Source organism: Ixodes scapularis, unplaced genomic scaffold, assembly GCF_016920785.2.
Source record: "Ixodes scapularis isolate PalLabHiFi unplaced genomic scaffold, ASM1692078v2 PGA_scaffold11__112_contigs__length_91849675, whole genome shotgun sequence".
NCBI lineage: Eukaryota > Metazoa > Arthropoda > Arachnida > Ixodida > Ixodidae > Ixodes > Ixodes scapularis.
The window spans coordinates 80,111,338-80,180,282 of NW_024609837.1; the positions used below are offsets into that span (position 1 = coordinate 80,111,338).

The 68,945-nt window shown below is 46.6% G+C and overlaps 2 protein-coding genes across 2 annotated transcripts; both read left to right on the forward strand.

The window, feature by feature from the left end:
- Positions 1-49,777: 49,777 nt before the first annotated feature.
- Positions 49,778-50,994, forward strand: LOC121835098. The gene has a single exon (XM_042289035.1). The coding sequence runs from the start codon at positions 49,798-49,800 to the stop codon at positions 50,992-50,994; it is 1,197 nt and encodes a 398-aa protein (XP_042144969.1). The 5' UTR covers positions 49,778-49,797.
- A 181-nt stretch (positions 50,995-51,175) lies between these two features.
- Positions 51,176-51,814, forward strand: LOC120839087. The gene has a single exon (XM_040209303.1). It carries the CDS (start codon positions 51,176-51,178, stop codon positions 51,812-51,814), a length of 639 nt encoding a protein of 212 aa, XP_040065237.1.
- The last annotated feature ends 17,131 nt before the right edge of the window (positions 51,815-68,945 follow it).

Consider the following 68,945-nt stretch of genomic DNA (forward strand, 5'->3'; position numbering starts at 1 on the left):
GATTCTCAGTCCACGTTACACTTTTTACCTTTTTGTTCTTTCACATTTTTACTTGAACAGGGTTCAAAAAAGGTAACTGCGTGTTGGTTAATTGTCCCCAAAGACGAAGGCGGAATGTGTCATGAAGTTTCGTGAAATGAATAAGACATAAGAAGTAAAAAGGGAATAATAAAAAAAATTAAACAAAGCAAAGCGATAAATACAAATATTGTTCTCGATATTCCACGTTTAATAACCTGAATCTGATAAAACGTCGGACGTGGTCGCTGTGAAATTACTTTCGTGAGGTAAACACTAGATTGTTCAGTACCTCTTCTTAGTGAATGGCATGGTATATCGGCACAACTATTTTGACACCCTGGGTTCGTATAACTTTGATCGTATCATCTGAAGTCTAAAAAGCGCGCTTCTTCGTGTTTTCCTCGTGTAAAAATCAAAGCATTCTTCTAAAAATCACTCCCTTTTTACTACCATTTTTGTAATTCGTCACCCACCGGATGCTCCTTCACTTCCTCCTTTCCCCCCATGCGGATGACGGCTCATTGAAATAAACGTGTCACATTTTAAATCGAAGAGATGCCTCCACAACTCGTCTTAGAATTATTCTCTCTAAAACTAATTTATATTTCTGGCCCAAAGAAGTCCTTTCCCGCTTTCTTTTTTTATCGCTTCATTTCTCCCTCTGTGGCCTGTTTAACATACCTTTCCATGTATATTTCGCTCCTGTCTTATCAAAGCATTAAAAATCGCATGTATTTCTATAATAACTCATAAAACTTTTTAGAAAAGGAGACACTGACTGTGATTGTAGCGGCACCGGCTACTCATTTCCAGTCTCATTTTTTACTAAACATGTTTTATGTCTCATCGATTTGTACCTTTTTTTCTCTCTCGAACCAACGTCTTCCCTTATCTTAATTATCTTTCCTTGTTAGCGTTCTATTTCTCTTTCTAGTCTACTAATATGATATGTCTTCCTCCCTTGAAGATCTCATATTGCCTGCCCTATTTATGTCATTACCTTACTTTATCTGCACTATTACTCTCCTCTCAATTGTATCTCTCTTGCGTATATTAATCTGGGTTCACGAACACTTGTTTACTCCTTCTTCATCGATTCATATTGTTATGGGGGCAAGCTCAACTTTTGGGACAAAATAAAGAAAGATAGATGGGCGGTGAAAAAAGCTGGGGAAAAAACGGGATGAGAAGGAATATGCGAGTACCAGACAATGGTGCACCGTGACAACAATAGCAGCAGACCCAGCAGCAGAGGCGACAGGAAAACAAACGAGGTCTTGCCTGAAAGCGACAAGCATCGGCGCCATTGCGAAAAAACAAACAAAAGACGACGCGGCATCCAAACTGCATCACACGCATGGACGCACGCCCCAGACGACCCTCCACTCACGGTGCGAGTGGACACGCAGAGAAGATAGCGGACAGACTCGAAAGCACCGGACTCGGTGTCTTGAACCCGCGTGAAGCATCAGGATGGACGCAGACGAACGTTCCAAGCATGGGAGACAGTCGCCGGTTTATTGGTTTTTATTCGGCGCGAATCTCTAAAAGCGCTCTTGTTTTCGTCTATTGGTATTATTGAAGAATTTACTACGCCGTAAGTAGAGGCTCCAAAGAACGCGAATTTACTCTCTAATAGCGAGATCTGCCAATCCCGCAATGTTGAAAAGTATAAGGGTGGCGTAAAAAAATACGAACTTTGGTTAATGAATACGAAAATTTTGTTTTAATTGCGTATTATTTAACGGACGTCTTGAAAGTTGAAGGATGGGTCATAGAAAAAAATTTCACTTTGGCCTTTCTTAAAACGTCCTTTCAATTATGTGCATAGTGCAGCAACTTCAGCCACCTAGCACACACGAGATGTTGTACCGTGGACGTTCTCTAACTAGCAGGTGCAAGGAAAAATGTAATTTATATCTACTTAATATTCTAGCTGCACACAAATCGAGACTCAAAGAAAGGGAAAAAAATGATACATATACAAATCTCTGTAACGCGAAATTAGAGCGCAGCCCTTGAGGAGGAGAAGGGAAGGGTACGGTGGGGAGGGTATGCCCCTTCTCTTCGGTACCCTCTCCTGCTCCCCTCCTCGTAATCCCCTCCTTTTTCCTCTCCCCTCCTATTCCCTCCTCCTCCTCTTCCTTATTCCTTATACCCTCCCTTTCTCCTTTCCCCTCCACCTCCTCCTTCATAGCTTCCCCTCCTACTCCTCCGTACCCTCCCTCCATCCACAGTTTCCCCGCTAAGTTTAGCCGAAAAACTTTATTCACGTGACCTCAACAGCAATTGAATTCCCGCTATATTTAGCAGGGAATAGAATCGCTGTTGAGGTCACGCGACGTCAATTTTCCCGCTAAATCTAGCCGAGAAAATTACTTTCTGTTGAGGTCACCTGACGTCAATTTTGCCACTAAATCTAGCGGAGAAACTGATTTTTTTATAAGTGACGTGATATCAAGTCATGTGACGTCATTTTTCCGCTGAATTTATCGGGGAAACTCAATTAGTGTTGAGGTCACGTGACGTCAATTTCCCGCTAAATCTAGCAAAGAAACTAGCTTTGTGCATAAGTGACGTGACACCAAATCATGTGACGTCATTCTTCCCGCTAAATTTAACAGGGAAACTAAATTGGTGTTGAGGTCACGTGCTCTAAATTTTCCCGCTAAATTTAGTGGGGAATACAATCGCTGTTGAGGTAACGTGACGCCCATATTCCCGCTAAATCTAGCGGAGAAACTGAATTTGTTCATAGGTGGCGTGACACCAAGTCATGTGACGTCATTTTTCCCGCTAAATACGGCGGAGAAAAGGATTATGTGTTGAGGTCACGTGACGTCAGTTTTCCCGCTAAATCTAGCGCGGTTACGCCGACGCCGACGCCACGAAACCCGGAAACGGGGGCGTAAGAGCTGGACTCTAAAAAACTGAAATATGGGCATTTCACGATGAGGTCGCAAAATTTTGATGGTCTCTTGCAGAGATGGTATCCAGTGAATGCCACAGCTTAGTGCAGTCTTCAAAGCCCATGCTCACATGGTGTTCCCATCTGTCGTCTACAAAAAAAACGACCACCCTTAGACACGATAAAGCGCACGTTGTGAAGTTCTTTGTGCTATCGTTGAGCTCAGCGTTCACAGTGCATGCTCTAAGCCAGATGCCCACCTATGGTCTTAAAGGGGCCCTGCAATGGCTTTTTGACTGGTTTTTAATTTGCACTGAACCTGAGCGTACTGAACGTAGTAGCTTAATCCAACTTTTCTTTTCTCAAAATTCGCTTTATTTTAAAAGTTATAGGCAAATTAGAATTACAAAAACAAGCAAAAAATAACCTTCATGACGTCGTAGGTCCTGCCTTGAGTTGAGTAGCCTTGAACTAGAGGAGGAGTAGTGAGCTCATCAAGCGCACACGGCTGCCGCACTCCGTGTCGACGGCTCGAGAGGGCGCCACTAAAGCACGTGTTGGATAGGCTGTATGAAGCGGACGGCCAGGGTAGCTCGTATTGCATTTGCAGCGCGACTAAACACTAATTCGGCATAACAATTCATTGGCCAGAAACGACAGCAAACACGGGGTAAAGATCAGTTCAGAACGGGAGCCACTTCGCGCTGACGCACCGCCAAATGGCCGAATCGCCAGCAGGGCCCGCGCCGAAGGCCTTCGGAACGCTCGGAACCGGTCGGATTCTTGAGCCGGTATACGACCACAGCGCCGCCGCGTACATCCGGGACCTTTCTACGCTCCTCGTTTGTCGTAGCCTCATCCCACTAGCCTTTTCTAGTATGCGCCGTTTTAGAGCGCAGCTCTTAAGGGCCCGTTCCCGGCTTGAGCGGCGTCGGCGTCGCCGTCGGCGTCGCCGTTGGCGTCGCCGTCGCCGTCGGCGGCGGCGTAACCAAGGTCATCCCAAGGTCACGTGACCCCTCCCAAGGTCATCTCAAGGTCACGTGACCCCACGTGACCCCCTGAAAATCACGTGACCCCTAAGGTCACGTGACCCCTAAGGTCACGTGCCCTTGGGGGTCACGTGGGGTCATCTTGGGATCACGTGACCCCCAAGGTCACGTGACCCCTCGAGGTCACGTGACCCCTTCCAAGGTCATCTCAAGGTCACGTGACCCCAAGATGACCTCACGTGACCCTTTGAAGGTCACGTGACCCCCAAGTCACGTGACCCCTCTGAGGTCACGTGGTCTCCTCCCCAAGGTCACGTGACCCCCGAGGTCACGTGACCTCGGGGGTCACGTGACCCCTTCCAAGGTCATCGCAAGGTCACGTGACCCCAAGGTGACCCCCACGTGACCCCCCAGGTCACGTGACCCCTCGAGGTCACGTGACCCCTCCAGGTCATGTGACCCCCAAGGTCACGTGGGGGTCACCTTGTGGGTCACGTGACCTTGAGGTGACCCCAAGGTCACGCCTCCCCGAGGTAACGTGACCCCCTCCCCGAAGTCACGTGACACCCCCCCCCCCCCCCGAGGTCACGTGACCCCCCCCGGAGCATATTAAAGAATGAGGGGAGGAGGAGGAGAAGGGGGAGGGGTCTACCCTCCCCTCAGTACCCTTCACTCCTCCTCCTCAAGGGCTGCGCTCCAATTCGGCGTTACAGGGATTTGTAAACGGCTTTCACTTTTTTCCGCTGCTTGGTGGCGGGTATGTCGACGGGTCATTTCTCGTGTCCGTACTTTCTAAACTGCATTTGTTTCTTTTCTGACCTAAAATAGAGAACAAAAACTACTTTCATACATAATTGAAACGGTTCGCGAATTTTATATTTTGTATCTCGACTAAAAAAAAGCTCTTAGCGGCTTTGACCAGTGGCAAGCCCAGGACCAAAGACGTCACATTTTGCGCGCTTTCGGTATCGCGGGTCGCCCTCGTCGGTGGAGGAGGTTTTCGCGTCGTCCGGTTAAAATATGACGCACTGATATTTAGTTACTCTCTCCGTGCCCGCTGGCTTACCCCAACGCCAAGAGACGTGGAAACCGCGAAAAAGGTAGACGCTTAAATATGATTGTAGGGCCCCTTTAAAGGGATACTTCAACGAAATTTGAATTATTCCCGTCGTGTTCAAAAATAGGTTGAATATGATCCACAATATCCGTAAATGACAATCGCACGTTTGTATTTTGAGCCTGGTGGCTGAATTTTTCGTTATATACGGCCCAATCTGGCAAGCGCTCGGAGAAGGCCCAGCGGAGACCACGTGACATCCAACGCAATCGTGACAAAGGTCGTCTCGGGACGAGCAAAGCTACGGCGATGCTGACGTCGAGGAGATGGCCTAGTCGTTCCAGCCACCGAAGCGGCTGATTTTGTACGAATTTTGAGTGACGGGTTAATCTTCTGTAATCTTGTAGGGGGACAATAGCGACTTCTGCGACACATAAAAGGCATTCTCGGGAAGAGGGGAGTTCCTCCTTCCCCTCTTCTCTCGTCGTGGCCGGAGGCGAGACACTCACCGTCACTAGCTGTCAAGGTTCCTAGACCGGCATTACACGCGAGGCGTTAGCGATATCCACAAGGTGCTCTTTGCTAATCGTTTAATTCGTTTTAAAATTCCTTTTCGAGACTTTTTTAACAGGATATTGGTATGTTCGATGTGATACTGCTCCTTTGAACAGATATAGACCAAATTATGAGCGCCGAAATTTCGTTGTAGTATCCCTTTAAAAGGATGACACCTGTCTCGATAGACGATAATCTAGAGCTCGTTATGAGCATGCGCCATGAATAACGCGCCACAATTTGAAAATGTTTAGGAACAACCGGTTTGTCGACGAGTAGGCTTCCGACTTTAAAGTTCGACCTACACAATCGTCTCCTGCCGGGCAGAAAATCGGTTCCCATTTCGCCACTTTCCATCCTCTCTCGCACTCTTTTCTCCTCCTTTCCCTACTGGAGCCAGTCTTTGAGCTACTCCCCGCAGAAAGGGGGAGGGTCTGCCTCTTTCTTGAACAGAAAGGACGAGTTAAAAAAGAGTTGCCTTCTCTCTGGCGGCTCGTCGGCCTTGAAATAATACAGACAGTGCTCAAAATTGAAAGGATTCAAGCAGCACTCATAAAACCGAGTTTGAGGCAAAACAAAACACCCAAAACATTAACGCATGCGTGATATGACCCAAAGAGGAGCGGATGGGGATTTCCGCAGCACCGCTCACGTTACATTAGCCTAGAAAGGTTTGCAACACCTGCGTTCCGTCAGGAGACTAGCCACATTTAAAGCTCAAATTATAGTTTTAGCCCTTCACAGGTTCTGCGATCTGTCTAGGCTAACGGGACTTCTCAGTTAACGCGGAAAAGAGCAATAGAGAAAACAAAACTGAAGCGCATTTCCTAATAACCGGCGGCAATTAAGTTAAGTCAGTACCAAGCAACTGAGTGCGCAAGCGATTTTGAATTTTGTTTTATCTAGGATATGGTGGGAGCCAATTCAGGTGCATGACTAATTAATCCATTAGGAATCCCGCTTCAAGTATCCATTAAAGGAACAGATCTTTCTATACTCTTGCCGGCTACGCAACGCAATTACGGCCATCGAAAATGTCGAACTTCTTGAAATCGCGTAGGGGCACCCTTCTATATTTATTGTGTTTTAAACACCGCCCCCCCCCCCCCTCCCTCCCCCGCCCCGGCCCCTGAGAGTTATGAAAGGTAAATTATGTCGATTAAAGAAATACTATTCATATCCGAAATTTTAGACAAGACAGCGGGCCAATGATTGCGATTCAATGATGCATTGAGAATACAATTACGAGAGTTGTAAAATGTTTTAGCCTTTGCAAGCCGGAATTCCCAACTGCGTGCCTACAATCAATGCGTGCTGACACGTACTTGAAGAAAGGGGGCGGAGGGGAGTGGAGGGGGCGACCGAAAGGGGATGTAGTATTTTTTTTTTTTTTTGTGTAAGGCATGAATTATGCTCATATATTTTACACGAGCAAAATCGAAAAAGAAATGCCCGCAGTGGGCTGTCAAGCTAAGTTTTACAGCCGACTGCAAAAGGTTTGCCCAAAATTTTTTTTAACAAGTTATCATATACCGTGCACTACTAATGAGTAAATAAATTGTTGTTGAAGCATATTCACAGAAATTGTTAACAAAAACGAAATTTTAGTGTGCAACATGTTTTTATTTGTCTTGCGTATTTGGATTACTTTTTCGAAGCAGCTGCGTTTGTAACTTGATTGCAGACATCGTCAGGCCGCTTTTTTGCTGCTTTCACTTTTGGAAGTTTCACCAGAGTGTATCTGCAAAAAAAAAGCGTTCAACTAATTTAAAGCGTTCTTTTATTTGAAGGACATTAAGATACCGTGTCGTGATAGATATATATCGATGAAATTTTAGGCGGTTTTAAAATATACTCGCAGGTCTTCAGAACATAAAAATCAATTCACTAACACAACGCGAAATAGAAATGGATCTAAAAGTATCTTAAATTGTGAACAAATAGGCATCCTTTATGAATCGAATCAAAGTAAAAATCGTCCATGTGTGCCAACTCAGGGGACGAAACGCTCATGAACAACTATGAATATTACCGGGTTCGGTTTTGTCCCACTATAAGGCACATCCCTATGGACAATGAAACCAATGTTTCCAGATTAGAACAATCAAATACAAGTATAAAAAAATGAGCAGTCATGTTAATTTCCAGTAAACGCATAATGATAGCCGCGATACGTGACGGCGAAGTAGTTAGGCATCCTCGTCGCGTTCACGCGGGTAGGTGAAAAAAAAAAAAAAAAAAAGCGTTCGGAACAAAATGCACATCTGGCCATTTTGTTCCGAACGCATTTGTTTCTTTCTTTTAGTTCTAATGCGCGTGAAAGCGCGTCTCCCGGCTTGAGCTCTTGGCTTTGACAGTGCTACGATGGCATTTGGTTATGGCCTTATGGGATATTTCTTTGTATTTTTATGAGAGAGCGCGTAAAGTGGGCATTGCATACTACAGGGAGTTTCCTGAAACGAGAACTGCGTTTTTTGGGTCGAGTAAATAAGCTAAGCATCGCAGAAAGTTCAAACTTTGTGGGAATGTGACACGAGCGGTTGGGATAGAACGCTAAAGTTTAAGAAAATGGCGTAACCTAAGTTAATGCATAATTGAGAAAAAAAGAAGAGTTTCTCTGTGAGCCAAAGTCCAGCTAAGCCTAATATAGTGAAAACAAGAAAATGGCGTTGTGGGCGCCTGCGTAGTTCTTTGCAAAGATCTTGCCCGCAAGAAAGTAAACAATATCCTTTTTCTTGGTGTGTCTTTTTTTTTTTACTGAAATATGTGTTACACGCTTCCACAGTGTCACTTCATGCTTTAACGATATTATGCTTAGGTGGACGTTGGCTAAAGCAACAAAAACTTTTATTTTTTTTTCTCAATTATCTATCGATCCAGTTAACAGCATGTTCTCGAACCTCCGCGTTCTATCTCAACCGCCGGCCTCCCATTCGCATGGACTTTGAGCTATCGCCGATCCGTAGTATATTTAGCCGAGCCAAGAAAGCACGGTTCCCATTTCTCAGAAATTGCCCGTACAAAAACCCTTCATATAAGACGGGCTGTTAACTCTGTGGCGTAGCTCTGGGGTAAAGCCTCTGCTCCGCACATTGCAGGACCCATGTGTAAGGTCGCGGACACTAGCTGCAGCATGCATCTGGACATCGTCGGACCCAACGTCCCGGAGGCTTGCCGAGCGCCGCTGGCTGCGGCCGTCTGCCGACCAAAACCAGTTTTCGCCCTCAGCGGCGCGCCGGCCCGCTTCCGCAGTTCAGAGCTCGTCGCTCCTCGCCGCAGAAAGAAGAAGCCAATGAGAGGTGACGTATGTAGTAACGTTGCGATGCCATGGCAACGCGGAAGCCGCTTATCCGCACGTCTTTCATGTTGCAAACGAGCGTAGCGTTGTTTCGTTTCGTTGCTATCCCTATTTCCCCCAATGCCTTTCCCAGCGGAGCGGTTCCTTGAAAATGTGCGACTGTTTCCCTTTTTATATGACAAGACGCAGCCAGACTACCTAAGTTGCCGGCTGGCTGCCGGCAACGGAACAGCCGTTGCGCTGTTCCCGTTGCTGGCTGGCTCGCTCAGTCAGTTCCCGACAGGCTTTGTTTGTGGCTGGGGCTGGACCAGCTCGACTGACTGCGACTGGAGGGACTTAAGGCACGACCACATTGGCGTCGCGGAGGCCTGCGGCGCGGCGGTCGGCGCTGCCGTTTGCCGACCCAAACCAGTTTTCGGCTTCAACGGCGCGACGTACGGCGCCGCAGAGTCAACCGCTCCGTGCGCGGTTAAAAGCCGGGCGCCGCACGCCGCAGAAGAGAGGAGCCAATGGGAAGTGGCGTAGATAGTGACGTCGCGATGCCATGGCAACGCTCAAGCCGGTCCTCGGCTCGTCTTTCACGTTCCGAAGGACGTGTTTCGCGTCGTCTGCTCTTCTTATTTTCCCCCGATGCCTTCCCAACGGAGCGGTTCCTTGAAACTGTGCGACTGTTTCCCTTTTTGTATGACAAGACGCAGCCAGACTACCTAGATAAGGACGCTAAGAACAACCGCTGGGAAATTATAGGAGAGGAATTCGGAATTACAAGTGAGTTTCTCCGTGGCACTTGTTGCATGTCGTCTGTGTTGTGACGGATGTCGTGTTGATTTGGTGACACTTTCGAAAGTACACACTTAAAATTTTTACACCCTTATTCGTGTAAATGGCTCGTCCTCTGGCTAACGCCTTTATTCGTGTAAGGGTGTTAGCCGCCGGAGGTGGTGAAAATCGTGTTAACTGCTAACACCCTAAAAACAATATGGCGGCCAGTATGCGACTGGCGATACGATTAAAAGGCTTGGCGAGCCGTACGCGGCTTCTCGCCGGAGCAAGAGCATACGGCTCGCACGCTCGTTTGGTGTCATCTGTAGGCGCAAAAAACTTTCCAAACATCTCTATGTCCAAGCGCCAACACCGCAAATAATACGAGTAAGGCCGAAACCGCTGGAGAATGAACAGCCAAGACTGTCGCCGAAGTCTCGCTCGGCCTGCTCGATGCCGGTCGCATTTTCATCGCATCAGAAGAGCTTATAAAGAAGGGATAGCTTTACAAAACACTGACAGGCTGGCTTTATTGAACAAAACGCCCACTTGCCGTGGACGACAAGTTGACAACGAATCGCTCCGACAACCTCTGTCGACAGCGGCTAGGAGGTATCGCACTCGTGCTCCGTGTGGCTCTCGATTAACTATTGCCTGTGCTCACCTCTGTTACGTGCGTTATCCACTCATGAACGCTTGTGCGTGAACAGCGGCATTCAGCACCTAGAACACGCGCTGGGGAAGCCGCCTAACCTTTTGTTGCAATCAGGCAGCATAACATGACGACACAGCTACCAGCGGAACCGAACAACTCGGAGCGATAAACACGACGGATGGACTAATGGCATCCAGCCCTCTAATAGTTATAGACCACCAACCGGCACACTTTTCAAATTGGGCGGCGACAACCCCCATCTAGCGACGAAAAAAAAAAGTGATCAACATTTGAAAAAAGAAAACAGCAGCTGTATTGCTGCCCACCGCGCGGTTACATTCACTTACGACATGGACATACACACAACACTGTACATACACACGGGGATACAAGCACTGATCAATTGCACAATACACAACAAATAGTACATACATCCTACTTATACAAATCAACAAGTTCCCCGAGCGGTATATATGCCCTCCTATTTCGCGCATCGGTTAGCCCGGTGACCACGCTGGTCTTAATCAAGATATGAAAAAATTACGCCAATTTTATTTTTCAATAATATTTTTTCTGCATTTGTCTTAGGTAGGTACACATATCCCTTAATAACTTCTTACAGCATAATGTATTATAATGATACGCGCCGAACTTCTAGTAACTCAACGTGAGTGACGAGAAAAAACAAATCGTGTGAGTTCTGTCTGGCAACCACACTCGCGGCGTGGTTGCTATGGCGACGCTGTCGGTACGCGCGCCGGCAGCCGTCCAGCTGGTTCGGCCGTTCGGCTACGGCCGAGTGCGCGAGTCCACGGTGAACGCCGCGAACGCAATCGAGAAAACAAAGCGTCGACTACTGAAGCTGTACGTAATCGAGTTTCCGCCTGTTCGCTGCCGAATTCTTCGTAGTCTTCTTCCGCCCGCTCGAAAGGGAGCAGCCTACCAGTCCGATTACCGCCGTGGCTTCAGTGGCTTCATCTTCGGAGGGAACTGTCAACTGAATTAGTTCCAAAACGCGGGTGCAACAGGTAGCGCAACGTGGCGCGGTCCACGCACAAAGTCGGGAAGTAAACAAAACACTCAATGCCGTTCCATTCTTTTCTTTTTCTTTTTTTTTTTTCTACGGGGGCGCGCGGTGTTTCTGGGTGGCTCAAGGTATGGGAAAGTAACCGTAAAAATCGGCGCCTGATCGACCATGGGGTGCAAATTTCAAGGCGTATCGTATGCAAACGACAGCGTTTGCCAGCGGAAGACTCGGTCGTCCGTGGCGAACGCATTTTTAGTATTTTTAAGGATGTTCTAGCTGCAAAAGAAAGGAGCGCCTTAAAATTTCACAAGGTAAAATACACTGCTGAGGAAACGACGCCCCTTTGCGTGCAGGCGCTGATTTTTCCAGCAGAGTTTAGCGCGCTGTGAAATGCAGTGTGCATTTAGGGAGAGTTTTGGCATGATATAATGTTGCTTATTGGAAATAAAAAAAAGAAATGCTGGCATCATATGTTTACAGACTCTTAGTTATTTTTGGAATCTTAAGTACCCTTTTTGTGGCAGGTATTGGACACCAGCACAATTTATGTAGGAACGAAGAGTGGAATCCGGCCAATTCCCTTCCACATTAACATCAAATGAGTGCTGTGAAAGCAAAGAAGAAAGTGAGCGTGAAACAGTTCCTGCAGCAGTAAGTGCCAGAAACAAGAAAAGTGCCCCGAAGTGGAAAATATACTCGCTTGAAAAGGATCCAAAAGAAATAGAAGTTATCAGGTATACTGCCGAGCGTCCCAGACCTGGACACTCCATTTCAGTTTTTTTAAATGCCCATGCCCTGATGATCTGTTTACATAAATATTTGAGGGGACCATCCTGTATTGAACTCAATGCCACCATGAACACCATTTTCGGGTCCTGGTCACACCTCCACGCAGGATGTCCTGCTTCAGATCAAGGAGGATATCCTTGACAGAATCTTCTGTACGACAACGCGGGCAGTCCTGGCCCTGGATATAAAGGGCGCCTTTGACAACGTCAGTCACACGCTGGTGTTCGAGGACTTGGCCTCAACTGGGTGCGGGCCCTGGATGTATGATTATGTGCGGGACTTCCTGAGCAACTGGATGGCCACCATCGGAATCGAGTCCATCCGCACAAGCACCATCCCGATACCAAGCAAGGGCAATCGGCAAGGCTCGGTCCTGTCACCCACCTTGTTACCTGGCGATGTGCAAGCCGCCTCCTCTACTGGAACGGATTCCCCGAATGAAGCATACACTCTATGCCACTCTATGTGGACGACCTGACGATTTGGGCTACGTCGGGATCGGACAGCGGGAGGCAAGACTTCCTCGAAGAAGTCATTGAGACGGTGCAGAACTACCTCGAGGCGGCAACCTCCAGCGCGCCCCCGATAAGTCTCAGCTGTTGCTCCTCCGCGCGGGCAAGCCAATTCCCGAAGAAGAAGAAGGCGGACATCCGCCTCACGTTAAATGATGGTACCCCCGTGCCGGTGGTGAAGCGGGTTCGGATCCTGGGGCCTTCACCTCCAGCGGGACGGCGGAGCCAAGTACACGGTCGACCGACTCGTCAAGACAACCACGCAAGTCATGCGCATGGTGAGAAGGATAACGAGTCACAGACACGGGCTCGAGGAGTCGGACCTGATCCGGCTGACCCAACCACTCGTCGTGAGCCACATCGCCTGCGCAAATCCGTATCTCAACCTGCTGTCGAGAGGTAAGGGCAAGATGGACGTGATTATTCGCAAGGGGTACTAGCTGGCACTGGGGGTGCCGCCATACGCGTCGAACGCCAAGCTCCGGCGGCTAAGTGTAAACAACACCTTCCAGGAACTCATCAACATGCACCTAGCCAGTCAGTGGGAGCACCTGGCCCTCACACTGAGTGGGCGGCATGCCCCGAGCTTGCTCGGCATCCCCATCCCCGCATCGCAATGCGAGGCTATCCAGCTGCTGCTGGCCCTTTGGGACAAGATCCAGGTGGCACCAATCCCGTGGAAGCTGAACCCATTTTTGCATCCAGGTCGCTGGATGGCTCCCGGTCCCTTGATTCCGCTTGGTCCCGTCGTGTAGCATAGGGTTCCTGGTAGCAATTGGGCTAGCCCAGCATTTAAGCATACTCCAGCCTTTTTGTATGTAAAGCAAAACAATTACTGCAACTGAATACTTCTTACCTGACAATAATCGTAGTTTGCACTGCTCAATGCCCTTCTGTTTTATCTAAAATACCGCAACTAAATACTTCGAGTACTGGTCGGAGCACTGCGGTGCAGGTGAAGTTTCTACTTCACCTGTTGCCCTTCTGTTTTATCTAAAGTACCGCAACTAAGTACTCCGAGTACCGGTCGGAGCTCTGCGGTGCCAGGTGAAGTTTCTGCTTATAAAAAAGTGTCTGCCCAAAAGCTTGCTTCGGTACCACAAGCTGCAACAGGAAGCCTGATGTGCTTTGAATGTTGCTAAGCATGCGCGCTTGTGCAGTGCAACTGTCGTTCAGGACAACGTGCTCATTCTCGGCATTTCAGTTTCGCTTGCACTTAAAGGGATGTTGAACCGAAATCTGGATTCCATAAAACACGGCGGCAAAAGCGTGTAACAAGATGCTACAAACACCAAAACATCACTCATACAGCGATATTTCAAATGGATGACCTTATTTTTAAAAATAGGAGGCGCATTTGACAGATTTGTTTGTCTTGTTTCTCCGAGAAGGAAAGGGAACGACCTCGCGTCTCCTCCACCTCGCTGCCTTGAGGGGGCGAAGCAGAGAGAGGAGAAAACTAGATATCTCGACGTCACGTGCCTCATCGGCCTCGTTCAACCTCAACCTCTTTCTCCAAAAATACGGCCGTCCATTCGAGATATCGCCTTGTGACTACGAGTAGTGTTTTAGGGATTGTAGCGTCCCGCCTATGGCTTCTGCATCGTTTTCTGAAATTCAAATTTCGGTTCACCAGCCCTTTAAAGGGAAACGGAGTGTGGCAGCGATGGGATGATTTCTTGTGTCAGCCGGAGTTGCCTACCATTACCACTGTAGGGCAGCAAAGGCTACAGGCATGCAAGAGCGACTTTGAGAAGCGCTTTCGCAGAACAAGAGCTTGCGATAGAGCGTGTACTAGCTCGCACTTGTCGCCTTCGACCGCGCTGTCACCCTGGCAAGCCTTCGGCAACACCTTCAGAATGCCCGCATTCTTCAAGAAAGCCACAATGTTATGAATATACCACAACAATGCCTGGCTTTTATTTTTTTCTAAAAAAGAGCATTTATGAAACTTTGAAAATGCAGCAGTGCACGCTCATTACCTTTGGTACTGCTTAGTACGTGCTCACTCACGCTCACCTTATCCAGGCTGAAAAGCTTGTGCTCGGACGGGGCATATTGAACACTGGTGGTGTCTTTTGACTGAAGTAATATACAAAGTATGAACAGGAGTGATAAAGAAACACAACATTTAATGCCGGTCATCTCCACTTTTAAAAAGTATCTCAACGTGAGATTAATTTGACATTTCGTAGTAAGGGTGATGAATTCCAGACAGGGTGACACAAACCGTTTTGATAAAAACGTAAAAACAAAATGTAACTACTCCATACAGGTGCCTAATACCTAGTTTGATGACTAGGAAACAACACGGAGGACTAGAGAAGTGTGATGAATATAAACGAATAAAGCTGGTCATGAATTGAAGCATACTTAGGTATGTGAGCCACACAACTTGCAGCTGCCATCTCAAGAAAAACAAACAAAGCCTTTAATGATTTCGAAAATCGGAACAATCCTGGCAGGAGTTTCACAGACTTTGGCGATTGCACTATGTGATCAGCAATCAGGCTACAGGTGTTTTCTTGATTGTATTAATCACCTTGATTGCAACTGGCCGTAGCTGTGAGTAGATTTGAATAAGACAAAGCCTCTCAAGAAGGCAGCTCCTATTGTACGTCTTCTGGCCATGGGCGAAGCCGAAAAGCCAGTAGGCCGCCATGACCACAGTAAAGCCTTCGAAAAGCCAAATGGTTTCCTCCTGCATATAAAAGCAGAATTGATTCAGTCAGAGAATAATAAAGGCCGCACTGATGAGTATGATTTTAAGCATGAAATGCTTTTAGCTCCCGGCCACCAAACTGATGACATATCTTTTTGGGAACTAATGCAAAAAATCACTTCAAAACATCCCAGGTTTCGAAGTTGACTTTTGCGTTGGTTTTCTTATTTGAAACCGGCTTTGAAAGCTACTGGGTCTCGAAGTCAGTTTTGGATCAGAAAGGTGTGCACTAGCAGGGTTCAAAATTTGCTGTCAAAATTTTGTTTCCTTGAGACAAGGAAACAAAAAGGAACATACACACCACCGTCTCAAAACCAGCACAGCATACAGGTGTCATTTATTTCCACAAGTCTCCTTCCTTGTCATCCCACACGCTACACATGCTATGGAACCATATTCCTATACACACTATGAAACCTATTAATTCCGAACTACAGCTTTAAAAAAATTATCCAACATTCAAATTACTTTTTTGTATGACATCTCACTACCGAATTCTAAACCAAGAGCGCATCATTCGTTTAAACCGTTTGAAGCAATTGCCTGACGAGGAGCCCGTTGTCGTCACGCTTTGACGGCGCACTTTAGTTCACCTTTCCGCCGCCGTCTTGGGGGGGGGGGGTCTCAGGCATCGTCCCCGCGCAAATATTACCACAACTGTTAAATTGATTGGTGCGGCACACAAACTTCTGTTCGGGCTGGAACTTGGTCAACAGTGTCTGAGATGAGCCCGACGCCCATTTTAGACGTCAAATAAAATTTCGAAATTGCTTTTATAATCTCTTTAAGAGTTTGAATGCAGGCGTCTATAATTCGCAAAATTTAGTGGCCGCGATTATGTCCTCTGTGACCGCTTTGCAAAAATAAATGGTTTTACAGTAATGATTCAGATTGTGATTTATTGGGAATTAACCAGTGCTGTTAATAACATGCTCTGTATTGTCCGCTCTGCTGGTGTTTTTCTGCCGTCATTGCATCCACGCAGCTTGAAAGTGCACTGCTTTATGCGACAGGTGGCACGCACACACCGTGGCACTCACTTCATAGCGTGGCATGTGGTGGCAGAAAAAGCCTCTGCCAAAAACATGCTAAGCACAGCATTTGTGGCGGCAGAAACGATACAAGGCTATTATCTTGTTCCCGAGAGTATAGTATGTTGCAGGTTAAGACGGTACGGTGAGGGGAAGAAGCTCCGTCTACACTCTTTCCACTTTAGCAGAAAGGATGCTATAGAGAAAAGAAGGAAACCGCCAATCGTGGCAAGCAAACCCTTTTTGGACTGGCAGAAGTGATGGGAGGCGCCAGGCAGTGTAAAAAAAGGGGAAAGGGGGGGGGGGGGGTGGACTGCAAACGTGTTTACCAAGAATAAAAAGGGGGAAGAGTGAAAAGAGGTATTCTTCTGTGGATTCCTTTTTCTCCCGGAGCTGTGAATGTGCCATGGCCGGACTGGGCTCAACTCAATGCCCCAAATCATATTTTAAAAAAAAAAAAATTATTGCCGGCAGAGTTTTGCGGACTCCTAAAATGCCTTTACGGAGAGGTTCCACAAACCCTCTTTCCAGAACCGTTGGCCTAAATTGCGGGCATGGGCATCTGCAGTACGTTTTGCAGGAAAAGGAGGGGGAGGGGGGCAAACCTTGTTTGCTTTTAAAGTTATAGGTTTGAAAGCTACACCCCTTCAGAATAATCCCCCCCCCCCTTTTCCGCCACTTTGCTGACGCCCATGATTGTGGGCACCTCATCACTTACAAAATGTTTCCTAGGACCCATGTGTAGAAAGTAGGAGCCACCATTCAAGCCCCTGTCATGACTAGAGTGCAGACATATCACAATAGCAGGGAAGAACAATAAATAATAATGGACAGTCTGACCGGAAACAATATTGGTACAGTTTCAGACTCGCTGCTCAGCTTGCCAGCTGAGCCAGGCTAGAAAAACGAAATTGGCAAAGTGAATGAGTTGCGAGTATAAAGATGCAACAACAAAACCCTACTGGCATTCTTAAAAAATGCTGGGGCCTTCTTGTCAATGGAAAAGGCACTCAGTAATTAAATCCAATACTCTTTTGGGATAGTGAGATTGATATCGTGGTAAGGTGGGTGCTTGTCCCAAGCTCTTGTTTTAGCACCAGTGGGTGTCAAGTTACACACAGCCAGAAAACAAATCAGCATAGCCAAACGAAGCACGGGACAATTGCATCCGTGAAATAGCCGATGTTCCATATTTCAATTAGTTTTTGATCTCTCTGCGCAGCACACAATTTATAGCAGACGATTGTACCTTTTTGGCTCTGTTCGCAGATGACTTGCCAGTCTGTTCGTCGTTTTGTTTCTGTCAGAGAATGATACCTACCTAGTAGCAAACAAACTCATTATTATTCCCTCATGTTAGCAGGCGATGCGTCTGGTAGCGGTATTTTATAGCGAGTTCGTTTCACATGCACTGGCACCGTTCGAGTTCTCTCCCAGAATGCATCGCACTCGCAGAGTGTTGCACTGAGAACTAGACTCAAACGAATTCGCCAAATGCACCTAGTGCGGAAGACTGATGCTGCCGCCATCTATGTTGTAGAAAGAATACCGACCTCAAACCGAAACTGGCGCCTTGCTGTTCGGAGTGATGGGTGGGAATGCGAGAGTAAAGTCGCTACCAACGTTTATCTACAAACGTTGGTCGCTGCAGCCTTTAGTTTATAGTTGCGATTACTTCAAGCAACACGGCTGTCATAGGGATAGTTACAGACGGCGTAAATTTCCGCAACCAGCTGTCTACAAAGCAGCTGGTTGCGATCTTTCAATTCTCATAACCGTTTACACTGAAAGAAAATGGATGATGCTGTCCGAGCAGAAGCTTGATCCATTTCAGCATGGCATTATGCGTGGACCACTGAAAGGGTACGCCTTAAAACTAGTCTGCTGGAATACCCAGCAAAACGTTTCGATTTCGATCGTCATTACAGGTGGATCAGATATTAGCTTTGGTGAGGGCGTCGAGAACGAGAGCTTTCTCGAACAAAATATGACGGGGCAAGTTAGCTGAAGTAGGTAAATGTTAAACATGATGATGTTGCCCAAGCCTCGGGTAAAATCACTAAATTTAGCTTTCTCTGATGCTTATTGGGCAGTCAAAGTTTCTGCTGGGGCAGTTTTGTCGACAAATGTTCAATTTTTCACCCGCACACGTTGGTGATAAACATCTCGGGGGCCGCTGATGCATTTGTTCTGAGCATTTCTTTACACACTGGTGTATTTCAGCGTTTTTATGGCAACAGAGCGACTTAAAACCTCCAAATAAAGCACAGTTTGTCAACTGCTTCCTTCATGAAATAGGAGACGCTCACAGTTCAAGCTCGCGTTTGATTCCGTTGCCCGCGGGACGCAATTTCTATCAGAAAATCTACTTTTTTTCCTTTCAGTTCTGCGACACATCGTAGCAGACAAACTTTCGTCATCTGCTCCAGCACCTTGCCGGCCTAGCCGGAGCGAGGCACGACGGGATTGCATTTTGGCGCAATCTCGATTTTCTCAGTGCAGCGAGTGCATGCACGCGTGAGGTGTCAGCAATGATACAAACTCGGAGAATGCAACCACTTGTGGAGTGCCGGCTGAAACGAACCCGCTCCACGCTGCGAGTGGACACGCGTGGGCACGAGTGCCGTGAAACGAACTCGCTAATACTTCTTCAGTGCAAGCCGGTTGAGACCTCCATCCCCAGAAATCTGTGCCATCGCATGCTAGCGCCATCTCTTGGCGGATTATGGCAACGCTCCCATAGAAGCAATGTATTAAATATAGAAATACGGCAATATTTGCTCAACATCACATTTTTTCAGATTTGCCATGCTACCCGTCCAATCTCTGACACGATCCAATCCTTTCGCAAAAAAGTCAAGATTACAGCGCATAAACTGCAGGTTCCTCATTCGAGGAAATTATTTGATGCATAGCCACTATGGGTGGTATCAGGTTTGATCGGTTTTTAAAATATATTATTAGGTGAGTGAAATAAATTTTAATTTTATATTATAAATACAACCCTCCCCCAATCATATGACAAAGTTTCGTGATTTGTATGATATTTTGTAATGCGTAGAAAAAACATCCTTCTGGGGCACCTCTCCAAAACGTGCCACACAAAGTGATTTTCAAACCTTCCTAATTTAAAAATACAGAAAGATACGAGATTTGCCATATAACGGCGACAAGGCAAAAACATCCAGGGAGCGTAGTGTACGCTCTGTCTTCTCTCAAACTTATTTGCTCGGGTTCCTGAGACCAGTTTGTCGAACCAGGCGCATAATCGATCAGCCAGCTGTTCAGAATCGTTTCCTGCATTCTGCTGCTGGGATCACTAAACTACCAAACAAAGAAAGCAACTATTTGTTTTTTCATTTAGAAATTTTATCGTGGCTAAGAAAAGGTATAGAAATATTGTTATTAATCATTAAGAAATTATTGACTTTGGCGAAGCTACATTTAGGGCGAATAAAGTGGGAATATTGAGTGATTATTTGGCAAGGAAGCTGACTGTACTTGATGGTCTCTTCATGACACGTCAAGCGCATAAATTCAAAATATCAAGTAAAAAACATGTCGGTCGATCCAGCGAGGAGAACATTGGAAAATGAGAACTACGTAACGTCCTCGCTCGAACGCCTTTCCCATCGAGGAGGTTTATTTTCAAGGATATGCAGTTGTACCATGATTGATTTGATGGACTTAAATTTTATCATTTTTCCCAGTTAAAGACCCGAATGTTCTAAACAAGTTCCTTGTGGATGAGCGGAGGCCCAAATTTGAAAAGTTGGACGAAGCCGTCAAAACGGAAAAACCAGGTCTAGTTTGAAGCGGTTTTTCTCAAGAAAGATTTATTTCCAAGTATTTGCCATGGCACCAGCATGTAGTAGAGGGATGAAAATGATATATTTCGCCCAAAATGGGTGCATGAGCCGTGCTCCAAAAGTTCCCTGTGAAGGCGCGGGTGCTCAAATTTTAAAAATGGAACGAAACCGTCGAAACGGAAAAACCAGGTCCACTTCGGAGCGGTTTTTCTCAAGACAGATTTATTTCCAAGTATTTGCCATGGCACTAGCATGTAGTAGAGGGATGAAAATTATATATTTCGTCCAGAATGGGTGCATCAGCCGTGCTCCAAAAGTTCCCTGTGAAGGCGCGGGTGCTCAAACTTTAAAAATGGGACGAAACCGTCGAAACGGAAAAACCAGGTCCACTTCGGAGCGGTTTTTCTCAAGACAGATTTATTTCCAAGTATTTGCCATGGCACTAGCATGTAGTAGAGGGATGAAAATTATACATTTTGTCCAGAATGGGTGCATCAGCCGTGCTCCAAAAGTTCCCTGTGAAGGCGCGGGTGCTCAAACTTTAAAAATGGGACGAAACCGTCGAAACGGAAAAACCAGGTCCACTTCGGAGCGGTTTTTCTCAAGACAGACTTATTTCCAAGTATTTGCCATGGCACTAGCATGTAGTAGAGGGATGAAAATTATACATTTCGCCCAGAATGGGTGCATGAGCCTTGCTCCAAAAGTTCCCTGTGAAGGCGCGGGTGCTCAAACTTTAAAAATGGGACGAAACCGTCGAAACGGAAAAACCAGGTCCACTTCGGAGCGGTTTTTCTCAAGACAGATTTATTTCCAAGTATTTGCCATGGCACTAGCATGTAGTAGAGGGATGAAAATTATACATTTCGCCCAGAATGGGTGCATCAGCCGTGCTCCAAAAGTTCCCTGTGATGGCGCGGGTGCTCAAACTTTAAAAATTGGACGAAACCGTCGAAACGGAAAAACCAGGTCCACTTCGGAGCGGTTTTTCTCAAGACAGACTTATTTCCAAGTATTTGCCATGGCACTAGCATTTAGTAGAGGGATGAAAATTATATATTTCGCCCAGAATGGGTGCATGAGCCGTGCTCCAAAAGTTCCATGTGAAGGCGCGGGTGCTCAAACTTTAAAAATGGGACGAAACCGTCGAAACGGAAAAACCAGGTCCACTTCGGAGCGGTTTTTCTCAAGACAGATTTATTTCCAAGTATTTGCCATGGCACTAGCATGTAGTAGAGGCATGAAAATTATATATTTCACCCAGAATGGGTGCATGAGCCGTGCTCCAAAAGTTCCCTGTGAAGGCGCGGGTGCTCAAACTTTAAAAATGGGACGAAACCGTCGAAACGGAAAAACCAGGTCCACTTCGGAGCGGTTTTTCTCAAGACAGACTTATTTCCAAGTATTTGCCATGGCACTAGCATGTAGTAGAGGGATGAAAATTATATATTTCGCCCAGAATGGGTGCATGAGCCGTGCTCCAAAAGTTCCATGTGAAGGCGCGGGTGCTCAAACTTTAAAAATGGGACGAAACCGTCGAAACGGAAAAACCAGGTCCACTTCGGAGCGGTTTTTCTCAAGACAGATTTATTTCCAAGCATTTGCCATGGCACTAGCATGTAGTAGAGGGATGAAAATTATATATTTCACCCAGAATGTGTACATGAGCCGTGCTCCAAAAGTTCCCTGTGAAGGCGCGGGTGCTCAAACTTTAAAAATGAGACGAAACCGTCGAAACGGAAAAACCAGGTCCACTTCGGAGCGGTTTTTCTCAAGACAGACTTATTTCCAAGTATTTGCCATGGCACTAGCATGTAGTAGAGGGATGAAAATTATATATTTCGCCCAGAATGGGTGCATCAGCTGTGCTCCAAAAGTTCCATGTGAAGGCGCGGGTGCTCATACTTTAAAAATGGGACGAAACCGTCGAAACGGAAAAACCAGGTCCACTTCGGAGCGGTTTTTCTCAAGACAGATTTATTTTCAAGTATTTGCCATGGCACTAGCATGTATTAGAGGGATGAAAACTATACATTTCGCCCAGAATGGGTGCATGAGCCGTGCTCCAAAAGTTCCCTGTGAAGGCGCGGGTGCTCAAACTTTAAAAATGGGACGAAACCGTCGAAATGGAAAAACCAGGTCCGCTTCGGAGCGGTTTTTCTCAAGACAGACTTATTTCCAAGTATTTGCCACGCACTAGCATGTAGTAGAGGGATGAAAATTATATATTTCGCCCAGAATGGGTGCATGAGCCGTGCTCCAAAAGTTCCCTGTGAAGGCGCGGGTGCTCAAACTTTAAAAATGGGACGAAACCGTCGAAATGGAAAAACCAGGTCCACTTCGGAGCGGTTTTTCTCAAGACAGACTTATTTCCAAGTATTTGCCATGGCACTAGCATGTATTAGAGGGATGAAAATTATACATTTCGCCCAGAATGGGTGCATGAGCCGTGCTCCAAAAGTTCCCTGTGAAGGCGCGGGTGCTCAAACTTTAAAAATGGGACGAAACCGTCGAAACGGAAAAACCAGGTCCACTTCGGAGCGGTTTTTCTTAAGACAGATTTATTTCCAAGTATTTGCCATGGCACTAGCATGTAGTAGAGGGATGAAAATTATATATTTCGCCCAGAATGGGTGCATGAGCCGTGCTCCAAAAGTTCCCTGTGAAGGCGCGGGTGCTCAAACTTTAAAAATGGGACGAAACCGTCGAAATGGAAAAACCAGGTCCACTTCGGAGCGGTTTTTCTCAAGACAGACTTATTTCCAAGTATTTGCCATGGCACTAGCATGTATTAGAGGGATGAAAATTATACATTTCGCCCAGAATGGGTGCATGAGCCGTGCTCCAAAAGTTCCCTGTGAAGGCGCGGGTGCTCAAACTTTAAAAATGGGACGAAACCGTCGAAACGGAAAAACCAGGTCCACTTCGGAGCGGTTTTTCTTAAGACAGATTTATTTCCAAGTATTTGCCATGGCACTAGCATGTAGTAGAGGGATGAAAATTATATATTTCGCCCAGAATGGGTGCATGAGCCGTGCTCGAAAAGTTCCCTGTGAAGGCGCGGGTGCTCAAACTTTAAAAATGGGACGAAACCGTCGAAACGGAAAAACCAGGTCCACTTCGGAGCGGTTTTTCTCAAGACAGACTTATTTCCAAGTATTTGCCATGGCACTAGCATGTAGTAGAGGGATGAAAATTATATATTTCGCCCAGAATGGGTGCATGAGCCGTGCTCCAAAAGTTCCCTGTGAAGGCGCGGGTGCTCAAACTTTATGGGACGAAACCGTCGAAACGGAAAAACCAGGTCCACTTCGGAGCGGTTTTTCTCAAGACAGACTTATTTCCAAGTATTTGCCATGGCACTAGCATGTAGTAGAGGGATGAAGATTATATATTTCGCCCAGAATGGGTGCATGAGCCGTGCTCCAAAAGTTCCATGTGAAGGCGCGGGTGCTCAAACTTTAAAAATGGGACGAAACCGTCGAAACGGAAAAACCAGGTCCACTTCGGAGCGGTTTTTCTTAAGACAGATTTATTTACAAGTATTTGCCATGGCACTAGCATGTAGTAGAGGGATGAAAATTATATATTTCGCCCAGAATGGGTGCATGAGCCGTGCTCCAAAAGTTCCCTGTGAAGGCGCGGGTGCTCAAACTTTAAAAATGGGACGAAACCGTCGAAACGGAAAAACCAGGTCCACTTCGGAGCGGTTTTTCTCAAGACAGACTTATTTCCAAGTATTTGCCATGGCACTAGCATGTAGTAGAGGGATGAAAATTATATATTTCGCCCAGAATGGGTGCATGAGCCGTGCTCCAAAAGTTCCCTGTGAAGGCGCGGGTGCTCAAACTTTAAAAATGGGACGAAACCGTCGAAACGAAAAAACCAGGTCCACTTCGGAGCGGTTTTTCTCAAGACAGACTTATTTCCAAGTATTTGCCATGGCACTAGCATGTAGTAGAGGGATGAAAATTATATATTTCGCCCAGAATGGGTGCATGAGCCGTGCTCCAAAAGTTCCATGTGAAGGCGCGGGTGCTCAAACTTTAAAAATGGGACGAAACCGTCGAAACGGAAAAACCAGGTCCACTTCGGAGCGGTTTTTCTCAAGACAGACTTATTTCCAAGTATTTGCCATGGCACTAGCATGTAGTAGAGGGATGAAAATTATATATTTCACCCAGAATGGGTGCATCAGCCGTGCTCCAAAAGTTCCCTGTGAAGGCGCGGGTGCTCAAACTTTAAAAATGGGACGAAACCGTCGAAACGGAAAAACCAGGTCCACTTCGGAGCGTTTTTTCTCAAGACAGATTTATTTCCAAGTATTTGCCATGGCACTAGCATGTAGTAGAGGGATGAAAATTATATATTCCGCCCAGAATGGGTGCATGAGCCGTGCTCCAAAAGTTCCCTGTGAAGGCGCGTGTGCTCAAATTTGAAAAGTAGGGCGAAACCGTCAGTACTGAAAAACCAGGTCCACTTTGAAGCGTTTTTTTTTTTCAAATTAGAGTTATTTTCAAGTATTTGCCATGATACCAGCATGTAGTAGAGGGATGAAAATTATATATTTCGCGTCGTCTACCACTTGAGTATAAAGAGACCAAGGTTCGAGGAGATATCATAGAAACAACATCTGAGCGGATGAACACTGAAACCTTTCAGACTCGCCAAACTGCTTGGCCCATGGACAACACGACAACGCCCAACGAGCCTTCAAAGCAATTCTAAAAGCGCAACGTGCGCGCGTGCGTGCATCGTGTATGCGGACGCGAAGTGATAAGCTAAGCTATGTTTTTTCTTTAACACTAACTTTGATCTCCCCTTTCCTAACAAAGTAGCCAGACCCTCAGTCTTTGTTCAATAAAACGGTGGCCGGAAGCGTACTGCTGTAGAAAATTATGTTAGCCCTGGAATAAAGAGCATTGAGAAAGAAACGGGTATTACTCTGTCTCAGTCACAAATGAACAGAAAGGTACTTCACGAACCTCGGAACCAAACCAACACAGAGAGTGCGCCACGTGATCAGACGGTATTGCGCAGCAGTGCGAAAAATGTAAAATCATGTGGCACGCTCACCGGGCTGGGTTGGCTGGGATGAATCGTAACGTTTGCTGCGGTTCATTGAAGAGAAAAATTAGATATAGCTATAAATAAGAAATTATAAACCAAATCGTCTAGGAGATTCTCATGGAACTCGCAGCATTTTGCACCGTCTTTTATGGCGTAAACGCTTCTTCGTTAAAGGGGTCTGGAACTGTTATGGAACTTCCATGAATCTTTGTTGACTTCCGTGAGGTCCTTTATATGGCTTCTTCCGTGAGTGCTCTTTTGGAATTCTGAAGATGCTCCGGAAGGGTACTGCGGGGGGATCACGTAGTGGTCGACGGTCACGCGTGACCCCACGAATCATGGGCACTTGACCGTGCGACCAGCAGGTTCGTTATTTCTAGTGTGGCTACGTGGTGGACGAAAACCGATGGGCCATGGTCACGTTACCCCCACCCACAAACAAACGACGCTTACGCATGAACATGTGGCCAGCAAAAGTGCGCTATTATCAGTATTGTCAGGTTGCTTCCGACTCAGTCACGCGACCATGTGTGGCCATCAAAGGTGCGCTATTTCTTATGTGGTCACGTGGTGGACGGGACCCCACGGACTATGGTCACGTGACCTCAGTGACGATGGACAGGTGATCCCTTATGATCATGATCACGCGTCCGTGCGACCACCGAAGGTGCGATATCTTATGTGGTTGCAACCACCACCCCCTCGACAGACCGACCGACGTGAAAACTGAGAAAGGTTTTTTAACTTTGTGATGTGTGAGGGCAGACATTAACATAAGCTCACGACGTTTTTGTTAGAGTATTTGAAGGCCTTGAGGAACACATGCTCTAATCATTGTAGTGAGGTCATGCTATACGATCAAATTTTAAAGACTGTGTCTGTTTAAAGCAATTAACGGAATAGGACCAAAGAATTGCATACTTCAGGAATATATCGCATATTTACTCGAATTAGTTTTTATACTAGACCTCGGCGTTTGGACAAAATCAAAGATTCGGGAGTTCCGCTCGTTTCAGCTGAATTTACTGTGGAGTTATAAAGTCGTTCCTAAATCCTCCGATTTCCTCTTCTTACTAGCAGGAACCAATCTCGCTCGGTGGCCGCTGTGTCAGCGGAGTAGTACTCACGCATTAGAATAAGAACGGCGTTGCATTGCACTTTTGGAACTACCTTTCTGATAGGAGTATCAGAAAGTTACGCTGGAATTATGCGGAAGCGAAAAAGGCGATATCATTCATGTTGTTGACAGAACAACATTTGTATTTTTTCACACGTACGTGTTTTTGATTATATACAACGCACATGCGCAGCAGCCTGTTTCTTGAAATGTGAATAATCTTCACAATCTCGGTGCAGCAGTCCTCACTACTGCTCTTATGTCATGCTCCAAAAACGTGGTGGCGTGTGCAAATTTCTGATAAGTACTAAGAACTCCTGATATGGTCATAACGCCGTTTTGAGCTGAATTGTGGGAGTTTGTCACGTGGGCCTGAAAGCTGAGGTGAGGTATTACATAGCGAGCGAACGTCAAAGCAAACGAAGTGTCTGGTTACTCGAAAAGGCAATCTCGAGTCCTCGGCCACATATTTGTGCGAACTTCTCCCCGCCATTTAAATATTAATACCCCAAGGCGAACTGTAGGTAATAAATAAACAAAAATAATAATGCCCCAAGGGCGAACTGTAGGTAATAAATAAACAAAAATGAACAATAAACAAATGTATTCCATGCATTTCCTGACTTTCTCACGGAAAGCGTAGCCACAACTTTATTTATTCTTGAGCGCTGAAAACGTCTGCCGCGGAAGAGGTATGTAGCACTAATGTAAAAAGTGATGAAATGTGAATAAGCCCAATAGTGACACACAAAAAACAAAGATACAGTTTAGAATATTCCTTCGACGGCAGACGAACGTTTTGTGATAATCGGAATAAACGTGCTTTGATAAGTAAGCCCTTGGGAGCAAGAACACAATGTAAGGGTTACAATAGCTCAACAACAGAAGAAAAAACTCAGTTTGTTGAGTGCCAGCCTGGTGGAAAGAAACTGTTAACCAGTGCACCGCGCAACTTTTTGCGATCTGATATGGTATCAATTATTGTCGGAAAGATCGTTTGAGTTCTGGATGGCACGAGGAAGTGCTGAGGTTTTAAAAGGATGGATGCTGAACGAAATATTCGCTGGAAGCTTTCGCTGCTTTTTACGAAAAGAATCCGGTGGTTCTTAATAAAATAGAAAGAAAGAGAGGCAGAGAGAGAGAGAGACAGACAGAGAGGGGGGGGGGGGGGGGAGCAACGCTATAAAAAATATCAGGACGGACTTAGCCTTGCCGTTGGAGCTGGCATTGCCCCGCTTGGCAGTGGTTCCAAAAGAGGTGAACTGGACTGACCGAAGTTTTGAAGGAACCGATGAAGTAAGCAAAAGAGCGAGATTAGTCGACGAGTCTGGAGAGGATGAATGAACTTACATTGCCTAAGATCTGACACGCTAATAAATCGAGAATGAGACTATATGAATAGCGCGGTACAGTTTTAGACGGGTTCTGAATGCGTAATTCTGTACGTTTGGTGATATCATTAAGTATTGTAGACTAAGAAAAAGAAGGTGCAAGCTTCCGGAGACTAAATAGACACGGAAGAAACTAAGAAAGAGGAAGGAGAGAGCGCTCGCACTGAAAGGATCGAGATGACGGTCGGGTACAGTTCAACGATACCTCCAAAATAAATAAGTCAATATTTCCTTCTATTTTAACACAGTTCGCATAATTAAACCGGCTTTTTATTTTTATCGTCACCGTGGAGATCCTTCCTCCATTTACTTAATAAAGGCTTCTAAATATATTAGGCGTATTCCGGTTTCTGGGGCGGACGTGAGTACTATAAGTATGCTTCTGTGTTTTCGGACAAATTCGATAAAATCGAAAAAATACTTCCGGTAAAATATTTTAATATTTATATTTACCCAAAAAAACTCAGATTTTTCAGGACCGCCAACTGCTATCAATCCTACTGGTCTTAATATTTTCCAGGGATCTTCGAACAAGTTTTGCTCTACTTCTCTATATCTAATATTTATTTAATTATTTGAAAAACTGCAGTCCTTTTTCAGGCCCTCGCAGTATCAACTTTCGTTTGTATGATCACAAAGAACTTCCGTTTAGCTTCTATTTTAAAAGAGGGGAATCGTCGAACACGTTTCTCATTGAAAAGGATACTTTTACTAAATTCACAAACTGCTGTTTTCAACGTTTCGTTCACTTCACCGAAAAAGCCGAAAAACTCTGTACGATGAAAGAAAGCTCCAAAGAACTCCGAATTTATGGTAAAAAATAAGCACTAAACAACACTCCGCGATTTTAAGCAGAAATAAACTCCGAAAACGCAGAATCCTAATTATAAGCTGGATTTCGTATATGTTGGTGCAGCTTTTAGATTTTGTTATAACTTATAGGTAGGGTTCCGTATTTTTGTGTATTCTTTTTTAAATTTAAGGGTGTCTTTGGGTGTTCATTTTTTCAAATTTCTCTGTTTTCGGTATCTATTTCTGGTGTCGACCAGAAATCAGGGTTTATCAGGGCTTACGTCGTAAAAGCTATTGCACATCTATCGCGTTTTTACAACACACATTGCTATTCGCGCCAGTTATCACTAAGTGGCCCATGCAGAAACAATAATTGCAGCAGAAGGAAGCAGCCTCGCGGAAAAGGGCGGTTTGTTTTCGGGGTCAACAGAAATAAAGCAATTTTTCCAGTTAACCCGGGGTTTCATTTAATTCAAAAATTTCAGTTCGGAGTTTTTCAGTTTTACCGATTTCAAGAAAAATCCCAAGAAAAAAGGAAGCCAGACATCAGCACAGCGAGTGGTCATACCAAAGAGAATATTTCGCTCCTGATGACTTCAGCGGAGGCAGTGTAGCGATACGATGGTTGTGGAGTTCATGAAAGCCTAATTTAGGCAACACAAAATATGGATCCTTTTTGTTGTAGTTTACTCGACACACTCGCCAATCTGCAAACAACTTTCCAAAAATATCGCATATGTATTGTCGGGTAGTTTTTCGAATACTTGTTCGGAATTCTTCCGCAGATCTGACTTTTTTGCTTCCATATCGCTAGATATGAAAACGCGGAATAATAATGTTATCGACTTCTTGCAACCGGGAGGCGGTGATACGGCGTGCTCGTCCGCTCTTTGCGCCCGTCTTGCGTTTGTTTGCCTCAAAATGCGCTCACAGGCTGTTTTTACACTCTCCCCCACCACACGCACACACACACACGCGCACGCACGGACGCACGCACACACTGACACACACAAACAACCCGTCTCGTCGAATTAACCACCAACACTGGCGCGGGTTTTACTGCCGCGTCAGCACGCTCTCTGTGTGTTCTTTGTGCTGTCCATCAATTGATCTTCCCCCTTTCTGTAGTACTGTTTGAGAAGCTCTGATAACGTAGCTCTATTTTCTATTTTTCACAATTTTATTCATTGCACGCGGAACGCATTTCGGTTTGGCGGGAATTTGCACACGACGTAAAAGTTAAAGGTGAATACGCCACGTGTCGGTAAATAAGTGAACTAGAACAGCTTGTCACAAATTTCTGGCCATGAATGACCAAAATCGGGCTCTCGGTGAGATGGAATGGCAAACTGAGAATGATTTCATGACCAGGGGCCAAACAAATAACAGGTGCATTGTATGGTGAGAGTATTAGCACCGAGAAGTTTGGGTGGCGACCTTTTACAGCGAGCCGGGGTGACGTCCTGCTGAGGACAAAATTTACCCCCTCACTCGCCCTACAAAGGCCGAGACGGCGTTAGCTGTCGGCATATTACTTTCGGTTTTTTTTTCGGTTTTTTTTTGTGCGCATTTTACGTAGGAAATGTGAATTATTATATGCGGCCTTATTGAGGTATGGTCTGTAGCTGCAGGCGAAACTTCAACCAACATTCCGAGCATGGTTTCCAGGGCAGACAGTGCATGAATCACAGATGGTATATGAAAAGGAAGAAATGCCACCACACTTGCAGGAGCATTGCAATATATTTACATCCCGCACAATCAACGCTGCTGCTGATTTGAATAAATTAAGAGATTTTTTTCAACTTTGTTTCTAAACAAAAACGTCTCAGCGAAAAAGCTGCACTCTGCTCGAGCAACATGTTAAATATATTCTGGGCCATGGGGAGAAAATTACAAGTGAGACCGCCCAAAGGCCTTTAACTTAAATGCCATTTGTATGCCCGCAAAGCGGGGTCTGATGTTCTCCTAAAGCGCGAGACAAATGGACGGCAGAATCGTCCGATCCGACAGTCCGAACGCTGCTCCGAATTGAGACACACGCACACGCTTCCGATCTTGCAAGCGACACAACGATCCGTTCGGCTCCGCCCAGGAGATCCAACTTCCAAGCACTCCAGCGGAGGTCCGCGTTCATAGATCTCTGGTCCCAGATTGATGGTTTAGCTCGCACGAGCGAAGCTAGGAGCTCGTTCTTGTTAGCGCGTGCATTCTTTGCCGGGGCCATCTTTCTCGAATGGATCAGCGGGATCCACGCGTCCAGCTTCCCGTCGCCCGTCCCGTTTTCTTATTCGTCCCGACAGACCAAGTATGCCATCATGACGTCCGCGCTAGCTGTGCTGTCATTGGCTGGACGCATCCGACAATCCGTCCGCCGTGCAAAACTATCTGGCACGTTTGACGCATGTCGGATCACCGATCTGACGCCTGAAGCGACCAAATTTTTCGGATCAGGCAGTCGTACTGTCGGATCGGACGTCGGATCGGATGGATTTCTCGCGCATGTGTCTCGTGCTTAACTCATGAATCTGCAAAGAACAGAATTTCAGTGTCTGAAACACTTACACCGCCGCTTCCACAACCCCTTGCACAACCGGGGGTTCATCGACGGGAGTTGCCTCCACCGATAGCTTTCCATACTTATAACCCAATTATAAGGGTAAACGTGACAAGCACGGTTGGAAAAGCTATGAAAATTCTGTCGGCATAAGTCTCACCCAGCGCCTTTTACACTGGGTAAACGAAGCCCCGCTTCTCAACGTGCTTACAGCTCACAACGGCCGATGTTGACGGTGCCTTTCCCATCCTTAGTCTGACTGTCCATGCTCTTTTTAATCTCGAAGTTTTCGGGTGGTAGAATATGATACCAGCTTCTTTTTGGAAATTGCATTGCAGCGCTGAACAGTAGGTCAGCATGATCACAAACCTCCGATCGTGAGGAGACGGGCGCAGGGAAGCCAGCCAGATGCCAGAACGCGAAGCGGAGTCCGTCACCAGACGTCACGGTACACCTGACCCAATCAAGACGTGGCGACCGCAGCGACACTTGTGTTTGCTCTGAAGACTAATAGTACGCCGTGCAAGCAATGCCATTGATCTCCACGACAATTTGCTGGATCGCGTGTCTCCGCTTGGTCGTTGCAGCTCAGGTGCGGCCACCGGATGGCCACCTTGGGACAAAGATTATCAGTCAACCTTTTGGAGCGTTGCAGAGGCTGGGCGGCAGTAAGCTGAAGACATGTTTTCTGCTCGTTCGTTGTCATTTACCGAAGAAGTTTGTTAAAACCCCGAACGGTGAGAATTGCGTTTGAGAACACGTGGAAATTTTTACGAAAGCTCAGCACCGCAAGAAAAAGGGGCAACTCGTCTAACGCAAGTCTTACCGTTCTGGCGGCATGATAAAAGCTTCCTTGGCATGCCAAAGTGCTGCATCTTTGTCTTCGCACGCTTGAATACCGATCAAGAATTAACGCCGTGTGGATTTGTTTCGTGAGTGCAAAGAGCATGAAGATGCATGTGCCTCTGGAGCAGCATTTTACTTTACTCTTACGACTGTATTTGTAACTTGCGGCACTTGCAGTCCAGAAGCGGGCATGATCCAGTGGCGACAAAGGAGGGGTAGGAAGCTATGGCGACGACGACAGATTGCACACAACCATATGGACGGGCCACATTTGAAAAACTTCAGATATCGCCGCTTCATACTTTTGCCTTCGAAAACCTACCTTCTTCCACAGCATTGCTCTATTTGTGCTGTCATGTGATCCATTTAAATAGATTTGGAACCTAGCCATGGTTAATCCATAATAGCAACCACCGATTTCGTTTCCTATTGATAGCAACTCGCTGGAACAGCTGGGTGATAGAGAAGACGCCTATGTGCGACATACCTTCAAAGCTCTGCCATGGCATCGATTCTTGATAAGTATCCAAGCGTGAAAAGGCACGGAGACACAGCAGTTTGGCAGGCCCAGGAAGCTTTGATCACGCCGCAAGACCGGCGAGACTCGACGTTCGACAAGTTGTGCCTTTTTCTTGCGGTGCCGCGCTGTTGCAAAAATTTTTATGCCATTTCAAAGGAAATTCTTATTGTATACACATTGCGAGCGTTTGGCGCTCCTTTCACTAAACAGAGGGGAGCGCCACCGGAGACTGACACTCGAGCGTGCTCTTCGTGCTCCGAGCATTTCTTGGAGCACAAGTGACTTCTTTACGCTCCGTGATGTCACGTCCACAAACAAGATGGCTGTGCCATTGTTGAGACGTTTGAAACAAAAGGCGTAGCCGGACAGCTGCTCCTTTTCAGTCATTAGTGGTTAATCCAGCAGGTAAAAACAATTTGATTTGAAAGCCAAGACAGCAATTAGCATTCCGGAAAAGGTTTGTTCATGTGCCTTGCCTGAGAACAAAGTGATCTATCGAACGAGCGTGCTGATGGCTCGGCGACAGAAAAGTTGCCGGCCGAGAAGACAGTGGGACGGCTGCCCTTTTTAAACTGCTTAGTCCAGCTGCAGCGAATAAAGATACTTACTAGATTGGAAAGCCAAAGCATCAGTTAGCATTGCGAGAAAGGTTTGTTCGTGCATCTCGCCTGAAAACGAATTCATCTATTGAACGGAAGGTTACCGACAGCACAGCGACAGAAAAGTTGTTGAGATGAGAAGACAGTCGGAGCGCTGCCCTTTCTACGATGCTTTGCCCAGAGAATCAAGATACTTCGAATGGAAAGCCGAAACATCATGTTCATGTCTCGCCTGAAACGAATTGACGCGCTATCTATTGAACGACAGTGTTCCGGTATCGGCATAGCACATCAACAGCTTCCATCGCATTCCGTCTCGCTGCAATACGGAACCACGAAATATCTGGCAAGTGTGAGGGTTTCGTGCGTCGACAAACGGGTTCAAGAATGTTGTCTTTAATTCAAATATAAACAGCTTGCACGGTCAATAAATAGATCAGCCAAGGTGCCTTTCCCCGCACGTGCTCGAAGCGAGTCTCCAAACCTCTCAGAAATACTTAAACGTTCGTAGAAAATTCGTAACGTCGCCGTCTCTTTTACTTTGTACCCTGCCCCTCTACACTGGCTTGAATTAATTTACCACCGAAATAATTTTGGCTTCTCCTACCCGTATCCACGGGATGCCAGGTTTGTCATAACCGTGCGGTGGGAAGGAGCTTGTGCGGCTTGTCAATAGATTCGGTGTGTCGCGCTCCTGTACGCCATGCGCCGTTTAGTTGCTGTGCCTGGAGTATGAAACTCGAAGCGTCAGAGTAGGAGCAAAGGAGTGTGGACTTAAAGGGGAGCCGCAATCATACTTAAGCGTCTACCTCTTTTGCGGTTTCCACGTCTCTTTGGGTTCGGGTAAGCCAGCGGGCACGGAGAGAATAACTAAATATCAGTGAGTCATATTTTAACCGGACGACGCGGAAACCTCCTCCACCTACGAGGGCGACCCGCGTTGCCGAAAGCGCGGAATATGTAACGTCTTTGGTCCTGGGCTTACTACTGGTCAGAGCCGCTAAAAGCTTTTTTTTTAGTCGATACAAAATATAAGTGTCGCGAACCGTTTCAATTATGTATGAAAGAAGTTTTTGTTCAGTATTTTAGATCAGAAAAGAAACAAATGCACTTTATAAAGTACGGAAACAAGAAAAGACCCGTCGACAAACCCGCCACCAAGCGGTGAAAAAAACGGCACATACAGTAAAACCTCGTTATAACAAAGTTGAAGGAGCGGTCGTAATTATTTCGTTATAACCATTAGTTTGTTATAGCCAATGTCCATTTCTTCCCACTATTAGCAAGCAAGGGGAATTATGATTGCTTTGTTATATCCCGTTTTGTTATAACGAGGTTTTACTGTACTAGAAAGGCGTAGTGGGATGAGGCTCCGACGAACAACGGGCTTAGAAAGGTCCCGGATGTACGCGGTGGCGCTGCGGTCGTATACCGGCTCGAGGATCCGACCGGTTCCGAGCGTTCCCAAGGCTTTCGGCGCGGGCTTGGCTGGCGATTTGACCCTTTGGCGGCATGGCAGCGCGAAGTGGCTCCCGTTCTGAACTGATCTTTACCCCGTGTTTACCGTCGTTTGTGGCCAATGAAGTGTTATGCTGAATTAGTCTTTAATCGCGCGGCAAATGCAATGCGAGCTGCCCTGGCCGCCCACTTCATACAGCCCAGTCAACACGTGCTTTAGTGGCACCCTCTCGAGCCGTCGACACTGAGTGCGGCAGCCGTGAGCGCTCGATGAGCTCACTACTTCACGGCCACTCAAACCAGGACCTACGACGTCATGAAGGATGTTATTTTTTGCTTGTTTTTGTAAGTCTAATTTGCCTATAACTTTTAAAATAAAGCGAAATTTGAGAAAAGTTTTTTTTAAATTACTACGTTCAGTGCGCTCAGGTTCAGTCCAAATGAAAAACCAGTCAAAAAGTTATTGCAGGGCCACTTTAACGCTCCCAATGACGACAAACAAGCAAAAAACATGTCTGCAGCACGCTGCCGGCCAGCCTCTGCAACGTTCCAAAAGGTTAATTTTCCGTGTCCCAAGATGGTCGTCCGGCAGCCGCAATCACGGAGCGGGGAAGCGCAATTTAGCAATTGTTGTAGAGATCAGTAAAAAAATATGGAATGCATACCCTCCTAGCATCCATCAGGTAGGGATAAGCATTCTGTGCAGTCTATATGCCCATCAATATCAACGCATGTAGCCATTTGCAGGCAGTCGCATCCTTTCGAAGATCAACCTGGCCTTCGTCAGGCACCAGCTTTCGCTCTCAGCACACAGCCACTGTTGGTGGGCTTCGAGGCTGCTCGCATCTTCACCCTCCACAGGCGGGGCAGCCCCGGTCTGTAAATGTAGAATATGAATATGGCAGGTATTATTTGATAACACTTTATGTTTTGGCCGTGTAAAGAAAATCTGCATTCCATTTTCTAACATATCTGTTATGAAATAACAAGGTCAGGTGGAACGGCTCGAGTTCGCTGACTGAAAGACAGAGGGCTTAGCCTGAACCAATATCCTAGCGGCCTTCGATATTGGTGTGGGGGGAGAGAAGGCTGAACCTCTAAAGATGTCTTCAACTGATTCTCTAATTGCTTAACTCCAAAGTTTCAGGCTGCTGCACTTCAACGTTCTGAACTTTTTCCAACATATATTTGCGCTGTCGCTAACCATGTTCCATTTGCCAATTTTTTACACGCCCCTTCTCCTCCAATCAGAACAGCACGAGAGTCTGCCGTGAACAGACTTGGCATCATCGTGTGTCATATATCCCCGATGATTGCCTTCCCCACTAAGATGCATTAAAGCAAAGGCTCGAGCACAAGCTCATAGCATCGCTAGATGGTCGCACTGCACGAACCCTCGTGCAGCCTGAGTATCTACTAGTACTGGTAAAAGCGAGCGAGTTGAAAATGAATACTTAAAATTGAAAGAATAAAGCGCGAGGGACAAGCCCAGGACAACCACGTAAAGCCTGGTTCAAACAGTTGCGTTTGACCGCGTTGCGGCTGCGAGAAACCAGGACATCCCTGCTGCTTATATCGCGTGCCAAGATGATTTATTGAACTGGAATCCACGCTTCATACGAAGCACAGATGTGCCGGTGACTCGTTTTCGGTTCTAAACGCAACGCAGACAAACACACTCAAACGCAAGTGTCGGAACTGACCTTTACGGTACAGGCTCACAGTAAAGCTGTGAGCCCGAACCGTCTCGCACGTCTAGCCTTCGCTTTAGTACATCTCAGGATGAGACGGAATGTATCATAATAGAACCGATGTGGTCTCACCATTCTGAGCAGAAGTGCGTGAGTAACCGATGCTATTTTCGTGGTCGCTTGCACGTAAACAACCAAGGAACTTGTACACAACGCCGGCATTCATCTCGCTTGAAAACAACTTGAGCGTTGGCTTGGCTTGGATGTCAGCTGCCCATTGTGCTTACTTGAACTTCACGAAATCCTCTAAATTGAGCAGGCTGCTTCTTGACTTCTGCTGTCGGCGCGTATGTCTGCAATTCGGCGGTTTCCGAGTTCGACGATTCGGAAATCATAGGTGTACCACCGCAACACCCTCTTAACACGATTTCGGTAGCCTTAGGGTGTAAAAAGGATGTACGAAGGGTGTAGGCCTTTCCGTACACCCTTGAATATTCAAAAATCATGTAAAAATGGTGTAGGAAGGGTGTGAGCTCGGAAAAACACCCTTTTAACACGAACATGGGTGTTGAAATTTTTCGTGTGTAGCCGTCATCTCTGGCGCGCAACCGGGGCAGCAAAGCCCCGGCGGCGCGCCAGACCTGTCCTGTCCCGCGGTGTTTCGGTAGAACCAACTCGGCCGGACCCAAAACCTGCGCCTCCTTCCCTTCAGAGCGCGGCGACGTCGCAAGATCAACGAACAGGCTAGGATAATCACATTCACACTGATCACCAGGTCATTATGGATTCCTACCATGTGTGGCAGCGAGTGCGGAACGGAAGAATGTAACTAATGGTGAATTCCACTCGTAGATCTGGAGCGCTTTCCAAAATCCGCGAGGGAGGCAAAATTCCACTCCGTGGGACCCGCTCCGAATCGACGAGGGGAAGATAAACTTGCATTTTTGGAGCGACTTCTCCCACACCCCTTCCCACCAATTCTCCCTCCGCCGTACAAAATGGCCGCTGCTCGAACAGTCCCACCAACGCCTCAGCCGGCTAATCTTTCCAACGACCAGTGACGACTGTCACTGCTTAGCTGCAGAAATAACACGCGACACAGGCCGGGCGAAATCATACGTACCACGGCGCCCATGTCAAAAATAACGAAGACGTCCGCGTTCGGCACCGTCACATACCTTTCGGCCGCCTCGAAGCGGCGGGGCACGGACAGCGATTGCCGGCGGTGGAGTTCAGATGTGTAGTACGACTTTAATAAACACAGAGGTAACAAACCATCACTTGCGCGGTCGTTGCCTAACCACTTCTTGCTTTATTTCACGGGAAAACGCCGACGGAATGCAGTGCAAAAAGGTAAACAATCACTGGCTGCAGAATGAATAGGCCTAACCTTGCGTCTGCCTCCGGCTTTTCTGTCGTTCCTTTTCTCGTTCTTCCTCTCGCGATCACAGAGTCAGCGCTTAGGATTTGCCACGCTCCACAATCCCGGCTTTTTATCCCTGGTCTATGCGAAGTAGAAGCGTTGGAGCCGTCACAATCCAGAGTAAACAACCGACGCACCCAAACAGATCCAACTCCACGACCCGACCGGGCGACCGGGCTGACCGGGCCGCCGATCGGCCGATCTCTCCAACCTCGCCGCGCATGCGCACCGCCGATTTAGACGGAAATCACGTGGGCCGCTCTGTCAACTTCCGGAGAGATCTGTGGAACCCCGCAGAGCAAGTTCGGCGGAGTTTGGGGCGCTCCGTGGAGCGGGCGCTGCCAGAGATCTACGAGCGGAAGATGACCAGCTTGAGCCAGATCTGCGAGCGGAATATGCGCGCTCCAAATGGAGCGCTTTTGGAGCGCTCGAGATCTGCGAGCGGAATTCACCATAAGAGCAGACGACGAAAGAGCGGGACATCCGACGGGAGGCGCGATCGCGGGAACCAGTGCTGTCACGTGACGCCTGCATTGATAGTGCGGATGGAAAACGGAGGCCAATGTGGACTCCTCGCCTTGGGACGCCGGACGGCGGTGCCGCCCGGCGGCGCTGCCCGGTGGCGCCGTTCACGCTAGTGTGGTCCGGCCTTTAGACGGCACGTGAGTTCGGGCGCACTCTGCCATGTTTACCGCACTTGACGTGCGTGGAGTGCAGCAGGGTCGCTGGAAACACAGCGAGTGCGAGTGCCCCGAATTCCTGCGGGAGACGGATCTGAATGGCCAGCCAAGGAAAGGGCTTCCCATTTGGCTGGTGCCTTTACTGCGGCCATTCGCCAGCAATTCATGGAAGAGTGCAATATTTGGGTAAGAACCCTGTTTTTGTTTGTCTCCCATTACTGTCTTAATCCGCTGTTTCTTTCTTGTTTTGTTGTGAAAGCTCAAGTATCAAGTAGCACAATCTCCACCGTATTGCTTTTGTCGAAGCGATGCGCTCTTCAGTATAACTGTCCCATCTAGGAAACAGCTTTTCCTGCTTGTGATTGAGCGCGGCGTTGAGACAAATGTTGTTTATTCGGAAAGATGAATGGGTGAACCGTGCACGTTGGGGCGTAGTTGAGGTAGTCGGGCGAGTTTGTTCTCGGCTCTACACATTGCAGTAGATAGGTAAGCTTGTTATTCTAAGTGTTGCATTGCTGTAGCAAAAACTTCAAAAGCATATTTTGCCTAAAGTCCCGCCTCTGCGTCGGTCTCCCGTGTTGAAAGTTTACGGTTTGGAATCTACGAGCACCCAGAATATGGAGGGAATGGGTACGTGGCAAAGTGGCAAGGAAAAGGGTCGCATCGGTGAAGGAGGCGCAAAGAATCGAAGTAACATCAGAAGCAGCCGCGTGAATCTTTGCATGTTCCGGTGTTTGCAGGCATGTTTCCTTTTGGTTTTGATCGCCCTCAGCCCAATCGTTTTTTTGAGATAAAGCTTTGCAGAAATATCGAGTTTTAGAGCGCAGCTCTTAGGTGCCCGTTTTCGGCTTGAGCGGCGTCGCCGTCGCCGTCGGCGTAAGCGTTAAGGCACGACCACGTTGGCGTCGCGGAGGACTGCGGCGCGCCGGTCGGCGCTGCCGTTTGCCGACCCATGGGTCGGCAAACGGCGACTGGTTTGCAAACCAGTTTTCGGCTTCAACGGCGCGACGTAAGGCGCCGCAGAGTCAACCGCTCCGTGCGCGGTTCAAACCTGGGCGCCGCTCGCAGCAGAAGAGAGGAGCCAATGGGAGGTGGCTTAGATAGTGACGTCGCGATGCCATGGCAACGCTCAAGCCGGTCCTCGGCGCGTCTTTCACGTTCCAAAGGACTTGTTTCGTGTCGTCTGTTCTCCCTATTTCCCCCCGATGCCGTTCCCAACGAAGCGGTTCCTTGAAACTGTGCGACTGTTTCCATTTTTATATGACAAGACGCAGCCAGACTACCTAGATAAGGACGCTAATAACAACCACTGGGAAATTATAGGAGAGGAATTCTGAATTACAAGTGAGTTTCTCCGTGGCACTTGTTGCATGTCGTCTGTTTTGTGACTGGTGTGTTGATTTGGTGACACTTTCGAAAGTAGCCGTCATCTCTGGCGCGCCGCCGGGGCAGCAAAGCCCCGGCGGCGCGCCAGACCTGTCCTGTCCTTCGGTGTTTCGGTAGAACCAACTCGGCCGGACCCAAAACCTGCGCCTCCTTCCCTTCAGAGCGCGGCGACGTCGCAAGATCAACGAGCAGGCTAGGATGATCACATTCACGCTGATCACCAGGTCATTATGGACTCCTGCCATGTAGGCAGCGAGTGCGGAACGGAAGAATGTAACGAAGAGCAGACGACGAAAGAGCGGGAAATCCGACGGGAGGCGCGATCGCGGGATCCAGTGCTGTCACGTGACGCCTGCAAAACGGAGGCCAATGTGGACTCCTCGCGTTGGGACGCCGGACGGCGGTGCCGCCCGGCGACGCCGTTCACGCTAGTGTGGTCAGGCCTTAACCGTAACGCGTCGCCGTAAAACTTTTTCGTGACGTTTCGCTGTCGCCGTGGGCGTAGCCATAACGCGTCGGCGTAACCGCGTGGCGCATTATGGGAAACGTCACATAATGCACCGCGGTGACGTGCGCGTTGCAATATGGGATGTTTCCCATAATGCGCCGCGCGGGAGGTAGGAGGAGGAGGAGGAGAAAGAGGAGAGAGGGAGGTTGAGGAGGCGAGGAGCAGGGGAGGAGTAGATGTGTGTGAGAAGGAGAGGCATAAAGGCTCTGTTATACTCCGACGTAACGCGTGCGCGCGTCCGAGCGCGTCACAGCGACGTCACGTCGGCGAAAACCCTACGCTCTATACTCCGGCGTCGTGGCGTAACCGGCGCGACCGGCGGCGTTCGACGCAGCCTGACCGCCTCGACGCCAAAATGGATCATGCCGTATTCCGCGCCGGCCGCGCTGACCGCGCCGGACCAGGATGCATCACGCGCCGGCTCCCAGCAACCCTAGCGCGGGAAGCGCGGCGAATACGAGCAATAGCAGACGACAGGACCACCGCTCCGTGTGGCGTCATGTTTGAAGTATGGGACTCGGTCGGTCAAAAAGCTGATCGAGGGAATTCGTCCTCACCCGTGTGTCTACGAGTCGAGAAAGCTTGAGTACCGTAGAAAGGGCGCTTGTCAAAGATGTACCGTATGTACATTGACCGCCGACGCTTGTGGCGAGGCGGTGCAGCAACAGTGCAAGCGCGAGTTTTCGTCGTGCAAGGTACGTCCACGCCATCGCTCGAACTTGGCACTGAAGAAGCGCGAGAAGTTTCGTCTGCTATTCGAAGCGAAAAGGAACCGGAAATGGCGCACTATCGCAGGAAACGTGCCCTCGTAGTCAGATTCTGCGCATGCGCCGCGCCGGCGGCCCACCGACGCGAGCCGCGGGAGTCGCCAGGGCCGCCGGAGTATACACCAACTCATGTTTACAAACAAACCGGAGCGCCCCTAGCGGACGCCACCGGCGCCGCGCATGCGCGGTGGATGGTGGGCAAGAAGCCCGCCGTCGCCCATAAACAAACCATTGAATTGCGTTGTTGTAGGCGTCGGTGGGAGTCCCCGTGCTCTTTTTCGCGTTGGAATTGTTGATTCTACGTCCTCCTAACAATGTCTGACTACTTGAGCGGCTTCAGCAAAACTATCGAGGCAAAACTTTGCGTGAATAATGTAACGTGCGACGATTAATTTCACGTGGACGCCGCAGAATGGGCGCTAAAGCCTGACTCCCACGATGAGATTCTGCTCGCTATTTACAGTCGCTACGTCGCTCGGACTGCAAAAGCGTGGACCGTAGCTGAGATGGTGGACATCGATATTGAAAACCGCAAGTAGAATCGGGTATTACAAGTCGGTGATGGCCACTGGTAACAATGATCAACAACTTCTTGTATCTGTTTACACTTAGCCGACTTACCCCAACCAACCTTCAAAAGTGTTTTGAGGCCTGCACTTAGTTCTTATCGCAAGTACCGGGCCCACGTTTGGTTTACGGGCCGCTGTTGTTTGAGCGAACTGACGACAAAAAGAAGCCAAGTTTGTAAGAGCAGACGACAGTTCGAACGCACGTGCAATGGAGTACGGGCAAGAAGCACCGCGTCCCGCGTCAACAAACCATTCGAATGTCACGTTGTCGGCGTCTGTGTGAGTCTGCATACTCTTTTTCACGTTGGAGTTGTCGATTCTACGTCCTCATCGCAATGTCTTACCACTTCAATCGCCTGAGCGAAATTATCAAGGCTCGTTACGCCGCTAAACTTTCCGTAAATAATTTGACGTGCGGTGATTTATTCGCATGAACGCTGCAGAATGGACGCCAAAACCATGATGAGATTCTTGTGGCTATTTTCGGTCGCGACGTCGCTCGTGCCGCAAAAGTGTAAAAGGTAGCGGCGACGATCGACGTCGATACTGAAAATCGGAAGCGGGAACAGACCAAGCGTAACAACGCTTTTGTTTGAACGAGCAGACGACAAAAAGCAGAACATTTTGAAAGAGCAGAAGAAAGTTCCAACGATCAGGCGGCCGTGTGAGTTTGAAGACGCACTGAATTCGTGGGTGGTCTGGACAACTTGGGGGTTTTCTCTCGTTCATGTTGGAACAAAGCAAATACATCATGTGACCACAAATTGTGGCCCGCACACGCAATCGTAGTTCGACAGCGTCAGGTTTGCCCTTTTCACGGCTGCTATCCACGTTCTCGGACGAACGGAGGGGGCAGAAACGCATGAACACTGATCTTCAAACCTTTCCAGACTCTCTTGGTAAAGCCCTCATCGCAGCATTTTGACGAGAAGGCAGGCTTTTTGTCTCGTTTCTTCCAAAGGAACACAGGAATGCATGTCTGGCACGGCGACTTCTGCCCACCGCCCCAGACCGGAAGTGCGTCCGGCGCGCCACCACCGCGGCGTGACGTAGGAGAGTTGAGTTGGTGTATAAAGAGGGCGGATTTTCGACGCGCGCGGCGTGACTGACGTGACGTAGCCGACCTCGGCCGGCGTTCGCCTGCGCGCGCGTTACGTCGGAGTATAACAGAGCCTTAACCGTCCCCTCCGTACCCTCCCCTCCTCCTCCTCAAGAGCTGCGCTCTAATTGGGCATTACAGGGAGTTGTAAACGTCTTTAATTCTTTTTTTCGTCCGAGTTTTATAACACCTATTTAGTTCGCAGTTCTTGCATGCCTCGTTCGCAATAAATGACCACAGCATTGATAGCTCGCTCGATATTGGAGCAAGCATTGATGTGATAGGAATTTTCACTGCTATTGGTGTGCGATTTACATTTACTCCGAAAAAACGAGGCAGTGATGACACTGCATTTGGCTTTAGTCAAAAAACGGGCCATAAATTCAGTGCACAGTTTGTGTAGTGACCAAAAATAAAGATGTGACCGTGTTTTCCTTTGAGTAAGATAAATTCGCAAAAAGCAAATGTGCTAAAGCAGCCGTAAGGACCACAATCTTGCGGCGAAGAACTGGAAGTCCAGACGGCAGTGCATTGCGATGTCCCAACCACCGTAGATTGCGAAGTTAAAACTTTGTGTCTTTCTTCAGTAAAACCCAGTCTCGGGAAAATCCACGATGTTCACAAATGTAGAACGCAGCTATTCTCTTACGTGAGGCCAGTGCAGCATGTAAAAATAAATTAAACAGTTTGTGTCTGGTACTTTAAAATGTGACTATTAATGACGCAATGAAAAAAAATGACTTACAATCATGCAGATTATTTTTATTTGCGTTAGCTACTGTCGACATGTTGCACAGTTATTTAGTTAGATATAATTCAGGTAACAAAATAGTGGGCTGCTAAACACGGAGAGGAAGTTTACGTTACATGTCTAGTTGCTTACGCACGCAGCATGCGCAGAATATTTGTGACTTAATTCAGGCACGTAGCCAGGGGGGAGAGGGCAAGCCATGGCCCCCCCCCCCCCCCGAAATCTTCCATTTCTCTGGGACCTCCTCTCCCCCCTCCCTTTCATACAGCATTTTGTCATCGTCGCCCCCCGGAACAAAAACCTGGCTACGTGCCTGACTTAATTACTACTTGATATGCGAGCGTGTTTCTGCAATAAATGTTTTTTGTACAAGGTGGCCCTAATTCACTCACCCATGCACCTAAAACAACAAGCTTGGGACCATCCTAACTGTTTTTAAACTTACCCTGATATGCGCAAATCAAGTCTGCTGAGCTCCCATAACGAACATCTATAAACATAACGCCACAATTTATGTGAACATATAAACTAGAAAATGCGCGAATAAGTTAAATGAAGGCTGGAATGATGACTTTGTTATTGCTCACACTGAAGGGAACAAGTTATCACGATTTTCATTTACATTCTGAAATAAGCTTTTTGTTTTATGTTGCCAGAAATAGCTTTCATTTTTGTTCATTGCTGTAATTAACCGAAACATTTATAAGAGCGGTGCTTAAGGGTGGCGTGATAAGGAGCTTGCATATATGGTGCCGAACCAAAAGCACCCAGTAGCTGATAAAGAAAAAAACAAAAAAAACTCCAAAACGTTTTTTCATAACTTGAAGATATAGCGTTCAGTTTCAAGGCAAGACTCTAAAAAAAACACCAATGCTCACAGCGAATTCCGTTTGCGTTTACCTGACCTTGTGCAAAACAAAAGAACTTAATGCAAGTATATTGTTATGTGCACACTCCAGTATGGACCTGCGAAGCTAAAAAAACATATTATCTTTCAGCTTGATTTTGAAAGTGAACTAAGGTTTGAAACCCACATTGAAGAAAACGAAAGACGCCTCAAGAAGGTTCTCGATCCCAGGGGCAGCAAAGTTGGCAACCTTGGAGCAACCATCGTTCGTCTGCCTTGACATTACCTGCGGCCGAGGCTCGCTAAAAACGTACTGATTTTAATGGTGAGTCGAGCACTTTCGCAGTAAAGATAATACTTCAAGCACACTCAAAGCGTACTCAATGTTACACAGCTTTACAACCTAAGAACAGCCTGTTATGACAGCCTCAGTTAGTGCAACGCGGGCAATGTTAACATTCAAGTGTTTATTCTCATTTTAGTTCTACTAAGCTTTTTTTAGGTTATAATATCTTCATCTTATTGTCAACTGGTTGCACCGAGGGATATTCTTGGTCCCTGCATTGTGTGGGGCGAAACGAGACGGCTAATCTGCGGCAACGAACCACGAAACGAAATCGACCTGCAACCAGACACGTCTTTCGAGAAAGCGCGGGTGCTATGCCTCTGTGTTTACTACTTAAAGAACGTAACATACCCACCAGCATTTGGGCAGCTGCTTGGTTTTGCACAGACAGTAGTGAAACCAGCAAGCAGGTCTGAGGTAGCGTGGGGCCAGAAAAAACTGCGTGATCTTCTTTCAAAGTTGCATATTATTTGAAAGCAAAAATAAACTTCTCTCGCGGAAGGTTTTTTTTTTTTTTTTTTTCATACTCGTTTTTAAGGAATGGTTGGAGGTGAGTTATGTACATCAAAATATTAATAGCTCTAGTCAAGTGAACGAAAGTGCCCTTCAAAAAATAAAAAAATCTAAGATATGTAGAAAAAAATGGCCAGTGCCACGTGGTCGAATGCGCCAAAACTAAATCTCATTACGCCAATTAAATTTTTTTTAGCAAATGTTAAAGGGGCGGTGCAACGATTTTATGATTAAAAGAATTTGCATCTCGTCATTTTTACGTTGTTTATCGTGTCATGGAGGATAGAAAAAACATCTCCTTCATTAAAAGTGTCGCGATCCCGCTGCATAATCGCAAAGCAAAAGTCGAGCTTTTTCCCCCACCTACAGCCCCAAGTGGCAGCCGAAGGAACTACGGCGGAAAGATTACGTGACCTCGCTCGGCTCTAAGCTGCAGCATAGCGCCCGCTAATGTACGCAGAGAGAGGGAGGGGTAGCGTCCTCCGAGATAGCACACGGGAAGCTACACGGCACTCCGAATAACGTCACTGGGAGTGCGACCAGGTGTGACCCTGAAGACTGGGAGTGAGTTGAGGGGTGCCCGAAATACCAATCTTTATCTTTTTTTTTTACGCAAAAAATAGGACAGGCAGGCGAAATCGGTTTTCTGTTCTTTACTTCAGAAGCGTCAGGGGGCAACTTCCAGAAATCTTCGACCGAAGTCCGAAAATCGTTGCACCGCCCCTTTAACGTTCCTAACAAAGTCAACACTTTGCTCAATTGAACTCATTTAATTTTTATGCCAGTTTTACCTTTGTTAGCGAAGTGTTGACGTTGTTTAATCTGGTTGTGTTCTGTTATGAACCATTTTAGAAGGAAAGACCTTCTTCCTATTCTGTGGTTAATTTCTTTTACAAAATCGCAGACTTGCCACCAAGCATAATTTTCTAATATACCAATCGTTATAGAAAATGAACCGCAAAGAAGTATGACATGACAAAATTATCACTGTGTAGCTGAAAAGAATATGGTAACCAATTATATATTGATATTATTTTTAACATTTACTGAAAAAATATATCCTGATACCCGCTAAAAATTCAAAATATTGGCATTCGTTCATAGTTGTTTCATGATACTCATAGTTGTTGCAGTTCTTAGCAGTTAGCAGGCTTTATACTTTTTAACGGCTTATTTGTACAAACAAAAATAGATTTTTAATAAAGCGTTTAGCCCCGAAGCTGAAATTTGTTTGCCTTTTTCTATTTAGTTCCTTTTGGACTATTCCTTCCTGCAACTGGAGCCTAACGAGATCTCTTTCTCTTTCTTTCTCTTTGGGTTCTTAGACGCCAAAGATAAATTTCCTTAAATGTTTATACAACTTGTACTGTTATGAACAGCTTGCAGCTAATTATCGCAATGTACCAGGCGTAACATGCATTTTCTACTCGACACATTGGGACAATTTACTTTGATTCAGAACTGCCATTCGTATATGTGCGTAAGTATACATGAAGCAGCATGTTATCTTCCTTGTACTACCTAATTCGCCTAAAGGAGTAACTAGAGAGATTTAGTAGATTGTTTTGGAATTCCTATAACGATATCCGATAACAATATGACTCATAGGGGCTCGTGTATTCATACGCTTATTACGGCGTGAGTTTTCTCTTAAATAATGACGCCTTCCAGGCACGTGAAATGTGCGTGGTGGTTGAAACCTCTGGCCATTGACATTGGGATTTCTTGTATTTACTATATCGTCCCAATAATCTTAGTTATTGGGACGACATACTGAATGCAGGAAAGCCCAATGCCCACGGCCAGAGGTCTCCACCGCGACGCGCATTTCACACGCCTAGGAGGTGCCATTATCTAAGCGTGGAGAAAACGCACGCCGTAATAAGCGGCAAAACACAAGGGCCCCCTCACGCCAGCCAAGCGTTAAACCATAGCACAGTTCACGCTGAGGGAGCGTGAACTCTAAGCGTTAAAAACACCACGCTTAGAACAAGCGTGTAAAAAATCCCCTTGCGTCACGCCTGGAAGCCTTAAACCTATGCACAGTTGACGCTTAGGGAGCGTGAATTCTAAGCGTTGAAAAACACCACGCTTAGAACAAGCGTGCAAAAATCGCTTTGCGTCACGCCTGCAAGTGGTAAACCTATGCACAGTTCACGCTGAGGGAGCTGTTGCAACCGGGCGATGAGGAAGAAGAGAAGCGGCGGGAGCTCATGCATTTTGTAATTTTTAGCAGTCTGAAAAACGAACAGTAAAGGAAAAGGTCGCACCGACCGATTTGTCTAGCGTAATTGCCTTCGTATTCCTTGGTTCCTCAACATATGGTGCCGAAACCCGGGAGTGTCCCGCATTACAAGGGCCCAAGCTACACGCCGCAGGGAATTTCAATCCTGCAGCTGCAACGGAATTCAGCAGTTCTTTGGCGGGAGCAGACCACTGGGAAAAGAACAGCGACGGAACCTTGGCAGGCGACCATACGGCCTCGTAAATACGAATAGCCAATGGAAAGGCTGAAGGCTAGGCGGTCGGCTCGGCGGGCACAGAACACTAGGATAATGAACGACGCCAATCGAATTCTACAGGATCCCAGTCCCGACCTAGCAAGCGTGCGTTCGATCAAGGACAGACTCACTACCAGCAATGCAGAGCTCCGACTACTTGACGGTGAGATAGAGCCGCTAATTCCAATCCAAGAACTGGCAAGTGAGTGCACCGCCACTGCAGAATACCAAGACGAAGCCGTCATGGTGATCTGCGAGTTGGAGACCAAGATTGAATCCCTACAATCGCAGAGAATAATAGCTTCGGCGGCGAGCACCGGAAACCAAACCGGCATTCAAGACAACGCAGGGAGACGTGGACCAAAGCTTCCGAAGCTGGAGCTATCTGCCTTCGATGGAGAGCTAAGCAACTGGCTCACATTCTGGGAGCAGTTTGGTGGAGCCATCCATACCAATGCAACCTTAACAACCACAGATAAGTTCCACTACCTTCGTCGGTGTCTAACGGGAGGTGCTGCTGCGGCGATTGCCGGGCTACCAACAACAGAAATATGCTATGCCGAAGCGATCACCATCTTGCAACAGAGGTTTGGAGACCAGAGGAGAATAGAACGGCAGCATCTGAATGCCTTCAGAAATCTACCGCACGTTGCTTCAGCTAATGACGTCAGAGGGTTGAGAAACCTGTATGACACCACGCAACTCAACGTTCGGTGTCTAAACTCTTTGAATGTTCCCACGTCAAGTTTTTCAGCCATGCTCTGTGACATTCTTGTCAGGGCGTTGCCTTACGAGGTTACAGTGGAGTATCACCGGCAAGTCAACAACACCGCTTTCACTAACGCAGCGGCTCAAGACCAAGGAGACGGATCGGCGGCTGGAACTTCAAGGTCAGCGGATACTACGTCGGAGTCAGTGACCGAATTGAATGGAATGCTTCGCTTTCTGCGCGTGGAAGTAGAAAGCCGAGAAAGAAGTAGCCTTGAGGATGCTCGAGGTAAACAGGAGACAAAGGTAAAGTCGTTTGCATCAGCATCAGCTCTTCATAACGCAACAAATGCTACACATTCTCAGTGTTTTTTCTGCCATTCAAAGAAGCACACCACGCCATCTTGTGATTGCAGCAAACAGAGAGAGGAAAAACTAAGTTTGTTATCAACAGACTCCAGATGCTTCCGATGCACATTGAAAGGTCACCGAGCACGAGATTGCAGAAAAAACCTCAGTTGCGGAGTTTGCAGAGCCAGACATGCAACCACAATGTGCGATCCTGAGTTTGTTAGGCGGATGAAGGAACGTTCGCCCCAAGGTAGCGATACGATTTGCGTGTCTGCATCCAGCTCGGGCGCGCGCTCAGAAAAGAAGTTTAGTGACGGCATATATCTCCAGACGTTCAAGGCATTTTAGTGACCAACGCTGGCAGCTGCTATGTCAAGGGAATAATCGACGGTGGCAGCCAGCGCACGTTTATAAAAGAAAAGGTAGCGCAACGCCTAGGGCTGAAAGTCCTGCGGAGAACAAAGATAGCACTCAACACTTTCGCCAGTAATGCTTCGAAGGTTATAGAGCGCAGTCCCGTTGTGGGGGTAAAGCTCAAAAGTCAATTTGACAATACAGAAATAACCTTTGAAGCAATTTCCATCCCGGTCATTTGCCAGGACGTATCTTCGCCAACAACTGACATCCCGTTTGTGCGATTTCTGCGAGAAAGCAGTAAGAATTTGGCAGACGACGTGATTTTCCCAGGTGTAAAAGCAGTTCCTGGAATAAGTCTGTTGATTGGATCCGACCAGTTGTGGAAGTTCTGCACAGGAGACGTGATCAGGTGCGCAGATGTGGACGGATTGGTAGCGATCAACACAAAGATGGGCTGGACGCTGCAAGGTCCTTCAAGACAGGTGGGAAGGCTGCTATGGGATTCAAGTCTGATGATACGTGTCCTACAAGCGAAGACAAAGGAAACCCAAGTGGAAGAGGCGCTACAGTCCTTCTGGGAGTTAGACAGAATGGGAGTTGCCAACAGTGAGCTCGGAGACACTGTTGCAGACACCATTACACACTTTGAGCAAAACATCATTAAGAAAAAGGGACTATACGAAGTGGCTCTGCCGTGGAAAGAAGACGCTGTTGATATGCTGGCAAACAACTGGGAAGTTGCCATTTTACGTCTAGGGAGCTTGTTGAGAAGAATTTCACGAAGGGAGGGATTACTCAAGCGGTATGATCATGCAATGAGACAGTATTTGCGTGATGGGCATGCAGAAGTGATAAAGAGCAGAAAGGAAAGCGACAGCGCGCAGGTCATGTATTACATGCCGCATAAAGAAGTAATACGTGAAGATGCAACAACAACAAAGTTAAGGATCGTCTTCGACGCATCTTCTCATGCCAAAGGGTGCAGGTCGTTGAATGAGTGCCTAGTAACAGGACCCAACTTGAACCCCGAGCTTCTGCAGGTTCTGCTTCGGTTTAGATGGTACTCAGTCGCAATGACCGCCGACATTGAGAAAGCGTTTTTACAAATTGCCATCCGTGAAGATGATCGTGATGCCTGTAGATTTCTTTGGTTTGCTGAGGAGCCAAGTTTCCCTTTCAACAAGGAAGAAATTCAAGAGTGGAGGATGACTCGGGTTCCTTTCGGATCCACGTCTAGTCCATTCATGCTCACAGCTACAATACAACATCACTTGAAGTTGGTCTGCGAAGAAGACCCACAATTAGCAGAGAAACTCAGGACATCTTTCTACGTTGATGATCTACTGCTCGGAGCCGACGATATTGAGGATGCCGTGAGGCTCTACCACACTACCAGGAACGTCATGAGACAGGCAGGAATGACACTCCGGAAATGGACTGCGAACAATGAGCAACTGCATGAGCAGTTCAACAAGGAGGAGCCAAAATTTATGACCGAAGAAAAAAGCCTCTCACCTTCACCAATCTCCAAGGTACTTGGAATGATGTGGGATCACGAAGGGGACTGCTTTATTTACAAAGTTGAAGCTTTGCTTGAATTCCTCTCAGCAAATGTGGACACTAAACGGTTCATCCTCAAGGCAGCCTCAAGAGTATTCGATCCTCTTGGATTGATTGCGCCCTTCGTCCTAACAGCTAAGCTGCTATTTCAGAAGCTGTGGACATTGGGAATCAGCTGGGATGAAGAACTACCCGCTGATTTGATCACTGAATGGCACGCTTGGACGGCGGACCTTGTTCAACTGCACTCGTTAAGTATACCAAGACATGTCAAGCGAGGCATCCAGGCAGGAGCCAACCAAGTACAGCTGCACGTCTTCGTAGATGCAAGCACGAAAGCCTACGGATCTTGTGCGTACTTTAGAACAGCCGATGACCAAGGAAAAACAGCTACCATGTTAGTTGTTGCGAAGACAAGAGTGGCACCGATAAAAACCTTTATCACTGCCTAGGTTGGAGCTGATGGGGGCGAATATTGGAGCCAGACTCCTACGATACATAAAACAGTCATATTATGACGTGGAACTTGATTACATTATGTGGACTGACTCAACGGTTGCCCTCAGTTGGGTGAGAGGAGTCCCTGAAAAATGGAAGCCATTTGTAAAAAACGGGGTGGCAGATCTACGCGTCATGACATTCCCGGACCACTGGAGGCACTGCCCCGGTAAAGAGAATCCGGCGGATCTCTTGACCAGAGGACTAGGCGTTCAGGAGCTTCGTGGTAACTCTCTTTGGTGGAAAGGGCCGAGTTGGCTCAGTCAAGAACCTTCAGAATGGCCTGAATCTTCAGTGTTCTTGGAAGACACGCCTCAACTCGAAGTAAAAGAAGAGACACATGTGCTGTTGGAGAAAGGCCAAGAAGTTCCATCATTGTTCGACACGGGAAGTTACGAGAATTACCAGAAGGTTCTGAGTATCACTGCCTGGGTCATCAGGTTCGCTAACAACGCTCAGAAGAGAAATGACAAAATACGAGGTGGATTAATCGCGGCAGAGTTGGACAAAGCAGAGCAATATTGGATCAGGCAGATACAAAACGAAAGGTTTCAGACAGATATTATGCTCCGCGAGAAAAATACGACGGAGGTTAATGTAAGACTCGCAGAGTATCATCCTTTCTTTGACAAAAACAAAATCCTGCGGGTCGGAGGACGACTGCAGAGGTTGACGGAAAGTCTCGATGTGAAACATCCAGTCCTATTACCGAACGACCATGACTTTGTCAAGCTAATTGTGATGCACGCTCTTTGTAAGGTTATGCACGGTTGAGTAACAAGCACAATGTGTTACCTACGAGAGAGGTACTGGATAATACGTGCTAGGCAGCTGACCAAGAAGGTAATAAAAAGTTGCCTCGTATGTTCACGGTTGAATGCGAGGCCAACTGCTGTTGAGCAAGCTCCGCTACCGACAGATCGAATCAAGAAGGCAAAGCCGTTCGAGGTAACCGGAGTCGACTTCGCAGGGCCGCTGTACGCAAAAAGAAACGACGGTAGCTGCAGCAAAGCGTACATCGTACTTTTCACATGCGCCTCCACTCGAGCAGTTCACCTCGAGCTCTCAACGGGCCTCACTGCTGAAGCTTTCTTGCTTGCATTCCGGCGCTTTATAGCAAGAAGAGGAATACCACTGGACATATATTCTGATAATGCACTAGCCTTCAAGAGAGCATCAAAAGACATCCGGAAGGCATTGGGTGCACTGGAGCAAGAAGTTTTTAAATCATACATTGCAGAGCACAGAATCAACTGGAAGTTCATTGTGGAGGCCGCTCCATGGTGGGGTGGGTGGTGGGAGAGGCTCGTTCGATCTGTCAAGGCAGCACTTAAGAAAGTGTTGGGCAGAAGCAGCCTATGCTTCGAAGCACTGACGACTGTCCTTGCAGAGGTGGAAGCAATGGTAAACTCAAGACCACTGACATATCTCAACTCGGGAGTAGGAGAGCCATCAGTCATCACGCCAGCACATTTCTTAATAAGGCAAAGTTTGACAGTTCTACCAGAAACAAGCTTGTCTAACGACCGCCCAGGATGCGTGACACAGAAGGAAACAACTCGCCAGTTCCAGTATCGAAAAATAATCATGGAACATTTTTGGAAACTCTGGAGGTCTGAGTACCTGTTGGAGTTGCGGTAAGCTCATCAATATCCCGTCACCAATACTTGCTCCTTGAAAGTGGACGACGTAGTCGTAGTGGAAAATAACCGAGCATCCAAGCTGTTCTGGGAACTGGGAAGAATCGTAGAGACGTACCCCGGAACTGACGTAATCGTTCGTGCCTGTCTCGTGAAACAGCAAAACGGTACGCTCATAAAGAGACCCGCGCAGAAACTTTATTTGCCGGAAATTCGTCCAAGTCAACTTCAGGCTCGGGAGGATGTTGCAACCGGGCGATGAGGAAGAAGAGAAGCGGCGTGAGCTCATGCATTTTTGTAATTTTTATCAGTCTGAAAAACGAACAGTAAAGGAAGAGGTCGCACCGACCGATTTGTCTAGCGTAATTGCCTTCGTATTCCTTCGTTCCTCAACAGGAGCGTGAACTCTAAGCGTTAAAAACACCACGCTTAGAACAAGCGTATAAAAAATCCCTTTGCGTCACGCCTGGAAGCGTTAAACCTATGCACAGTTCACGCTTAGGGAGCGTGAATTCTAAGCGTTGAAAAACACCACGCTTAGAACAAACGTGTAAAAAATCGCTTTGCGTCACGCCTGCAAGTGGTAAACCTATGCACAGTTCACGCTGAGGGAGCGTGAACTCTAAGCGTTAAAAACACCACGCTTAGAACAAGCGTGTAAAAAATCCCTTTGCGTCACGCCTGCAAGTGTTAAACCTATGCACAGTTCACGCTTAGGGAGCGTGAGTTCTAAGCGTTGAAAAACACCACGCTTAGAACACGCGTGCAAAAAATCGCTTTGCGTCACGCTTGCTCTGCGTGACCATTTTTAGAGTGTAGGGAGGAATTGGGGATTACAGGGGAGCTTCTCCGTGGAATCTGCTGCATGTCGCCTCTGTTGTGACAGATGTCGTGTTCATTTCGTGACACTCGAAAGTAGCCTTCATGTCTGGCGTGCAGCCGGGGCAGCGAAGCATTGATCTGTCCCTCGGTGTTTTGGTAGCACAAACTCGGCCGGACCCAAAACCTGCACCTTCATTCCTTCAGAGTGCGTGATCGTCCTCCCCCTACTGCCCCCATCCCCCCAACCCAAGGCTGACATCGGGGCTCCTTCAACTGCTGAGTCCGGCCTCCCCAAAAGACGACAACTGCGTCAAGTTGCCCACCGACCCGCATGGAGAGAAGCCACGCCGTTTGTCCCAGCAGACTGTGAGCCCGTATCCAACAACTGATGTGCCACGTCCCGTGTCCATAGTATCAACCCCAACGGGTGAGCAGTCACTTTGCATCTTTAGTAGGACAATAAAAAGTCCATGAATGAGTCCGAAGTTCGCGGTGCTTCTTCTCTTCTCCACCTCAAAAGCGACCTTAAGGATAGTTGATTCGCCACCCCCGGTTACGGCAATCATACGGATTAGAATGTCGCGGGCGGCGGGCGGTCTTTTTTAAGGATTAGCCAACACCCACGACGGGCACCTTACGCCCAACTACGAAAACTACTACATGTCAACAACGACAAAATCAACGATGGACGTCATTTCAAGTGGTGGAAAGAATCCATTATGGCTATTGCTGTAATAACGGCATTGAAACATATCTCTGATACTTGCTTCCTGTATTGCAATAATGTCCTTTCCGTTTGCAGAAAGAAGCCTGAGGTAATACGGAGAACAACTTTGTCTGCTTCATGCACAGGAGTTGCGAGGGTGTCAGAACGCCGAGCTCTTATTGGGCTGTTTGGAAGAAAAAAAAATAGTGCGTGGACATCATGGCATATAAGCATTGAGGTCTACCACTATCTTTTCAATCAAAGTCAATTTAAACTCGGAGTCGTTGTGACGTCACTTCAACTGCCGCGCAAAAAGCAGACGACTTGCTTTGCTCATAGCCTCCGAAGGCGTGTGCCAAGCGTTTCTAAGTGCTCGGTTGGGTTCACGTCGTTTATGGGCTGCGTTTGCAATACCAGTTGCGAGAGGGTGAGGAAGGCGTTGGTCGTCAGCAAACGTATCCGCCTTTCCGCCTGCATTTCTCCTTTCAGCGCAAAAAAACGCAGAGCATGCGCACTTGCTACCAATCTTCGGAGAACGCGTCTGCCATGGACCCTCCCTTCTATATATAGGCTCCTGAGCCTCCCCTCGAAACCTACCCCGGCAACATAGATGTCCACAGATTTCAATTCGTGCACCGCATCTGATCTTTTCTCCCTTAAACTAAACCAAACACGCAATTCCTTTCCGACGAAGCCTATAGACCGACACACGGAGCCGCTCAGTCTACCAACACGGCCGGAAGACCGCGCATGCGCGGAAGCTACGTGGGCAAAAGCGGCCCGCTCTCCGTGTTTTCGCCATTACGTTGTATGGCGTGCGGTCCTTCTTGACGTTGTAGGGACGCTTCTAGCTTTATCTGTGCGTCGTATATCCTGACAACGTATGTCGTTTGCTATGCCCGAGTATTTGAGCTCGCTGCCCGAGCCCGAACGGTAGCGGTATCGAAACAAACTGTGCGCGGACAGCGTTGCCTTCAAAGATCCGTGCGCCGCAAACAAGGCCTGCTGGACTTCCGACATGAAGTTGCTGCCACCTAAGTCGACGGCTCATTTCGTCGTTTATTAAGTTTTTTCGCCAAGCTAGTTCACGGCCGGCACGGTGCAGGCCTACAAGTCTCTCAAGGCCTACAATTACTTCGAGTCGGTTTCCGTACTGCCGGCGGAATCAGCAAACTGTGGGTCTGCGGAAGTGTATTTAGTAATTGATTAAATACAGACAGTGTCTTCGAGTCAAGGTATGATATTTTTCCTACCCTCGTGACAACAAGGCATGACAAGCAGTAATACTTTGTCCGTACTGCTTTCTTGGCGGTAACACATTACAAGTAATGGCGTTACCATGAACGCGTTACTTACTTCAGTAACGTAGTAACCTAAGCCTTACTTTTTCGACATTGTAACGGGTAACGTACTCACGTTACTCGTCACTACTTCCCAAGTCTTAAAGAAATTACACTACGAATTTTTCCGTGTTTTTAGGCGTCAAACATGTGAATTTCTGAGTTTTCTGCGTTTTTGCTAGTGAGTATTTGAGTGAAAGCCTAGAAAGAGATAAGGTAATTACGTTCAGTTTCTGCATGAACATAATGTTTTTTTTTTTATATATGAGCTCATGCATACTTGTATCGTCAAAACAGTAAAACGTTTTAAATCATAATTTAAAAAAGTAACGCAGAAGTAATGTGCGTTACATTTTATCGGTAGCGGTAACGCGTTCCTTTTATTTTTAGGTAACGAAGCTCAGTAACGCGTACCTTTTATTCGCAAGTAACGATTAACGTATCTCGTTACTTTGTTTCGGTAACGCCTACAACACGGCCGTTCTGTCGCCAATCCCCTTCTGCTTGGTAGCACGAGAGTAGCAAGCCTCCGACGAGCGTTTGGCCGGTGCTTCGTGCTCGAACACCGTGGGAACAAAATCCGGGTGGTCTGGATCAGACGACGGTTTCCCTGCTCATAAGCAAGCCTCGGGACGGAGATTGCAATGGAACCCGCACTTGCCTTCAAGAAAGTGCTTGCCGCACAAACGGTCGTTCGCGCGAGGCTACCATTCTTTTCGATCCATGAATAGTTTTAACCTTATGTGCCTTTTAAAGTCAGGCGGGAAGTTGTGAAAACACAATCCGCTACTTCTTTTTTTTTTTTTTTTTTTTTTTTTTTTTTTTTACCTTTTGGTGCAATGAACGGCAACACAGCTCCGCGGCATGCTGAAAGGCTGTGACGCCCATACAAAACGTGCGCCCTTCTGGCGACACCATCCGGCTCCCGCACGATCGCAGCGCCGCCGCAGCTTCGTGACGTCAAGCCCGTGTGTAGGTCTACAAGGCGAATAGAACAAAGCTCGGGTGTTTATGTCCCGAGGCCGGGGATAGCTTGGACAACTGGTCGCCAGGCTATGTGGGCGCTGTCCGCGCGAAGACAAAAAAACGTAGTGTAAAAGAGAACAATCTTATAGAAAATGTTGATTTAATCACGAGAGGAGCTTCGCACCCATGGATTTACGTAGTGATACTTTTGTAGAAACAAAAAAACAAATTGTGTTTACCAAAGCCCCGTCGGATCCAGCGAGGGCTGTTGATCTGGGATAATCCGCTTTGAAGAGAAGAGTTCGTTGACCCAATTTAGTCGCAAGTCAATTTTTATTTAGAAATGTTGCCGTTTTTGTTTTTCTTGAAAGAGTTAACTCGGACGCTTTATATCTAACAACGCGCATCGGCAAACAAACTAAACGATAAGAAAACGTTTTATAAATTTTAATATAGGTGCTTCAATGCAACCCAAACTTTTTCGAGCCGTCCATATAAATATAAGTTGCTTCTTTTCAATCTCGCATAAACAACTGCCAATATTTCGCTTGAGAATTAAATGTATTTTTACCTCATTCGCTCCCCACACCTTTCATTTCAAGTAATAAATAGGCTCGTGTATATCCAATCTCGTTCGCACAAAAGTGTAATCTACATGTAACTCCTTTACTTCAACGCTACACAGCTGGATCCGTTTGCCATCTCCTCTGACGCCGCGGAAGGAAAACAGCGGTCCTTTCCTCCTAGGTGATGCTATCCGACCAAGCCACTTTCATTGGTGAAAGTGGGGGCGGAATATCGCGTGCACCGCGTCAAGCCAATAAACGCCGGCTGCACTCGGGGATTTCTTTCGATCGAACGGCGTCTCCCTCCACACCTCCCACTTCTCCGTCACAGCTGGAGAATTCTTTGTCCTGTCGGAATACCCGACGGAACGCCGGCACTGGGCGTAGGAGCGGCTGTCTTCATTCAGCGAGGTCCAAAGGTTCGTCTTTGTGGCCGGTGCCGATCCCAGACCGATGAGGGCTCTCACCGAGGATCTGGGTTAATAAGGGCCAAGTGGTGCGTAAGCGTGAGGCCCCTGGCTCAGCTTCCCCTCCAGTTGGAGGGGGAAGCTTCTGGCATGGACTAGTGGCTTGGCTTCTGACTTGGATTGCTTGGATCGTTCATTACTGTCTGGACTGGTGTTTTCGGTACGGCTTTAATTGACTCTCCTTTCGTTCGTTGCGGTATAAATGTTTGAACCAGACATGCTTCAGTTGGCCGCGGGCCTGACTCTGAGCTTCCGGCCTCTATCGTCAGTTCACTTTTTTGCTTGGCTCCCCATGGCTTATTTCTTTCTTTTTTTTGTGTGTGTTTGTAATGCTCAAGTGGTTTTATTACGGAAAATATTTGCGAACTGCAAAGCGCTCCTTTTCCAAAACTGCGTGTGTACACTTCCATCACAGCAATAGCGAGACCATCCTATTTTTGTACTTGACACTATAGATCACAATAATTATTATAATGTAAATTCTCAAGGAAGGTCAAGCTTCGAGGAAGCAACACTTCAGTAAAACACACGTTTAAGCCTATCACGTAAGTAAAATGTCCATTTCTAACCATACGCGTAGTTGAAGTTAATTTTACCGTCTTATATTGCATTTAAACCTTCCATTTGGTCATCATGAATTCGTATATTCACAAAAATACGTTCATGCAGCTTTGTGGGAAAAGATTAGAAGTGCAATTTCTGTACTTCTAAGGACTAATTTTGCGCCCTCTCATTCAAGTATTAGCATGTACGCACTTCTTTCGTTCAGTTAGCCGCGCAACCATACAACGTTTTAAGCAAAGAGGATAAAAAAAAACATTGTGCGAAGAATAATATATAGGAAATAGAGGAAGAGAGAAGTAAATAGAGACCGGGTGTGAATATAAGAAGGTAAATATTATTAGTAATGGAACCCGTGACCAGCCAGAGTCAATGAAAATACCTGAATAACATGAGCACGTTTTTTTCTAACACGCCGTGAGGCTCTTAGCGACACCGACTAACCTACCAGATTATTTAAAAAAAAATGACGATATTAGCATAATGATCGAAAACAGGCCATGCTCTTGCCCTAAAACTGGTTGTGAAACCGTCTTCAATAGTATCGAAATTTCTGGCGCTGTGATTCTCCTCCCTCAATCTATGCTTCGTCATACGAGCAGGTTGTTGCAACTTGCACGAGACGAGACGCCGTATCGGGTTGTATTCTCTTTCCATCTGTCGGACAGAAAAGCGGGACCCGGAATGTACAAGACTTCGTCAAAAAAAAAAAAAAGCCTGCGAAAATAAAAGTCTGAGGGCGGCGTAAATCGAGACGGGACCGCCGTTCATCGAGGCACCATTGTCCGTCTCTAGCAATCTTCCCCTTCTATAGCTGTCCTAGGTCCCCCCTCCCTCCCGACGCCGTTCTACCCGATACAAGCCTCCCGAGGCCACCTCGGCCAACCCAATCTAGCTATCCCGATTTTCCTCATCTTTCTCTCTGTTCCTAAAATGCACCAGGCTCGTTCTTGCTGGGGACCGCGCACGAAACGTCGACGTCTCGCAGAAAGGAGGGACACAGCTACAAAGCCGTTTGTCCCAGGTAGTGAAAGGAACTAAGACCAGCCGACAAGCAGATAAGCTGATCCCCTGATATTTTCGGTTTTCCCTTTTCTTGCCCTCTTTCTTTTATATCTCCTTCAATATCTGCCTTTTTTTGCCCTCTCTTTCTCTTTCGCCGTCTATTCGGACGTCCCACCAAACTGCTTCTTTCTATCTTACAACTCTCCCCATATGTTTGCATCCCCTTCTCTTGCTCCAGGTTTCTACAACCCAACCGCTTTCTGCCTTCCAGCTTTCTCTCGTTCTCGCAAACTAATTACTTCGGCAGGCCATTCAGCCAACTCCGCACCGGACGCACACTTTCGCATATTACTTTGCAGTAATTGGATAAGAGCACGGATCCTGATGTCAGCACGTGTCACGCAAGAAACAACCCCAGCTGGCAAGAAAACGCCTTTTGACGACATCGACTTCCGGCCCTTGTAAGACACCGCACTTCCTGGCCCAACTCAACATAAGCGGCGCCCTACGACTGTCCACAACACTTCGGCGGGCGATCTAGGCAACTCAGCGTCGGACGCACTCTTACGCATTGTATTTCGCAGGTATGCTGTTGCGTTTTGTTGCTGCCTTGTTTTTGCCTGGATCGCCTGCTGAATTCCTCCGTGTTAGCCTGTGCCGCCCATCAAAATCAGTATGGCGGATAAAGAACCTAGCACTATAAAATAATTGGGAAAACTTTTGACTGAGCTGACGATGAAAGTAGACAGTATGAATAGCAGTGTCGAAGCAGAGCTAGAAGAAATTTCCCAATCAATGACATTTATAAATAAAGGCTTCGAAGAGTTTCAGGTGACGATGGCTAACGCAAACAAAGAAGTAAAATAACTGAGAACTGAGCAGCAGCAAATCATAAAAACAACAAGGATCTTATCAAACAGCTCGATGACATGAAGCGTATTCTTGCTGAAATCAAACAATGCGGTCGCAGAAATAACCTGGAGATTAAAGGAATTCCACAAAATCCAAAAGAACGCCTAGCGCAATGATCACTGAGGTCAAGAGCAAGATAGAGGTTTAGATTGCTGACTCAGGTATAGATGTGATCCACCGTGTTCTCACGAAAGACAACACGAAACCTAATGTGATTGTTAGGTTTATCTCCCACCGTATCCGTGATAAGGTTCTAGCGGCATCGAAAACGCGCAGACTGACGTCAGTATGTGCCTAGGGAAGAAAGTGTTGCTAGGGAAGACTTCGAATGAACAAGGGAAACAACTGGAAATTTGTGTTAGTATCACACAGAAAAATACTGATACGATGGGCTGAACACGCGGGTGTGATACAAATCATGAACGAGGATGATCTTGCCCTGAGTGTATAAAGTTGAATAAGTTGCCTAAAACAAGACATAACTTATGGTTTCTATTCCAGATATTAACGAAGCTTACAAAATGAATTATTTTCATTATCGCATTGCAATATACGCAGTCGGAATAAAAATGCGGATGCGTTATGTGCATTACTCGGGGAACGTGTTTCAGTACAATGTTGTAGCCCTATCACAAATGTGGCTCAAGGACAGCGAATATACCAACATTCCTGGTTACCAACTAATAGCATTACCAAAACCAACAAATACAACAGGTGATGGGATCGCAATATTGATAAAAACGAGGCTCACACTCAAGAAATGCAGTGAATATATTTGCGTGTACGGCGTTTTACGTGCATATTTGACAGAAAATTCACCTATTGCTCTATTGACCTCAGAACCCGTACGCCAAAGTCTCAATGACTAGTTAAGCTGCAATATAATAAAGCTAAATTATAAGACCCTCCGGAGACTATCAGTCACTGGAAATTTCAGTGGCATTACTGATACTGATATGAACACAAACTATCGTTGTTTTCATAATATACTCAGTCAATGCGTAAATGAATCATCATCAATTGAACCAAGGGGTTACTAAAAAAACCTATCGGCCCATAGATGACGCATAAATTATTGAAAATTATAAAAAGAAAAACTTTTGTTATAGGAATATGAAGCAACATAGAAATAATATATATTATATTGGCCAATTTAAAATATATAGAAATGTAGTAACAGCTCTATTTCAACGAAGGAAGAAAAGTACTACTGTAATATGGTACAGAAATTTGGGAAATATGCAAATAAAATGTGGGTAATTATAAATTATATAAATAAGCTTAAGAAAAAATTGTGGTACTGCAAAAGCTATGAGGCCTACTGGATGCCATAATGATAACGACGTCACAAAGAAGTTTAATTTATATTTTTTGTAGTATTGGTAATTAACTCGCTGAAACTCTTGAAGAGGCAATCCCAAACCAGCTACAGAGTTTCTTAGTAACACATTCAGCTATCAAGATATTACACGCTGAGAAATTACGTCAATGATAAAAACGATGCTATGGGACAAGGCTCCTGGATATGATGATATTTCAGTAAACATAATCAAAGACAACATGAATATATTTAGCATACCGTTGAAAAAGACATATAATAAGGCTTTTTACAGTGATGCCTACGCGGAACTACTAAAAATAGCAGGAGTGTTACCGATTTATGGGAATGGCAACGTAAACCAATTTTCGAACTACAGACCAATATCGGTCTTAAGCTGTATAAACACTGTTTTTGAAAAAAAAAAACTTGCAGCCACAAGGGTGGTTACCTTTCTGACTAATTATGATATTTTATTTGAGAATCAACATGGTTTTGGAAGAGGAAAATCGATGTGCACAGCGGTTTTATCAGTTAGTCCATTGATTAACAATGCATTGAGCAGCAATAAAATTGCAGTTGGCCTATTCTTAGATATACTAAAAATATATCAGACTCACCTCCAATACTGTGTGGAATCCTGGGGTTTTTGCTAATCAAAGCTACAAACAATCCATTATAACACTTTAAAAGCGAGCAATCAGAATATTAGCCAACAAAAGGTATAATGCTCATTCGGTTCCATTATTTCAAAGCCAACGGATACTGCCATTTCACCTGGTACGAGATCAGAAAGCTGTGGTTATAATGCATAATATTTTGACAACAAATAGACCAGTACCATCACACACTTTCTCACAATCGGAAAGAGTCACTACAAATGTTTTCGCCAAGAATTTTAACATTCCATTGTCTCGTAATGCGTATGGTCAAAGCATGATGCAGCATACGGGAACAAAAATATGCAATTCCTTACGCATCCCATTAAAAGAGAGCAAAACATTTAATAATACAATTAAAATATTTTATTTGAAAACAATGTTTCAGTGACTAATACTTTTGTACGACACATGTATGAGTGCCAGATAACCTGTACAATATTCATTTTTGTACACTTGGAATGGATGCAAGACTAGCCAAATAGGCTACGGATCCAGATGCGTTTGCGCAGTGTGATTTGTGTTTTTTGTTTAATTTTAAATAAAATTGAATTGAATTGAAACTTTTTAAATTCATCATCCGTTCTGTTTTCTTCTCTCATAAGAAAAACATGCGCTCTTTTTCCTTCTCCCTCTACTTCTCATTTATCTCCAACTTTTATTCGTCCAGAGACTGTTCCTTTCTGTTAAATTTATAGTTCTGATAATGGCAAGCCTATATCGACTGACTCGTTCCTTCCCAAGTGCTTCTCGCTTCGCCTCGAGATAATGAGCACTCGCTTTCAACGTCGAGGTGAACGGACCTCCAGGAAAGTTCTGTGAGTGGAAGATACGACCGACAATAAAAGGGACACCAGCTACCAGCGGCCATAACAATATACGTTGGGAAGTGCTCCTCCCTAAATCCCCACGCCGCAATCGCCTTAAATTCGTCATCATTTGCCATCCCCTGCACTTCGCTCCATCCGGTTCACACTTTTATAGGGGAGTGGGTGTCCTCGTTAGCGTATCTTTTCGCAATCCAGGTCGTTCAACGCTTGCCTTCTTTTTAAGTTCTTCCCCCCAAAATAACACTGACGGATCAACAATCTTTCTACATCAAAAGTCACGCAGCGACCGCGAATGGCGATGGCTATGTACTTGAGTGCCATTTCGAAACTTGGGGGTCGTATTTTCTCTCCCGTTCACGTCCCTAAAATCCCGCGTTTTATCCCCACTCGTCCCCACAGCGTTGTTTACGGGCAGCCCTTTCTAGTACGACGTGCACACACACCCGCATTTCATCAAAGCGCCTCACGCATGAGTTCGCAGGAAGTTTATTGTGTAATCACTCGAGAAGTTGAAACGCTGACTCATATTCACGTCCTGAAAGTACATAAGCTATACATACCTCAATTTCACATGTTTATCCTCTTTCAAATTGTTTTCAAGAAACCCAGATGAAAGTTTGAATGTCACCTACAACGATAAAATAACAAGAACAGCGATATGGCGTTTTATAGCTTTCACACAACGAGAAACTTTTCGCATAAATTAATTACAGTCAGCGAACCACCGAAGCGCTCGTTTTCACCAGGAAAAACATAGAGACATGAAAGGAATTTATACATCTCTCAGCTGTTGCGTCATTTCGCGAACAGTTTAAATAATAGCGTCCTCGATATTGAATTATTATGAGAGGTGTACCGCCATTATCTTCAACACCATCATCAAGCCACGAAATTAAGGTCTGTTGTTTCATCATAACAGAATATCTTTACGGCCTGATAGCAATCTAATACAATTACTTTACCGTCCCATAGGAAAAAAGGTCGTATTTGTTGGCCACAATATACGAAGAAACGAAAGGGATAACTGTACAACAGTCGCGGAATGCGGGTGGAATGGTGCCGTCACGTAACTGAGGACGGAAGTGCGACGTGGTTAATTATCATAATTGCCGTGGTTGGCATCGTGGATGCTACTGACGACTGCCACCAGTGCCCAGTGATTTGTGAAGTGGGTATCCGTGTGGGAGTTTCTAATACCACTAAACATTACGCGTAGCAACTCAAAACTGCCACAATGAAATCTCGCATAACGCAAGCATTGTTTGAAAACGAGTCTTTCAAGCAGACGACACAAGGATTCTCCCTTCGACTCGCCATTCTTGGCGGGACACCAGGGCCGCCCCCTTCCCTGTCTTCGCGCGGCTCGACCGACGGGGGTCCCGACTTCCTTCTCCTCGTGGGAAGAGGGGAGGTAAGAAAAAAAAAAATAATTCTTCGCGCGTGCGGCACCAACAACCTACGACGACAAAATCTCAGCATAGTGTCGCCCATAACCCTTTACAAAGAAACCACATACAGAAAGCATAGTGTGTTCACTTTTCGCTGCCTTAACGAATAGTGACGGTTGTATCCTTGCCGCAACTCGCCAAGTATGTTTAAAATGTGATCATAATTACTCTCAGGCGTCGTAGCTAATGCATCTAATTTAATAAGAGCTCTTTTTTAATCTGTAACAAGCGAACGACTGCAATCTCTAAGTTCTGGAGGTCCGAAATACGAGACTCGCCTAGTCTCACTGGGTCGCCGTTGTACGAACGGGGTCGCTGTGGCAACTCAGCCCCTGGAACCCCTGCGATAATCCGCTTAGCTCTCCCGCAGGACGCAGGTGTGCAGCGTGGAAGACACTTACAAACGCCATCTCCAAAAGCGGGGGATGTCGCCTGTGAGTGTGTCCCTTTTCGCACTGCTGTGGCGACGAGAAGCCGGCCCCAGTAATTGAATTTAACGCAGCTCAACATCGTACTTTGGATTTCTTGGCAGAACCCCAACATGTCATTGCGTTTGTAAAGGTGTTACCAACGCAATGAAATACGCAGCAGCTGCGGATTTTATCATCCCCAACTTCCTTGGACATCAAAGCATCGGCACATATACTAAAATTTGAAGTTCAACTCGACAACAGAAAACATCGCAACGATTCCCGGAATATATTTTAGATGACAGTTATAGAATATACATAAGTTGTAATAAACGTTTTCGAGGCGTAGAAATTTTATACCACGGCCCTACAACTTTGATGTTGCACTAAATCATTAGTGCTATATTCACAGATTCATCAATTTCCGTTGTTCTTGACCAAAGATTACAATATTCCCCGGACTTTAAATGCCCGGATATAATAAAACGCAAATCAATCATACTTTTGATATTTCCTTGAAAACTTTTTATTCCACGGAACGATCCAGAAATTTGCCAGGTAACAGATATCGGGTAGTTTTTCATCTGTAGCCATTCCAAGTCCGTTTAGAAGGGGCATCGTTCTCCAATATTCGATATGTACTGCGGCTTGCGTGCTATCTATGCAGTCATTATCGTTAACTAAAAGGAAAACACTCAATGAGATCACGCTATCTTCACTGCTGATAACAAAGCAAAATTTATCTGCTCTTCTTTCCACTCAATCACTGACGGTCCTTTGATTATGAAGAGCAGCAATTTAAGAGTGCGCCCACCATAGAAATGACAAGCGACTCGCCGCGTGTAGCTAACAGTGCAGATACTGCCACAACGGAAAACGCCAATTATAATCTCGCCTGATAGGTACCAGCAAATTTCGGCAAAAGGTCCCGTATGGGTCTCCTGCACTGAACGTTTCAACAAACTGTGGCGCCCTCTCTCTGGAAAGTACAAGCTCATCTGGTTGCGCCTCGCACTATTTCTGATGTCCTCGCTGAGCTTTTTACATTTCTTTGTAGTGCCGAATAACGTAAAAACACGTTTCGACGTCGGATGTCGTCTAGGTCCAACGCCGTAGAACACTCGAAAGTCCGGGATCAATGCCACCAGAACTAGGGTAAGTGTCTTTTCTCTCTCTGAATGCTGACGTCAGGATACCTGGCGTCGCGACGCTTCTTGTTCTTTTTTTCCCTCTTCTGTTCTTTGCGACGTGTGAAACCGCGTCCCCAGACTCACGCCACCGTGGCTTACACTCATATCGTTTTATCTTTGAAGTGTGATACGATGGCGTTCGAGCATTTGCCGTTTCTTTGTATTTTCTTGGCCAATGTGTACCGCACCAGAGAAGGCACGCTTAGATACTTCGTTTCAGCATCAGTTCAGACGCAGCCGAAGCTACGAGTTAATGGGACCAATCAAGCAGCAATAAAAGCGCAAGTCACTCGGCCTTTTAATGCCATGGCATACTTGATGGACTTTTTAACTTTCTGGCCTCCGAATGTGCAGTAGGCATGAGCAGTACAACCATTTCACCTTATATTTTCACTCTCCGTCATATTCGCACCCTCTTCGAAAAACGTGACGACCTTGACGTCGTCCTGGACATCGTCCTAGAGGTCATTCATGAGGTTGTCCTCGAAGTCGTCCTAGAGATTTCCCTTGAGTTCGCCTGGACGTCGTCCTTGAGATTGTCCTAGAGATCGCCCTAGAAGTCGTCCTAGAGGTCATCCTAGAGGTCGTCCTTGAGATTTCCCTTGAGTTCGCCTGGACGTCGTCCTTGAGATTGTCCTAGAGATCGCCCTAGAAGTCGTCCTAGAGGTCGTCCTAGAGGTCGTCCTTGAGATTTCCCTTGAGTTCGCCTGGACGTCGTCCTTGAGATTGTCCTAGAGATCGCCCTAGAAGTCGTCCTAGAGGTCGTCCTAACATCGTCTTCGATGTCGTCCTCTAGGGCGTCGTCCTTGACGTCACCTTAGACGTCGTCCTTGAGATTGTCCTAGATGAATGCTTTCACAATTCATAACCAAGGATTGCGTTTTCTGCAGCAATTTTGTTTTGTTTTTATTGATTGGTTCAGCGATGATAGAACACGTACAAAAACATGACGAACACACTGAATGTGCGCTTTTTACGATATCTGATTTGCCCCATCAGCACGTAGCGTCGCCTGCATCCGAACTTAAGCTGAAACGAAGTATAGACGTGTGGCACTTTGAGACGCCTACGTTTGAACTACACAAAATGAGTTTCTTTTCGGAGGGTCGCTTGCGCAACGATGGAGGCCTATACTCACGAAAGCATGTACTCCGCTGTTTTTAATCCTTTGAACCATGACTGTAGTGTACTTATTTTTTATGTTTTTTATACGGCTGCGCTTCTAATTAGTGTTTATGTTCAATGTAATGTTAGTGACAGGTGGAGTAATAGGTAGCATAGTGTGACGTTGATACAACTATATATCCCGCCGTCCTAAAGCCGGGATGGGAAAGTACAACGAAGAAAGTTATTTTCGAACGGCTAACTTGTTACGGACTTTCGTTTACCCTGTTGGTTCAGACTTGTTAATGTGGACAACTACAAAGCTGATGAAACTCAAAGGTAACGTCCTTTTTCACTCCTTTTCTTTCGTGCTTCGTCGAAACTTCACGTGTACACGTCAAGACGTTAGATTGTAGAGCACTGTCGGAAAAAAAGAGGGACATGGTAAAAGTCAATGAATATAAATGCCACTCTATCTTTAAACACGCTAATATGCAGTAATTTAAGTTCTCGTGCTAAGACGGGGCATGTTTTGTAAAGAAATACTGGTACACAACTAGCGGAGCGCAGTGTAGTTCTGCGAAGAAAGCGGGTATGATTGCCATGCCCTCCCACGTCGCAGCGATTAGCCACACAACGCTATCGAAGAACCTGACACAGCCCTTAAAAAAAGCCACCGAAAAAAAAAAAAGCACTGCAGAGACAAGCGTACTTTTACCTCAGAGAACAAGATACGATTGTGGTCAAATCAGGCATAAGCAAAAAAAGAACAAACAGCTCTACTTGGTTCTCAACACCTTACGAGATGGGACATCCCAGGTGTCTCAACCGTAATTTGTCCCTCGTGGTTTTCACCCCGGCAGGTCTACAGAAGCGGGTCTGGTGTCTAAAGTTCACTGTGAAAGTAATCAAAGAAGCAATATGGGAGTAAACGAATGGCGAAGCGTAAGTTCGTCTTCTCCTTGCGCAGGGTTTGCTGTGACGGCAGAACTCCGAGCTCCGATTGGCTCTCAGTGGAAGGATAGTTGGTAGACCCCGAGGCAGCCATACAGCTTGCATTGAGGTCTACCCACTGTCCTTCAAATCAAAGCCAATCAGAGCTCGGCATTCTGACGTCACCGCAACCCCTGCGCAAGAAGCAGACTAACTTGCGCTGCGCATGGACTCCTTCTATCTAACCGTCACCGTGCTCGTTGCGTTCTGGGAACCTGTGGGCCAGGAGCGGAGCGCGTATGTATTTTGATGCCCACTTATTCTCACAGTGTACAACGTGGCACTAAGCCGCGATTAGGCGCTTCGAGTTTTGTAATAAGTATTCCTCCAAGACGGCTGTTATCCACAAACACAGTGTCGGTTGAGAACTGCATGTGGGCTCGCGCAAAAATCACATTCGCCTAAGGCAAAGCATCTAGCCATGCGCGAAGTCGACAGGAGCGCCACCGCAGTGGCCTGATGTCAGAGAGTTTACCTGGTTTATAGGATGGTAGCGGGGAGAAGTGAGGCCGTTATCGGCATCGTCTGCGTACGTGTAATAGTAGACGACTAACTGAAGGAAACGACGTTCATGTCGGCGAGGAGCCTTCACGCATAGCGTCTCTGAGACAAAGCACGGCGCGGTGGTCTGCGGCTTGCTGCTTCGTCATTGTAATGTCACAATGAGAAAAAGTACGACCAAAACCAGGAAAGAGAAGGGAGCAATAGAGCATTACAAGAATGAAAAAACAAACTGCCGTCAAGCAGGTGTGTAGTATAAAATACATAATATGAGACAGAAAGAGGAAGATAGAATGTAAAAGAGAAAGGGGGAGGTAGAAAAGATGAAGAAAGGCAGAAAGAAAATAGAAATTAAAAAAGTAGAAGCAAACAAAAAAATTAGGGATAGAAAAGTAATAATATTCAAAACTTAAAAGAAGCAGAAGTAACTACAAAAAAGCAAGAGGGCATAGTAGGCACAGCAAGAA

Coding starts and splice junctions, on each gene's coding strand:
- LOC121835098 (XM_042289035.1), top strand. CDS start 49,798: ATGAGACAGTATTTGCGTGATGGGCATGCAGAAGTGATAAAGAGCAGA.
- LOC120839087 (XM_040209303.1), top strand. CDS start 51,176: ATGACATTCCCGGACCACTGGAGGCACTGCCCCGGTAAAGAGAATCCG.